This window comes from Branchiostoma belcheri, unplaced genomic scaffold (genome assembly GCF_001625305.1).
Source record: "Branchiostoma belcheri isolate BF01 breed outbred unplaced genomic scaffold, Haploidv18h27 scaffold59, whole genome shotgun sequence".
Taxonomy (NCBI): Eukaryota; Metazoa; Chordata; class Leptocardii; order Amphioxiformes; family Branchiostomatidae; genus Branchiostoma; species Branchiostoma belcheri.
In genome coordinates, this window is record NW_017804231.1 from 583,387 (window position 1) to 654,296 (window position 70,910).

General features: G+C 40.7%; 6 protein-coding genes and 2 long non-coding RNA genes across 8 annotated transcripts; 6 read left to right on the forward strand and 2 right to left on the reverse strand.

Moving 5' to 3' along the window:
• Positions 1 to 203: 203 nt before the first annotated feature.
• Positions 204 to 1,005, reverse strand: LOC109482078. The gene is made up of 3 exons (XR_002140939.1): positions 900 to 1,005; positions 583 to 630; positions 204 to 303 (listed from the first exon to the last, which is right to left on the reverse strand). It is a non-coding gene; the product is annotated as an uncharacterized LOC109482078 (long non-coding RNA).
• An 8,107-nt stretch (positions 1,006 to 9,112) lies between these two features.
• On the forward strand, positions 9,113 to 9,907 carry LOC109482079. Its single transcript, XR_002140940.1, has 3 exons — positions 9,113 to 9,210; positions 9,518 to 9,654; positions 9,799 to 9,907. It is a non-coding gene; the product is annotated as an uncharacterized LOC109482079 (long non-coding RNA).
• Positions 9,908 to 14,237: 4,330 nt separating this feature from the next.
• Positions 14,238 to 17,862, forward strand: LOC109481948 (cell adhesion molecule 3-like). Its single transcript, XM_019784565.1, has 3 exons — positions 14,238 to 15,027; positions 17,133 to 17,361; positions 17,826 to 17,862. Exons 1-3 carry the CDS (start codon positions 14,583 to 14,585, stop codon positions 17,860 to 17,862), a joined length of 711 nt encoding a protein of 236 aa, XP_019640124.1. The 5' UTR covers positions 14,238 to 14,582.
• Positions 17,832 to 20,477, forward strand: LOC109482039 (kin of IRRE-like protein 1). The gene is made up of 5 exons (XM_019784692.1): positions 17,832 to 18,101; positions 18,450 to 18,704; positions 19,050 to 19,218; positions 19,486 to 19,637; positions 20,320 to 20,477. The coding sequence occupies exons 1-5, from the start codon at positions 17,864 to 17,866 to the stop codon at positions 20,340 to 20,342; spliced, it is 837 nt and encodes a 278-aa protein (XP_019640251.1). The 5' UTR covers positions 17,832 to 17,863; the 3' UTR covers positions 20,343 to 20,477.
• A 718-nt stretch (positions 20,478 to 21,195) lies between these two features.
• On the forward strand, positions 21,196 to 24,421 carry LOC109482020 (tyrosine-protein kinase receptor Tie-1-like). The gene is made up of 8 exons (XM_019784658.1): positions 21,196 to 21,426; positions 21,702 to 21,815; positions 22,148 to 22,335; positions 22,689 to 22,802; positions 23,202 to 23,316; positions 23,534 to 23,630; positions 23,826 to 23,925; positions 24,187 to 24,421. The coding sequence occupies exons 1-8, from the start codon at positions 21,228 to 21,230 to the stop codon at positions 24,259 to 24,261; spliced, it is 1,002 nt and encodes a 333-aa protein (XP_019640217.1). The 5' UTR covers positions 21,196 to 21,227; the 3' UTR covers positions 24,262 to 24,421.
• Positions 24,422 to 27,486: 3,065 nt separating this feature from the next.
• Positions 27,487 to 34,786, reverse strand: LOC109481949 (ZP domain-containing protein-like). The gene is made up of 10 exons (XM_019784566.1): positions 34,768 to 34,786; positions 33,312 to 33,581; positions 32,793 to 32,974; positions 32,061 to 32,233; positions 31,334 to 31,436; positions 29,515 to 29,654; positions 28,700 to 28,808; positions 28,157 to 28,352; positions 27,882 to 28,022; positions 27,487 to 27,539 (listed from the first exon to the last, which is right to left on the reverse strand). The coding sequence occupies exons 1-10, from the start codon at positions 34,784 to 34,786 to the stop codon at positions 27,487 to 27,489; spliced, it is 1,386 nt and encodes a 461-aa protein (XP_019640125.1).
• A 10,370-nt stretch (positions 34,787 to 45,156) lies between these two features.
• Positions 45,157 to 48,791, forward strand: LOC109482036 (proteasome subunit beta type-5-like). Its single transcript, XM_019784688.1, has 6 exons — positions 45,157 to 45,341; positions 45,971 to 46,115; positions 46,407 to 46,518; positions 47,055 to 47,184; positions 47,707 to 47,911; positions 48,195 to 48,791. Exons 1-6 carry the CDS (start codon positions 45,195 to 45,197, stop codon positions 48,281 to 48,283), a joined length of 828 nt encoding a protein of 275 aa, XP_019640247.1. The 5' UTR covers positions 45,157 to 45,194; the 3' UTR covers positions 48,284 to 48,791.
• Positions 48,792 to 55,769: 6,978 nt separating this feature from the next.
• Positions 55,770 to 65,969, forward strand: LOC109481950 (G-protein coupled receptor 54-like). The gene is made up of 6 exons (XM_019784567.1): positions 55,770 to 56,075; positions 61,116 to 61,251; positions 64,380 to 64,630; positions 64,900 to 65,034; positions 65,243 to 65,567; positions 65,911 to 65,969. Exons 1-6 carry the CDS (start codon positions 55,770 to 55,772, stop codon positions 65,967 to 65,969), a joined length of 1,212 nt encoding a protein of 403 aa, XP_019640126.1.
• Positions 65,970 to 70,910: the final 4,941 nt, after the last annotated feature.

Below are 70,910 nucleotides of genomic sequence, written 5' to 3' on the forward strand. Positions count from 1 at the left end.
ACACAAAATATAAAGAGGTCTGTAGCTACGCACATAATACAATTGTTCCCTTGGCCCATTATTTCAAGACGAGAATGAAACACAATTAGAAATCCACTGATGACATACTAAATTAAGCATACTACAGCTGTACAATATACTGCTTTGTATCTACTAACTCCGAAAGTACATAAACAGATAAAAGTACAGAGACAAAGAACATACAGGTACAGATATAGCTAGAAAGTAGCAATGTGATTACACGTCAAGTACACCGTTGACTTGTTAAGCCCCAACCTCGTGTTTGCCCATGCCGTTCGGTACCTAAGCATAAACAAAATGATTGAGAAATTTACTGTTTTACTATTATCATTTCATCTAGTTTTTTAACCGGTTACTTCTTGATGTGTGACACAGCAATTCTATTTTATCTTGTTAGGACAACACATACAAAATCAATTGAACAAAAGTACAAAAGAACAATGTGAAAACCATGGTTGGTCATATCTTTAGAAACGCCAAGATCAACTTGAAACACTTATGCCACTACAAATACAAACTTGGGTTAATTTTTAGTCCATTCAATTTAAAAAGTAAACATACCTGTACGTCGGGGTTCGCGTCACCGTTTTCCACAGCGATGTATTGCACCTGAAGTACAAGAGATAGTAGGTGAGCATATTGCCATGTAGACAATTAACTGCTTAACTCTCAAAGCATTGTGATGAGAAGTCGTAAGATGACACAAGAACATAAAGAAATTTAGCTATTTAGAATAAAGGCATGAACTTTGGGAGGATAATCATAAAAGCAAATTTGATACAAAATATTAAAAGCATGGCGGACTAAAGACACGTTTTGTTGATGATACATGGTGCTTTTTGTGCCTCATGAGTCTATGGTAAAGTAATTTTAGTTACCGGAGGGCCTTGTGGAGGGGTTCTTAAGCTCCGCCTTTTCCATACTACGTAGATAACAGCACCTGTAACGATTAAAATGGCCACCACAACTAATAGTACTATGATGGCTGTGGCCCAGTCCGGCAGTCCTCCGCCCGAGGTGGATCCCGTCGGTTCTACAGCAAACAATAAAGCAACCATCAACCAGGTGTTAAGAAAAACAGTTATATGTGCCGATAACTTTGATAAAATTGTGAATGCCGTACAAGACTGTACTCAGTACACATACCTGTGGTCTGATTGGGCGGACCTCCAGTGGTGGGCTGAGAAGTCGCGGGTGTGTTGACCGTGACGTCATCATCGGGAACGACCAGCTCTGCTTTGTACAAAGAAAAATCTATCGTTACATTACGTGGTTCTAAAGCTAAACACTTTATACAGGCAACAGTAAATCTTAACATGGCCTTCTAAGGATTATATTTACCTGACCAAGGGCCTTTCTAAAAAAATCGCTATATCAGAACTCTTTCACTAGAAAGGGAAAACATTTACATCTACATCTAGTAACAAAGATGAGTAAGCACCCATCTCATTTTACTGGTAGCATAGACTATGATTAGGATAACCATGAAATAAAGAATTATCATAAACTTTCCAACTATGGCGTTTCCTGGTCAGGACTTATTTTTAGAAATCAAAGAAGTTAAACTGACAGGAAAAGGTTCTATATTCCATGCCTATCTATACCTTGCTCTCAACACAGAAATAGCATGCACTTTAACTACGACGACTACGAAGAAGAAAACAAGCAAAACAAAAGAACACTAAGATTTAATAGGTGAAATAGCTATTTGCATACTCACCAGTCACATTTATTCCTGACCCTATGAGGAATCCCACACTGAGCTTGTACGTTCCAACGTCTCCAGGTTGGAAATCCAGTATGGTCAGGGTCACGACTGTGGTTCCATTGGCCCAGGCATGGGTGACTGAGAAATTCCCTTTGTATGGTTCATATGGGTCAGCCTCTTTAGCTAGCTCATATATTATACTTAATCTAGACCCCGTAAGGGGATTTGGCCCCTGACCTATTACTGTGTCCTGTTCTCCAGTTCCGACAGCAACGCATGTGAGAGAAATGTTGCTTCCCTGAGCCCCTGTCACCGGGGAGACTGGATACTGGGTGAACGTTGGTGAACCGTCTGTAAATGATGAATGATTCAGAATGAAAAATCAATAGTCTATTTATGCACACTCACGGTTTACACTGACAACTTATACACACGTCCACACACACACATAAACACAAACATTAACAATCACAAACATTCGCAATCACAACACACGCATACAATCACACACACTCACACACACACACACACACACACACACACACACACATACACACACACACACTCAACAACACACACACACACACACACACACACACACACGCGCAAAATCACAACGCAAAAAATCACCAAACACAGACACACAGACACAGACACGCACACATACACTTACTTACCAACTTGTCCCTTTGTGGTATCATGTAGCAATATAAAAAATGACTTGTTTTAGAATAGCTAGGTTATGTAGATGCTAGTGTAGTTTTATTTTGGTAACATACCAACACACAACACCAAAACTGTACTCAGGGTTTATTCCAAGTTTTACTAGTATAACCTGCACACCATAATAAGGGTAATGGTCAGAAATGTCATTTAACATCATAACAATAGCACGCATATCTGTCAAAACGTCCCCAATTGATCTCGAGCACGTACGTCGCAGACCTGAGAACATGATACTTCCGATTTCCGGGGGACTTTCCATGGTTCATTCAAGTTTGTCTGTGCCCTTGATTATTAACACATATGATATCGTATGACAGGCAACCAATTGCAAACCAACTGCAAGATAATGATATATGCCACAATACCTGAGAGTGTGATGGTCGATCCTATAGCCAACAGGACAGCTGTAAATGACATGGTGTTCGCTCTCATCAGCTCTGTTATAACTGCAGGTGAGTAGTACACAAGTACTTCCGGTTCATATACCTGTTGGGCGGGTTTGTAGAGGTCATTCAGTGCAGGTCGACCTTGGTAGCACATAACAAGCGTTGTGTACACAGGGGTGTGTAGTGTTAGGCAAACATATGTGATAATGACTAGTACTGTAAAGGGTTCTTCAGTGCTTCGTCTTAACTGATCTTCACGATGTGTAGTGAAGAGGATATTGCAGTATCTGAAGGGTAACGGGATGCCAGTTCTCATTCAAATATCCTAATAATTTTATGTGATTTATTACGAGGTCTTTTGCCCGTTTGTTTTTGCAAGGGCAGTCTATATTGGCCTCCTGACACCACTGGCCGCACCACAGAATCTGCTTGGAGATTACAATTTATGCTCATGGATAATTTTGGAGCTCTAGCTATAGAAATAAAATAAAGACAAGATATACATATTCCATTATTATGAGTGTTTACATATTTTCAACAAATATTAAGAAATTGCTCTTGGCAGTAAATAAACTGTCTTTGAACTACACGATGTAGTTTGTAATTAAAAAATTGAGCTTAACAAATGTTTATAGAAAACAGAAGGACCGAGTTTACTACCGACCCTTTGTTTGTTATTGCATCAAACGGGCTCTCGTTGAGCCGCTGCCTTTGACAGGTAATTTAACATCTACAAAACACAAGTTGTTTACTGTTACATGGCTTATCGAAAACATCTCATGGGTTTAAATGTTGGTGAAATCATCATGGAGACCATACAAACGCTTTATTGATAATAATGTTAGAATATTCGGAACGTGCAGGTGGATCTACACAACGTGGCGTAGTCGTTGTATCAAGATTTACGTGCACTATGTTTTGGCGAATAGAATAATACCCACTGATTTGACTGATATTCTGTCTTCAGACCTAACTGTCGGTTAGAATTATCTCCGTTTCAAATTAAGACCAGTGCACTTACTTCAGTAGACTTGAAAACCCCTGTCATTATAACATGTCCTGACTTGCCCAAACGATAATCTACATAGCCATGATTTCGTCCACACCTGGCAGAAAGATATCTGAAGTTAGCAGCGCCCATTATACTTACAACTTACATGTATGGATACTGTAGTCGTCATGTGAACACAATGAAGTGCATGCTACCGCGGTAATAGTGATTCAATTTTGATTTATTGCCCTCACACCCCCTGTGCAATCTGTGCGATAGAATGTACATACCGATGGCCGGTGTACAGGCCCCACCTGTTTTTTTAACCTTGCGCTCTAGACCAATGTTGATCTCTCTTAAGGGCCGACCGAGGTATTTTTAACCCTTCATCTTGTCTATTGTTTCCGTGTGTAGTTTTCTTGATTCAATAAAGATGATGTCAAACACGCGTATGACATACTGTGTTGACTACACCTACGTACATTTTTGTACATGTACGTCACGGTTCAACGCACGGTCACAGTACTGCCATGTATTGGTTCCTGTTTCTTGGGGATGCCCTGGTGACGTCTAGAATGTTGTTTCCGTCCAAAATATATAGTAAAACAAGACAAACAATCTGATTTTAAACAGGATTTCTTACTGTCTTTGGAAGAAAATGTTTGGCAAATTGTGACATGTACATAGCTTTGAGGTCGCCATTTTGAATAGACCGAGTACAGAGCACGTGGCTGTATGTTACCGTTTCAACCAGAAATAGCAAGGAAAGGCGTAACGACTTTCACATTAGAATCACGATAGAATTTGATGAAAAGTTCTGAAACGTACCTGTTCCAAGGAGTAATCGTCTCAGACTCAGTTGCCCTGGTCCTGGTAAAAAGACCCGGAAATACCAATCACGCAGATTCCACCGCTTTTCTAACCTATGACCTCCTTGCTACACCTGTATCATGGAGCCGGTCGGGGAGGGCGTGGGGGCAGGGGCTATCACGTAGATTTACTCGATTTGTCCGTCCGTAGAATACGTATCTTGAGGATCTTTTGTCCTCTGAACATGAGGAGAGAAAACTGGAAAAAAAATGTTGGTTGAGGGTGGCACAAGTACTGCAAACTGCGCGTGTTCGTAATTTAAACACGCCCATTCAATTAGCATTACGTCATTCTTGACTTTGGGGGACCCCGCGGCCGTGTCTGAATAACCACGTCTACCGCGGTCTATTGACACAGTGGCATTGCACTCTAAATAAAAACGTACAACGCATTCCGGTTAAGAAAATTCATAGTAAAGGTAACCACTGTAACTTGATTATATCGAGAGTTCTACCTTATTTTAGCTTGATAGTTAAATAACTGCAAGTGTAACTTAATATCGTAAAAATTCTGGTCGCTCGTCAAGTGCTCAATCATTCCCCCAGAATAGGTTTCGTCTTAACGTATTTGTTACCTCCAACTGTGTCAGGGCGGCAAACCCGCAAGTCACACAAGATAGACAGTCCGCACTATCGTAAGTCAGGTTATAAGAACTCTCCTATTCCATATTTGTGTAACCTGCAGCTGTTCAACAAATACGGACAAAATAATTCCCCTCAGTATTGACTACGCAGTCGCTGTGTACATTTGTATACATAACCTCACTGACTATGCTACTTGGAACGTACACAATTTTTATTTGCCATTTGTTAGCATTGTATGGATTTCTAGTAGTGCGTGTTATGAGATATCGTTTTGTATCTTTTAATGCGCAATTCAAACATATAAGGTGCATTTTTTAAACAATCTGTTAATTGTCTGCAAAACCAGGTGGGTCACTACGAAAATGCAATAAATACACCCGGAGTCTTGAGTCTATACTATACTATACGGCGCCACACGTTTTATGCCATCTTTTCTCTTCAGTACCTACATGTATTCTCTTCGTGACATACCAAATCATTCCACTATAGATCTGTTGGGTTACATTTAATTTACATTCTCAACTGATCAGCAAGCCCATGACGTGAAGGACCTTGGATTAAGAACTTGAATTATATGGAAGGGGGTGTTACGATGGCTAGCCGCTAATACCATGCATCCCAATTTAGTCAGCGGAATGGCTTTTGCCACTGGAGGGATGGTCCTCTACTCATCCATTAGACAGAGAAGTGTAGTGGCTTCTTTGCGTGCTTGAAGCGTGTCTCTCCTAACACATGGTCTTTTATTTTATGTCTCATTTAAAAGGATGTCCACAAGTAAAGCCCATGTTTACCTCAGTCAAGTCAGTCATTTTGAAAGTGCAATCGTAATGTATGAGCATATGTGAAAAAAACACGCAAAACTGCCTAGGCATTCGCAAAGTCACCATGGACACAAAACGTCACTGCCTTGGTACGATAAATATTGTTGTTCTGTTCCTATGATCATTTGCCTTGTAGGTAAATGTTTTTCCTTTTTTCTAGAACTAGTAGTGCCTTAATGTTTTTCGTTACGTTAAGATCCGTGCGTGAGACCAACATTTACATGTACATGGATAGCTAGCAAAAGAAAAGAAAGCGTAATTCTACCCACCACAACGATCTCATCGCCCGTTCATGCGCATTGATCTGGCGTACATTTCAATTGTAAGGTATTAAAGAGACCAATGGCGATTGGACCTCAGGGTCAGGTGTTCAAACAGTAAAGAGGGTGAAAGTCATTTCGCGTGGTAAGAAGCCAAAAACATCTTAGAAAGTGAAAGCACGGTGTGCAAGGAGCTAACACGAAGCTACAGCTCTGGCAATAAAAACCAGCCATGGGAGCGGGGTGCAGCAGTGTTGCGGTTGGGACAACACCTGTGTCTGTTGGAGGATGTCCCATTTGTGACAACAGTCCATCTAAAGATGCAACATGGGCGGAACAGTTTCATATGACAGAGGAGAGGCTACAGAACTTGGCCAAATGCAACGAAAAGGTAAAATAAAATGTAAAGTATCTCCTTATAAGCACCTTAGGTAAGACATCGTATACGCCAAAACACTAAAAATGGCAAGGCTTGGGCTTTTCAATGTTCACTATGTAACAAGACGCGAAGGCCATTTCTTGGCCGCGGGGAATACGCATACGCCTGGAACTGTATGGGTAGTGGGTTCTGCTGCGTGCTTGAAGTTTGTCTCTCCTCAAACAAGGGACTCCTATTTGATGTCCCATTTAAGAGCATGTCCATAACTACATTTTGTGAAGCTCATTTTCACCTCAGGAAACTTTAAAAGTGCGTCCGCATATGCGAAAAATACTTAAGACTTTTTAGGCGTTTCCAACAAAAACTTGAGCACAACAACAACAAAAAAGTCACTTAGGGTAAAAAGAATGTACCTTGGCTGGATAAATATTGGTATTGCGTTCCTTCTGATTATTCCCTTATTCGCAGCAATGTTTTTCGTTACGTTAAGATCAGACAGGCATTTACCTGGGTAGAGAACAAAAGAAATGAAAGTGTAATTCGAACCATTAAGGCCATTTAAACGCCCGTTCACGTTGCTGCGCAGCAGGTTAGAAAGGGCTAAATCCACAAAAGACGTCTTTGTGAGCCTTTGTTTGCTGCAGTCTTTAAATAGCCGTCTGTATTTGGTAGATGTGATTAAGTTGCCGAATGTTCATTATGGTGACTCATGATATACACTCAATCTCAAGTCTAGATATTATATAGATCTACATATGGCCGGTCAACATACTTGTGTTGTAGTTATACTGGTTTGGTCTTTAACCAGAATTTCAACAACTGTATTTGCCAGAAATGCCCAGAATACTACATGGCTTATGATTTATTTAGTCTTGATGACAAAGTCAGCATTGACAAAGATAAGGTAATCGTTCTTGTGCTACTGTTGAGATTGAAATCCGTGCATCAATGTTCTCTTTAAAACAGAATAAACCAGACTATATATGTGAAGATAATGTTGTGTATAGGGGTTTATCAAATGATCTAGTTCGTACTAATCCAAGTCGATTTAATTTGTTCTTTTGTTGATTTTTTCCTTTTCGTGTTCCTTCAATGAACTTTATTTACACAATGTATATGCTTTATTTACATATATCACATAATTATAGGACACTTTGATTTTCTTCTAGCATTTGCGTGTGATATGTTACTTTCTATACATAGTATATTTCTTAAATCTCAGTAGAATATTGAAAAGCAATCTATTTTGTATTTTTGGTATTGTTTTTGCTATCAGACCGACGACTTAAGAACATTCCCAGTGTTGGTACACTTCCTAACGGCCCAGACCACCAGCGATGTAGAGCGGTTCTGGGTTCTGTTCTACTGGGTACAGCGGGAAAGCCGCCGTCAGCGTGCTCAGCCACGCAGTCCGCTGTCTGAGGATTCTCCGCTAGGGTTTCTCGGGACCATTAAGACCGGGGGGAGGTTGACCTACGCCGACTTGTACGAGAAGTTATGCAGGTAGAGAAATTAAAATTCCATTGCAGTTTACTAAACATAAACTTCAGTCAGAATCAAGTTGAAGTTAAAATCCTTTCCAGTTCTTTTTGTATACCCCTTAGGGACAGCATATACATATGTTTTTATAAGTCAGTTCTCGCTCAGCATTAGCCAGACTGCCTAGACAGAACTCTGTTAGAGTTTTGCACTGAGGAAAGAATCAACTTCACATTTAAATTTCTGTCTGACCGTGATCATAGCAATTGTTCAAAAGTTCAACATTTGACGGTAGAAATTAGTTCTCTTATGATTGACGGTGTGGGAGACAGGGCACACCAGAGTGTTCTTACTAACTTGTGCTGGGATTTTGACTGGTGTTATATGATATGTCGGAAGATATATAGCCCGCTCTTAGTGTTGTGCGTTATATAGTGTCCAGAAGCGTAAAAAAGACAGACTATCCAAAACAGACTAGTAAACAATAACGTTTTGTACCAGTATGTACTACATGCCTCTATTCCTGTAAACTACAGCATCGCCGGTCTGAAGTGTGAAACCGTGTTTGGGTTTTGCAAGTCAATTGGCGGCCGCATGGACAGACCCTTTGCAGAGCAAGACAACTTCACATCCAAGTCGTGGAACGTGGTAACCGTAGGTAAAAGACGCGCTTTGGTGGACTGCGAATTCGAACTGAACTTTGAGGAGATTCGAATGCCGCCATGTTATTTCATGCCCATTCCCACACACTTTGCCACCACCCACTTTCCTGATGACAAGTCCCATCAGCTGCTGCAGGTCGACGTCACGATGAAGCAGTTCCGAAGCCATGAAAGTTGTTCGACATCATCATTTCGCAGAAAAACAACCGAAGAGGGCTCTGCAATGAAAAATGAAGCAAAACCAGACGAAACTAAAGCAGAAAGGCAGACTTCCTGCAACCCACAGGAGGAAGAGTCCACGGAGGATGACGACAGAGATCTGAGTAAGTCAGCCTTTGCGTGTATCATAACTCATAAGCAATAGAACTTATCATCAGTAGTTCAAAAGGCTAGAAATTATCCACCAATGACATCATATTAAGAGTATACTGAAATAGTGGGGGGGGGGGGGAGGGGGGAGAAAGATTTAACCAGCTAGCGGTAAGTAAAGGGAGGGCGGCAAAGTAGCGCTGGCAGCGGGGATAGTGTAGCTGATTTGGGGTAAAATCAACTTAATAATAGTTCCAAACCTACATTTTGCACGTGCGAATACGGATGCCTTTTCTTCTTCTTTCTTCTATGCCTCAATAGAACTGGAGGACCCGGGGAATTCCCGTATTAAACCTCTGCCAAAAGATTGCACCCATCTCATCATGATCAGTTACTGCTTGAGCCAGCAGAAGAAAGTCAGCAAGATCAAAAAACATCTCGAGGAAACAGGCTACAGGGTGGGTAAAGTCTTATTGGTGTATCTAGTAGTTGATGAAGAAGTAAACCATAACGCAGCTTTAAAAAAGTCCAACTTTAATTTACGTAAAACAGTCAGTCTCATCAAGTCAGTGCCTTGTAATGTTATTGTAATGTTGTTTTAGGTGTGGATGAACGACGGCAACATAAAAGGTACCATAGCCAAGGCGAAGGCAAAAGCGGTGAAAGAAGCTGCTGTTGTTCTCATCGCCTTTTCGGAGGACTACACTGAAAACGAGCATTGCAAGCGAGGTATTTGTATCTTTTTGCTCCTTTCATTCAATCTAGGTTTGCAATGTTACACTTTAGCTTTATTGAATTTTTGCGCTTTCACTCATTGTTTTAACGGACAGAGATGATATTGTCTCGACATTGCACACTTTCTTCAGTACTGTACGACTCCCTTCCTGTGATTCGGTGAAACTTAATTTTCATCCTTCCCTGCTTACAGAGTTTAAACCATTAGGTAAATGTATGATACACATTCAAGGAAGCCGTTTTTAAACAAGATCCTTAGCTCAAACTTAGCTAGCAAGAAGAGTTATTTTAATGACAATCAAAAAGTGCCTTTCTTCACATCCAGAAGCCCACATGGCACAAAACCACAGAAAGGGGATTGTCGCCCTGAAGATGACGGACTACAAGCCTGAGGGCTGGCTGGAGATGGTGATTGGTAGGCTACAGTACATCGACTTCTCATCCGCCGAGCTCGAGCCCTCAAGTGATAAACTGAAGCAGCTGGAGGACCAAATCGAGCATAGGCTGGAGGAAAGAGAAGCTATGTAAGGCATCCCGGTTTTTTACATCATTTTGTAACTGTTTATATTTCATTGTGTGAGGGAAACCTTTGTGTGCCGAATGCATAATTGAAAAGTCGTAGAAAAGCAGCTGACTTATAAAATATATGAAATATATGCACAGGCTCACTGAATGCAGCTCTTCAGCGAAAAATGAAGCAAAACCAGACAAAACTAAAGAAGAAAGGCAGCCGTTCGGAAACCCACAGGAAGAAGAGTCCACGGAGGATATCGACGGACCTCTGGGTTAGTCACCTTTGCTTGTATCTTTCTGACCACTTGACTGCTAGTTCATAATGCTAGAAATTAGCTGAAAATGTCATCATATCGTCCATGGAGGATCGATTAAGCTTAGCTTCATCTATCAAACCTATTGAAAATGTTACTTTTCAAAACAAAACAAAACAAATCAAACACATTATCAAAACAGAACACTACCTTCGTAGTCTTGTCTTAACTTAATGATATGGTAACCTAGTCATAAGCCTCATTTTGAATTATGCAGCCCGGTTTTGTATCTGTATAGCTGGTATAACCTCCCTTCGGCGTAACACACCAGCTTCGTAGGCACGCGTCGCGGTGGCAGCTAGTTATATCACACCGAACGACTTATCGTCTTTCCTCTCTGCCTGCACAGAACTGGAAGAGCTGAGTGATTCCCGTCTTAAACCTCTTCCAGAAGGTTGTTCCCATCACATCATGCTCAGTTACTCCTGGTGCCAACAGGAGAAGGTCCGAGAGATCAAACAACATCTGGACAAAGTGGGCTACAAGGTAGGTAAAATTGTGTATCTAGTACTCAGCTTAATGGTCGATCTCTCTAGGTAAGAAAAAAATGGTGAAACATCAGTCATGTCTTATCATGAGTCATTTGCATGTTTTAGTTACCTTGTAATGTTGCTGTAGGTGTGGATGGACGAGATCCACATGAAAGGTACCCTGACCAGCTCCATGGCAGAAGCGATCAAAAAAGCCGCCATTGTTCTCATCGCCTTTTCCGAGGACTACGCTAAAAGCAAGCCTTGCGAGAATGGTATCTGTATATTTCCCTCCTTTCATTCAATCTAGGTTTGCAATGTTACATACAGCTTCATTGACTTTTTACACTGTCTGTCACTCACGGAGCAGAAAATTTCTCAACTGAAAAAAGCAATTTCTTCATGAAGTGAGGCAGTTATCATTTCCGGCTTACACATTTTGAGCATTACACATATTCAAGGAAGAGGTTTCCAACAACGGCAGAGATTCAGCTGTTATGACAATTTGCAGGTTTTTAATTGGTAACATGTAAATAATTTCTATACGCGCTGGAAACAATCTTTAAGGAAAGATGCTTACTTCTGTTTGTTGAAAATTATTTCGATTTGTCTTTCTTTGTATCCAGAAGCCATCTTTGCGCAAAACCACAAAAAAGGGATTGTCCCCCTGAAGATGACGGACTACAAGCCAGACGACTGGCTAGAGACGGTGATTGGTGGGATAAAGTACATCGACTTCTCATCCGCAGAGCTCTCAAGTGAAAACCTGAAGCAACTGGAGTACCAAGTCGAGCACAGGTTACAGGAAAGAGAAACTATGTAAGGCGATTCGCAGCCCCGTTATTACTGTACATAATTTTGCAACTGTTTATATTCCATTGTGTGTAGAAATTCAATCCTTCTGTGTGCCAAAAGAATACTTGAAGAGTAGAAAATACAATTCACTTAAGAAACCCGTCTACAATATCAAAATGCAGTGAACCTAGTGTGTGTGACAAACTCTCACTGCCCAGGGGAAGTCTCTGGTACTGTGAAAGGCAAGCCCTCCTTACTGAGGGAATTTCCTGATGTAAGATACTAAATACAATGTCAGAAACATGTAAGCACATGTACATACTTAAAAAAACACGCGTGCCTTGATTTAAAAAGTCTGATGATGTTGACGAATTGCAGACCTGTATAAAGTTTGTAGTGCTATAAAGTTTGTATTGCTATAAAGTTTGTATTGCTATAGAGTTTGTATTGCTATAAAGTTTGTATTGCTATAAAGTTTGTATTGCTATAGAGTTTGTATTGCTATAAAGTTTGTATTGCTATAGAGTTTGTATTGCTATAAAGTTTGTATTGCTATAAAGTTTGTATTGCTATAGAGTTGGTATTGCTATAAAGTTTGTATTGCTATAAAGTTTGTATTGCTATAAAGTTTGTATTGCTATAGAGTTGGTATTGCTATAGAGTTGGTATTGCTATAAAGTTTGTATTGCTATAAAGTTTGTATTGCTATAGAGTTTGTATTGCTATAAAGTTTGTATTGCTATAAAGTTTGTATTGCTATAGAGTTGGTATTGCTATAAAGCTTGTATTGCTATAAAGTTTGTATTGCTATAAAGTTTGTATTGCTATAGAGTTGGTATTGGTATAAAGTTGGTATTGCTATAAATAGGCAAAAGTTGATGAAGTGATACAGGACATTACATAGTTTTTCCCTCGTATATTACAAGCTTTGGTATATATTATCACAATCTTTAGGGTGCAAAGAACTGTCGTTACTGTTGTCACGTGAAACGTTAGCTCTCAACTAGTTTTAAATATACATGGCATTGTCATACATTTTGAATTGTTATCATACACTTTAAAATGTTTCTTACATCATCAATGCAAACATTGAATATCTCAAATAAAGTTTGAGTTTCCACTGCTCTTATAAATCCATTGAGTTCGTACTACTATCCTATTGATGGCTGTGGTTGTTTGAAGCCACGTATATTTACTGTGGATAACGCTTGGCTTGTGCCCCCCTCCCCCTCTGCCCCCCTCCCCTACCTAACCTGCCTTCTCAGGTATCCAAATGAGCCACTAAAGTTACTCACTCAGTAAACACCCAGGGGCGAAGTGCACACGACGTGACAGGTACACAATGGCAGGGTCACGTGTGAGCAACGCTCAGACCTTTCAACCATGATACTGTTTACTGTTGCACACAAATCCTGAACAAAAAAACATTTTCATTGGCTTACCACAAAACCACATTACATGTGCATGTAGTATACAACAACACACCAGATCCATTCGGTGGTTGTTGTATACAGGGATAAGTACACAAACACAGAAACGTCAGTGTTGTTGACAGTATAAATCTTTAACCGGGTAGCGAAGCGTGAAGGTCACTGTCTGCACCCTAGGAGGCCACGTGCAGTAATTTAAAGATTGGGTCAGTGGAAAAGTTAAATCCAGAACCATGAAGCATTCACACATATTCAAGAGTCAATGGTAGGTCATATTGTGAACGTCTACAAATTACAGCTAACAATATAGTAGTAAACGTCAATCTATTAACGGTGATACTGTATGTGTACATGTCAGTGCAGTTAGGGATCTAGAATCCAGAAATGGTTTGTTAAAATATGATTATTGAAATCACTATCACTATATTCTCAGGTCATGGTTGACGTATTCATACGTCTGAAGGTGTGTGATTTAATTAACAACCTAGTGGCATTTGGCGGGAACCTTCCCACCAATGACCGCCCTCCTGGTAGGTATAAAATTCAATTCAAAATTTTCCTTTTAGTAAATCAATTGTCTGCTTCGTTGTTTGATTCCTTTTCGGATTAGAATACAGAATCCAGTAGTGCTAACGAGAGATATCTATGTATTTCCTTTATGAACGTATACAGTATAGCAATCATTACAAATAAGGAATAGTAATAGTTGTACAGTGCAAATCATAAAAACCAAGATTTTGAAACGCTCCTACAGGTGTTTTGTCACAATTGGCTTATGGCCAAAGATGATGGCGTTTCCATTGTGTGTAAATGAATTCACGTTGTGGTTCTTCTTTCACTTCTACGTTCAATGTGACGACTAGTGCGAGACGCAGATTTATTTTCCGTCACTATAGCTCGTTCTGAAATGCTGTGCATCTGATAGGAGGTTCTCAAACCTGTGTAAGGTAAGAGTGACACCATGACTGAAGAAGAATGGTAAAAGTTTTAGAAGGAAATGTGCAGTAATTTTAGTCACTACGACTGAGATTCTTCCAAAAGAGGAACTTGGAACTTGCCTTCAAGACTTAGTCAACTTCCTGGGTAGAAAAACTTTGTTTCACTTGACCAAATTTGTTAGAGTAACAAAATGAGCTTACAGCTCATCTGTGTGAATATTTCGCCAATTGTTGCCGTTTTGGTGGCCATTCAAGTTGCAGCTGTCAACTCCCAAACTATCAACGAGAATGGAGTGCTACAACCGAGACTCGGAAGAAAGATCTTGTCTGCTGGCCACAGCGTGGACTATGTGATCAAACCGTCTGATACCGACGCCGTGGTCAATGGAAGTGCGACTCTTTACTGCAAAATTAACTCCGTAATGACCAGCACGTCGGTGAAATGGTTCGGTCCCCCGAATTTCCACTTCCGGACCGAGGGTAGAAGTTCTGGACACCCGAGGTATTCCGTGACCGGTGGCGAGGGGGAGTACAACCTGTTAATAAGCCCTGTACGACCAGAAGATGGAGGGATGTTTCGCTGCTGGGTGAGAGAACTCAGAGGTGAACCGGCGGAGGCCATGTTGACAGTACTCAGTGAGTGACATTAGTATTTCAGTCTATACAATAGGAATGGATGGAATATTGCGTTTACTCATGTTTCTTCTTCCCCTTCTCCTCCGGTCCTTCTCCTGCCATTTTTAAATGGACTCAATTTCTTCAATTTTGGGGCCAAATTATCTGAAATTTGATAAAGGGATAGAATGAAGAAAATAAGATCTTTTTGACTTCGTGTCAAATTTGAAAGGAGAAATTTTAAACTTGGATGCATTAGCAAATCACTCGCTTTAGTCAGAAAATATTTTGGAATATTATACAAAGGGGTCAGGAGTTTGGAACAGTCCATTTAATGGGGAGGGAGATGGGCTGAAATATGTTGTATTTGCTCCCGGGCAAATGCCGGCCTTTCTAGTTTTCCCAAGTATTTCTTGTGCTAGGAGTAGATTTCACACACAAGAACGCAATTTTAGGATCGAGATTATGCATTTTGCTTGTGATGGTCTTAGTTAAAATCTAAAGCTTCCGCTTAGATTACGTATCTTAGTGGAGGTTTTCCTGACTAAAATTGTATATAGTCATTATCATCATTCCTAGTAATGTCATTATATCATTACGACCATTGTTTTGCAAGGACTTTGTCAGTGTTGTATAGTGTGTGCGTATAGGGAAATCGCTTCAGATAGTCACGGAGATATAAAACAGGTCCATACATAGTTAATATTGTGTAGGCGTGTATGGTCAGATTGTGTACATGCACAACATTACACTTTCGCTAAGAACGCTGGGATTGCTTACTGTGTAGACCAAAATGTCAATAGAAACCACAGACATGTTTTGCATCGTGCCGTAAGACGGGTTCAAGAAGGTCGAACCTCGAGCTCAGTCAGGTGACGACAGAAAAATTCAGTCAGCATTCAACTTCGCTGAGAACCATGGGATTGTTTATTACTGTCTAGAGCATGCACGACTTACAGTGGTGTCAATAGAAACCACGGACCTGTTTTGCTCTCTATGCTATAGCTAAGGCAACTTTACAAAGGTTGTGGCACGGTGGGATCAGGTGGGATCATGCATTGTGGCTTCCAAGTTAGTTTTGCGGGCGGGGAGTTGGTACCGTGCCAACGTGCAACCTGACGGTGACATTGACATTGAAACGGAAATAGACACAAAGTACGCAGAAACTATGCGTCATGTTGTGGCAGAGTTTTCGTTTTCACCAGTTTCTAGCCATAGTTTATAAGTTTATGACAGTCTGGGAGATATTTAACTGAGATATTTAACTCCAACTATAGTCGAGAAATGAACAAATAAAGGAGTAAACGATATACTTATTACCCTCCATGTAATGGGGGCATTGTTTTTGGTCCGTTTCATGTTTTGGTCTGATATCTGAAGATCGGTGAAAAGGAACTGTATGATATTTGGCAGATTGATGGATGGGGCCTTGGAGATTGTGTAGGTTGACTTTGAGCCCCTGGTGATTGACCTTGGTACTGCAGTTTAATTTTTTTATTCTATTGTTGGCGCGTTATGGACTGTTTGTGCGATATTAAGGTAGCATGTAGTTGTTATTATTATGGTTTAGTGGTTTAAATTTGGGTTTCCTAGCTGTTTGCGTTTGATATTTACAAAATGTTTAACGTTGGTCTTTTTGTGTTGAATGTTTGGAAAATCTGGTGGATGGTTTGGTATAATTTTTGGTATGTGGGTAGTTGTTGAGTCTCTTTGTGTTTTAGAGTGCATTAGCAGGTTGTCGTATATTTGTATTGCTTAATTTAAAAGGATTTCTACATTATCACCCCTATTTTATAGTAGTGTGGTTTGTGTTTGACCACAGTGTATCTATTTTTACCTCCTGTTTGACAGGCTATATATTTCTTTGGTCTGGTCGTTTTTGGGTCATTGACCTGCCGGCCTTGCTAATGGGGTGGTTTGTTTGTACACAACACCAACCTCGTTCATGGAGGGAAGATGTCTATTGCTTGTTATGGCTGTGTGCGGTACAATTTGTATATGCTGATATCGTATGGTTTATCGTGGCCTGAACATGTGTATGTCTGTATCAAGGAGCTCATACATAAGCTCCTTGGTCGGTATACATTGGCATAGTCTTAAAGTCCACCCAATTATATCATTTCCAGCCCAGACAGGAGCCCCTGTTATCACTGGTTATAGTAACCCTGTCAGAGAAGGAACCACACTGACGCTATCCTGTACCAGCCATGGTGGAGACCCCCCGTCAACATTGTCATGGTCCTTGGGTGCAGCTCCATTGGAAGGAACTACAGATGACAACGAGATACGGGCGACCATTAGGATTACACGAGAGCATCATGGCCAAGCTGTAGCTTGCACAGCATCTCAGCCAGGGTATACTCACCTGCTGCGTCCACTGACTACGCAGATAACTTTGGAAGTGCTATGTGAGTAAGCCTACATTGAATTACGTCGTCATTATTGACAAGAATAATTGACAGACTAGCCTAGGCTTCTATCGGGCTTTGGAAAGTGGATGGAAAGGATAGAAATTGGTCAAATAGGCAGATGATAGGGAAACGGCAAACTGTTCTGTTAGCGTGGACGAACTCCCCTGGCATATCATCTGTCTTTTTGACCAATTTCTGCTATTTCCAGCCGCTTCCCGAAGCCTAGTAGAGGCTATTAACAGACACCACGTCGTTTGCTTGAGTATATTTATAGTTATATGGTCAGGCGGTCTAATAGAAACTATTGCATTAAACTACTCAGAACAACGGGATGGTACATTTCCTTTACAATCATTTTAGATATCATTGATGCATTTAATTGTGATCCTTTCTTTGCCCAATATGTAGATGCTCCGTTGGTGAGCATCACTGTGTCGTCCCCTGAAATGCCGACAGATGGCGCAACTGTACAGGTGATTGAAGGGGAACCCGTGACCATCAGCTGTAACGTAGAAAGCAATCCACCGTCGACTATCACATGGGAAGTTCCGAGAAGCGTACCATTGCCGCTTGAACCTGAATTCCACATCAGCGCCATCAGAAGAAACCAACGTGGGACCTTCTCCTGTACTGCTGCTAACTCCATCGCAACTACAACTAAAATGGTGATAGTGGACGTTTTTTGTAAGTTGTGACTATTGCAATCGGTTGAACTGTTATTAATCGTATTCCTTTCGCTATCATTCCATTCATACTACAAGTTCTCTGGTCTTCAGGACAGCTGAAGACCAGAGCTCCACTGGATACGTCACATATTGGTAGTGTAAGCACTAGGTAAAAGGTCTTTGGAAGTCAATGTCGGCCCCGTCTTTTTTTCCAAGGAATGCCGCGGCCCTCACGCATATGCACCCTTGTCCAATCTGCAAACATGCATTATCGTGCTTATATAATTACATGTGTTTTTGTGAAGAATATACCAAATATAGAATATTTAAATCAATTGATGAATACGTGTTTCCTTTTTCATTACAGATCCACCTAGAATCCTGACCAATGTTAAACACAAACAAGTGACAGTTGGAGCTAAGCTGACACTTACCTGCGCTGCCGAAGGGAATCCAGTTCCGAAGGTTACTTGGTTAAACAGTAGTAACACTAACAGTGCTATTCTGGCCAACCCACTGGTTATACCTGCCGTGAGCTACTCCATGACCGGTAAATACGTCTGTATCGCCAATTCTTCTCGATTTGGTCGGGACGAAAAGGAAGTCTTCATCGAAGTTACAGGTAGGTGGAAAATACATTCAACGGCAAACGCAAATTCCCAAGTGTTTTCAGCGTGCCACTGGGTTCTCCTCTGTAGCAACAATATCTTTCGATGGATTGCAAAATTCATGGAGCTCCTTCCCAAAATCATGCTTCGCTCTCGAATACAATCCTTAAACTTTTAAAACAAATATTTACCGCGATCTTTTTCTGCATCTAGATCTGCTATGTGTGGTACCCAATGCAAGATGTGGGTAACAAAGGTTGACTATATCTTAGTTTATTGTCTATTGGCATACTTCAACTTCATTCTTCAACAGACAATAATCCCATTTTAAAGTCCCCACTCACTTTGATTCCATGTAGGTAAACCAGTGATCATGCCCAGTAGTGACGTAGTGTATGCAGAAGTTGGATCTGCAGTAGAACTGAGGTGTGAAGTAGGAGCAGTTCCTCCCGTCAACGAGTCGTTCTGGTCATGGACGGAATCGGATGGAAACAGAACCGCTCTATGGAGCAACGGCACAAAACACAGGTTCAATTTTCTGTGACCATTCTTCTGTTCAACGATGTTGTTGGTTAAGTATAGGTTATAGATTCTTAGTGGTCAGACAGCTCCTAAACTTCGGCCAACTTTGGTCGGCTGCTGGTGGCCGGGGGAAGGCTCTGAATGTGTGACATGCGGGGGCTTCAGAGATTGTTCCTTCAAGTCTATATAATGACACGATTGCGTTAGAATCCTACTATTGAATGTAGAATTTGGTGTTGAATCTTAAGACCGTATGTCTTTGTACTGAACTAGGTTTTCAGCGTATCAGTTGCTCTCAGCAAGAGGAGTCACCATGGTACTTGCCATAGACAACGTCATGCCTGACGACTTCACACATTACACATGTACAGCCATCAACCGATTCGGACAGGATAGTAGGGTACTGATGCTGAAACCGTCGATGGGTAAGTTTTAGAGATGGACTTGAGTTGATTGAATACTAATTTATAATGAATGCTATACTTTAACTCTACTTTTGTCTATGCGTAGTAATACATAGACGAAAGAAAACTGACTCTGCGTAGTATTACATTAAATGTTTGTGTTGTATATCAACTAATGTTACATATTGTATGCGTTGGTATGTTAGACATCCAGGTAATGAGATACACGAGAAATTGTTGCTCAAGCAACTGGATAGATGTGGAAAACTGTCAGACGTTTCAAATAGCATCTGCACTGCTTATCATGAGTGACTTATCGTCGACGGAATGTAGTGGGTGCTACTTAAAACTTCTGACAGTTTTTGAAATCCATACAGTTGCTTGAGTAAACATTGTTTTTACATGATATGTTTCTTGTTGTTATATGATGTATATTAAGACAATGTTATCATATTGCTCCCCTAACAGGAACTACGTATCCCAGCCTCTCACTACCCCTACTAGTTGGTTTAGGCTGTAGTGCCTGTGTAGTCTGCCTTGTCCTGCTATACTTCACCAAGAGGTGTTGTCATTTGGTAAGGATGTAACGTACTCCTAACATTGCGTGTGCATCTTTCCTATATAACACACTCGTACATTGTTCTAGAATCTATATTGCTAAGAGCATAGTCTATATCCATGTGCTCCGTATTCTCCTCAATAGGTCAGGAAGACAGAGGAAAATGACCAGTTCGAGATAGAAGATACCATACTGCAACCACTGAATGGAACTTCTAATGGGCATGCTGTAAGATTCCAAAGTATGGATGTGACCGATTCGACCATCCACCTGCAAACCCCAGTCGACAACGCGAGATCGGAGGTATGGTAGACACACAAGGCAATTTGTCTTAGATTCCGGTGACCCTCTTTGTATTTTGATGCGTGCTTTAGGTGAAATCCATGTTGTACAAATGTGCAATTGCTATGAAGGCATGTTGTAGTTTCCTGTCGTATTTACACAGTCGCAAGATACAAGAGATGGGCAAAACAGTTCGGACATTCAAAGACACCGGCATAGAGAGGAGGAGGTCCTGGTGGGTCTAGACATTCATGGACAGTCTGAGGTACATTTTACAGCAGTCAAGTTCATCCTCTTCTTTTCATTGCGAGTTCTTGGAAGTTCAGTAGAAAACTGAATTCCAAAATGCACTGTTCAACAATCGATACATTACATACTATCAGTTTCACTTATCAGTTATGTCTACACAATATTCTAAAAAGCAAATGTCCTAACGGCGCTGGCGTCTCCTTTTATGTTATATTGAACTTATAATGTAGTGTAATTGTTAATGAGTGTGTACTTGCTTTAACGATGTTTATGTTAGATTTCAGATTATTTTTAATTTTTGAAGTGGATAATGAATTAGATCAGATTGGAGGAAGTGCTTGCCTACCATTTTGTTCAGAACAACAAAATTCAGACTAATGTCTGCGAATTGTGTTGATAAAAATTGAATTGAATTTAAAAAAAAAACATAGCACGCCAATAATGATAAAGGATTAATCAGAAAGATGTATGCCCTTGTGTTGCAGTACCAGCTGCCACATGAAAACGACCACATCACATACATGTACCACAGTAGAGACAGCAGCGGTGCCCATGTCGTGGAACCAGAGGGAAGGGATATGGAGTTCAACCCAGACCAAATAACATTCCTGGAAGAACTAGGGGAGGGCCAGTTCGGGAAAGTCCACAAGGCAAAAGCGCACTTCGTCCATGATCAAGCAAGGTCGTCGACGATGATCGTTGCTGTCAAAACTGTGAAAGGTATGCATCAAGTACAAAGTCAGAGGTGAAAGTTGCAACAGAACAAGAATCATGAAAATTATTCATCCTGTTTCATAGTGTTCAACAACAATGCGAGTATCAAATTGGCATGGCGATGCATTTAACCCCCGAAGGTTGGCTGGCAAAAAGATGAAAGCCCGATTTAAAGGCCTACAAACTCGTCAAGAAATAAGACGAGTCCTAAAAGTCTGCTTGAAGAGTAAGTGTGTTACCTCTACTGTCAGTATATCTCAATGTTTCATGTCATTTTCCAGCCCACGCCTCATCTGAAGTTCGGGACGACGTGTTGAAGGAACTGAGGATGATGATGCGACTGCTGGACCCACACCCAAATGTCGTCACACTGCTAGGGTACTGTACAAAATCAGGTAATTCTCATTCAATATAACTGCATATTCTACATTGTTGTTGATTGTGTCAGGTTTGTTGACTACGTAGATGAAAGCTCCTCTCTTTTGGAATCGATGTAGATTTTCTAACGGTGTTGCTTAGAAGATTGGCTGTAGAAACATTGGCTGTATAAGGACTTTGAAACAGAGGTTTGAACGGTGTGACGATGTAACTGGAGGAGAACCTAGTCTAGCGGCACGCTGAAAAGTTCTCAATGGTGCCCGGGTAATATTGGGTGGGTCTATGATGTTTGATTGCTTGATAAATGATGCCAAATAACGCATACATACGTTACAATATATTGTTCCAGATCCGGTCATGCTGGTAGTTGAATACGTGCCCAACGGAGATCTCTTGTCGTTCTTGAGGAATGACCGAGCCGCACGGAACGTGACGTACGCAAACCTGCACACGGAGAGCAGGACCCTGCAGAACACTGACCTCATCTCATTCGCCTGGCAGGTGTCCAAGGGAATGTGTTATCTAGCGTCCAAACAGGTAGATGCTTGCTTGAAATTAACTTTCTTTATTGCAGCCCGATGGCTAATTGTAAACTGACACAAGGACAATGAGTACAGAATGCGTTGAAGAATGGTATAACTTCTACTAATCTAACTTCTGTCTGTACTTAAAACTTACAACGTATATACATGTATATATATGTGTGTGTGTGTGTGTGTGTGTGTGTGTGTGTGTGTGTGTGTGTGTGTGTGTGTGTGTGTGTGTGTGTGTGTGTGCGTGCATGTGTGTGTGTGTGTGTGCGTGTGACAGAGAGAGGATGCTGCTTGCACATTGTAATTGTAGCGAGTAAAATAACTACTCTTTTACATACCGCATAAAACCTTCTCCAGTGCATCCACAGAGATCTTGCAGCCAGAAACGTTCTAGTAGGGAAGAACAAGACGTGTAAAGTATCGGACTTCGGTCTGGCAAGGGATGGACCAGAATACAAGAAAGTTAAAGATGTAAGTTGACTTGCTTACCGTGTATAGAGCTAGAGCCGTAGTGCAAAAAATAAACTGCCTTTGGGTAGAATCGCCATCAATAAATACATGGTGCATTTGCAGTACCATAGGAGACTGTTAGTTGGTTGGACTGTCATGCAGGGGAGAGGACTTCAACCCACACATCCAACCCACACAACAATCATATTGTTTTCATTATTTTAAACAAAATGCAAAAACCAGTCAAGCTACGACAAATATTGGTAGGAACACTGGCTTCTGGAGAAAGGTTGACATTTTAATTTGACATTTGAATATTAGAAAAAATGTACCTGATCTTAAATAACTGGGCATATTATGTGAGTCACAGAATGTGTAGTAGCAAGATGACAATAATGCTGACCATATGTCCTTTGACAGTCACCCCTCCCCCTACGCTGGATGGCTCCAGAGACTCTGTCCATAGAAAGGCTCTACACGACCAAAAGCGATGTGTGGTCTTTTGGTGTGCTGCTTTACGAAATTGTTACATTAGGTATGTATCAAGTTTTATTTATTCAAAACCATTCAAGATTCTAACTTGTCTTTGACTGGTCTTCCACAACACATGGTCCAAACACATAAGGCCATTGACTTGTACCAGACGTCTGTCACCATGGTAACTGGTGCCGTGGATGTGTTTGAGAAAGAATAAACAGAGCAGTAGTTTGTTAGTCAAGACCATGTGTAGTTCATCTTTTTGCCCCCCATAGGTTCCACACCGTATCCTACCATGTCAGCACAGCAGGCTGCTTTGGAGGTTCAAATGGGGATGATATTACAGAAGCCAACGCACTGCACAGGCGATCTGTAAGTCTGTAGAAATTCTTAATATACAACAATCATTCCTATTGTCATTTTTGTTCATTTGCTTATGACAGCTCAAACGTTCTCATTTGTTAACATACGGCGTACAGTAGAAAATCAAACACAAAATTAGATGTTCTTTGCGAAACGGTTTAGACAGCATTTCTTCATTATCTGCCGTAATTCGTTGTCTCACAGATATTTCATCATGGAGAACTGTTGGCATTTCTTACCTGACGAGAGACCTCCCTTTTCTGAGCTCTCGGCTGCTTTATCAAGGCTAGTAGTGGATGAGAAGGTTGGTGAATGTCATTACATATTTGTTGAATTAAGTCCGAAATATGCAATGAGTACCTTGATGACTGGAGAATGGAGACACATTTGTTTGATAACTACACACGAGTAGGTAAAATATTGTTTCCTCTAATGATTACCCCCAGGTAATTATCTGGTTGAATTGTGTATATATATTGATAATGATAGATAAGGTTGTAGATTATACTGTAGTAACGTATTAGATAAATGGCTAATGACGTTGTCTTTATCATTATTTCCCCAGGATCACATCATGCTGAATCAGTACGACGAGCATCAATACGCCAACCTGGAGCGGTCAGCTGAAGAGGTCTGCTAGTAACATCAAATGTTATCTACAAACATTGCTACATTACATTATCAGTAAACATTGAACCCTGTATGTATCCATGACTATTGCAATAAAGACGAAAAGCCATTCTATTTTGTTGCATGTTGTTGCTTTTTTGCTAAGTCCCTGCCATTTGTTAAGAGTTGAGTTTACTTAAACTGGAGGATTCGGTGCCCAGGGCGACGCAATAAGGAAGTACTCCCCACTGTGGCTTCTCCAGCAGCTTGAATAGTGAATTGACCCCCATAACCACATAAACTAATAAACATCCTAGACGGTCCAGCCACCGAAAACAATGGCAGGGACAGATTAGCATAATAACTGTCACTCTTTTTGAACAAATTCAAATGTTTTTTCTATACTGGTTTTCAAACTAACAATATCAAACCATGCAGAATGATCGGGATAGCTGTAACTGAGTCACATAAATCAAGAAAATACTATCTGCAACTTTCAGTTTCTGGAAAACCAACTTTGTGGTCAAATTTCAATTTTTCAAACTGTCTTGTCAACATTTCATCAAAGCCTCTAATTATAGATATCTAAAATGGCAACCTCACAACTGAATTAGCTTGGATAGTAAGTGAGTCTAGAAATATGGGTTGCAATTGTGGTGTCAATTTGGTAGTATGAGAAAGCAGCACTAGTATACATGTAGACTGGATCTCTGTTAGAACTGTTCAAGTAACTGCCGGCCAATCTATAACACCACCAAACCTTGGCAAAACAGTACAGTGGTGTAATTCTATATTCTGGGTAAGGTGAGGCTATCTTCTTTCTGTAAAACAGACTGTACATGTACATAAATTCCTTATCTGTTGTCAATATGTTACAAACACAAAGTGTCTTTAAGAGCCCTGTGCCCATGTTACCACCACGGTAGTCAGGGACAGAATGGGGCCTGGTAGTTTACGTTAGCCGAATTTATTGGGTTCTTATATAGTGCAAGCCTGCTCTTTAAGAACTTGTTTCTTGTGTAACTCGATATTCCCTTATACCATGACATTTTTGCACATGAACGCTGTATTGAGCACAGTATAATTTGCACCGTGGCCTTTATTACAGACCGTATTCTGTGGAGAGCAAAGGCTATGATATCTGTACGCATTTATTGTATGATAATTGGTATTTCTAGATATCGTTGCGTATCGCTGAAACGTTATGTAAATCATAAGCAACTCAAGTTTAGTAAGTAATATTACGCATGTCCGAACTCATCTCCAGTCACGTTTTAATCAGGTTCATGAACAGTTTACTGTAATGTTTTAAACCAACACACGCTACCATCCGACTGTACAATAATCAATGCCCACCGATTGTTACAATAATTAGCGGAATTGCATACTACTTAACAGCCTGTGACTATTCTCGAGCTCATACAATATATCAGTCAAGACGATTAAAATCATTTCCGGATGCAATGTTCGATGTTTCTTTGGTTATGACTGCAGTGCCACTAGTGTTTCCTGTGGGTGCTTTACACCACCTATACTGGGGTTTTACCCAGCAACTACCCCCAAATCAGAAGTATAACCCACAGAAGGAAGCTTATATGGAAGAAATAGAAAGCATCGACTTACAAGAAGAGGAGCTCCTGTACATATACGTATGTATGATACGTCCTCCCGTTTGCTTGTGAGCGTGGCGAAAAGAGCATCAGTTTTTCGTTCGACATCATAAGGAATACAGAAATGACAGACACATGTATTTGGTACCAAAACTGCATATTTATTCAAAAGCTTAACAAGCAAATGCACATACACGATACACGATACACTATCCTATAAGTATAACTAAGGCGATTTGTTTTAGTTATGTTACCGATTGTCCTGCTCAATAAGTGATGCTAGTTCTACTCTATCTTCATGTAGATATATCTATTAAACCTAACAGTACATGACACAACATTATTATAAAGCAGGATCAATGCACGTTACATTCTAGATTAAGGCTTCCTTACAAATACAACACCATGCATATTTTTGGTTACAGGTAACTTGAAGTAAGCAAACAAATATTCTCACTCTACAGGTCTGCACTAATTATAAGCCGCAGTCATGATACATAACTCTAACATCATGGCTTCTTGTCAATAAGTCTATTAATAACTATAATACGGGCTAAGCAATAACTAACCGGGCGATGAACGTTATATTAGTCCCCTAAGCTTCTTAAAAGTAACAACAGCACACTATAATTTTGCGTCTAAAATCTTAGATAAAGACAGCATATTCCGCTTACATAATATTCCTTTAAGTTAGAAGATGACAAAGTTGATATCAAGATACAAGTGCTATTATTACCAGCAATTTGCATACATCTTATGAGAACGATTATTCCACAATGTTTGACAACCACCCTCACTGCACTTTGGCTATTTCCAATTTTCTGCACTTTGGTCTCCTTTTGCTAATTGACAATCTGACGGTTGTCAATTACAAATATGTCGGTCAATATGTTGAAAATAGTCTCCATAGAAGTGCGTTGTTTTTACATCTTACAGTTTATCATATTGGCCGTCATGTTTGTTACATTGTGGTGGCAGTAATGGTACCTTTAAAAGCTCCTTCCACAGGCATTTTTTTAGCTGACGTTTTTTATGTGTTAAATTTGTGTTTATGTGTCGTTTGGTGTCCATAATTAGAATGTTCCTTCATACATTTGGCTCTTTGAAAAATCTACAATTTGTCAGAAATGTTCTTTTGTTATAATGTATTGTACAGATATCGTTATGTTCAAATAGTATGGAATTTGTCCAATATATGGCGTTGCTGTTCTGTGCTATATGTTGTGGACTTGTCGTGAATTAAGTCTTAATCCGACCAAAAAAATCTGTTTCGTTGATGCATTGATTATCCCAAATTTTGTAAATTGGTTCATGTCAGCTTTACTTATATGAATTGAAACCTTGTTATATATGTGTGTATGATAACGTTTTAGAGCTAAATAAATGAAGAACGATAAGAAATAAAGAAAAAAGAAAAAGAAAGAAAGAAAGAAAGAAAGAGTAATAATTGTACAAGAGTTTGTAAAAACCAGGAGATTTAGAGAGGAAGAGAGGGAGGGATGGAAACATTGAGAGACGGATGGAAAGGGAGATGGAGAGGAGAAAAAATTGCAAGAAAGAGGAAGGAAGGAAGGAAGGAAGGAAGGGTAGAGTAAGAGAGAGAAGGAAGAAGGCGGTTTGCTCTTCTTATTGACACTGCTCACGTTCTAGGGGCCGGTCTTGCCCTTTCCCCAGATCTCGAAGGAATAGTTGTCAAGACCTGAGATGAAAAAAAAACATATCCAATTAGAGCAAAGAACTGAATCCTCCGAGGAAATGATCATTTTACATTTTGCCGCAGTTACTATGGGTATATCATACCAGTAAATTTTTGGATTTAAAATCTGTATGCTGACGACCACACGTAGACACTAATCCACCATTAAAAACTAAGTGCACGGGATGGCACATCATTGCCAGCATTTTTGCTGACTTGCAGACTTTGCTGACTTTTTTTTGCGTATCTTATTTCCAGGATGTCTAACCTTCACCGACGTATTCTTTGGAATTGTATCTACAAACAAATCCTGCAGGTACAGTGTCTGGATTATATATTACTTACCAACGCGATCCTCGGCGTTTTTATTGATGCCACGACCACGTCTCTTCCTCACCACAAAGACAGCAACGACCAGCAGGAGGAGGACGCCCGCAATCCCTGCAACAGTCCCAACAGCGATGCCGACAGTGGGGGTGGTGGAGGCTGTGGAACGACACATAGACATGATAAAGTAAAGGGGATTCACTCCGCAAGCTAACCGACATCTTGCACACGCAGTCGTCCCTCAGTAAGAGAGAGTTGGTTAGAAGGCTTGGTCTTTATTTCATAAATTCTACCTTGTTTTTGTCCCCCCTCAACTTCGAATGGTCCCTGCGTGACCTGGGCTGAATGGTCCCTGTCGCTGGCACGTCGCACTCGGGACTCGGCCATGTCAGACACAGCACGCCTGCGCCGACTAGCGGAACACCCCTCACTGCAGCGCGAGTTCGGATCGTCCTTGAAGCAGACTACCATGGTGCAGTGGATGTACACCTGACATGGAGGAAGAATATTACATCTGCATTAATATAGCTGGACCGCTGCGATAGATAGAAGGCCATGGAGTAAGATATCAACAGCTGCTGATGACAATAGCACCTGATACCCCCAGCACCTGATGCCCGCAGCACCTGATGCTGCTCGCAGTTGCATTTAGCACCTGATGTCGCAGATCATTGATTGATTGCAGATCTAAACCTTATGACAATGGATAGATCACCTCACCACAAAATACATTGTAAAGAATAGTTTTTAGGACAAAACTTTACATCAACAAAGCTGACAATATGTAACACTGCCCACCACCAGGCCAGAGTTTATACATTATGTCTCTCTGTTACCAGGTTGGGTGGTTGAATGTTGGGGAAGGTGAACGATTGAATGCTGTAGTACAAAGCCATGTCGTTAGACTGTACAGTGTCTAGCTCAAGCGTTGGGTCGACGTCGCACCTAGAAATGAACACGAGAAAAGTGACCATGATGCCACAGATGATGATATACAGTACTGGCCTGGTTTTTGAGTGGTTTAACGTGGGTTAAACCACTGACCATCTCTAACGTCTACCAAGGATAACCTCCTTGCCTCTACGAAATTGGCACCACTGTTACAAGGAAATCAGTAGTTTCGTGTCCAGTTTATTGCAGTAGCTAGTTGGGGCGCGAGTTCTCGTTGGGACTGCAGAATTAAGCTCTTCCCCGGCCGCCCGACTCAGCTAGTTTCCCCGGTAGGGTTTGTACGACGTACTACTTGTACGACGTACAATTCACCACGATCAACTCCTTGCGAGCAAAACTCCTACGAGCGAAACACTCCTACCGGGCGGACTGTTGAGCTGGACGGTGGAAACTATTAGAGCCCCGACGACAGCTCTCCCCAACAACGATAGACGGGCTATGAAATTTGACCCCTGACCAACTTAAACACCACTGACTGATTATTATTGTAATACTATCTTCATCACGGCGTGTATTCCCTTTGTTGCTTAATTGATTGATGTGTATTGTTATGTTAAATTATTATTATTTTGTGTTATATTTACTTTCTTGTATTATCTTTCCATAAGCTGGGAAATCAGCCTCCAACGGCTGAATTAAAGGGACTACCCATGTGTTTGAAAGATTAATAAAAACAAAGGTGAACACAACATCGACATACCCGTCTTCAATGATGCTGACGCTTGGGGTGTCGTCAGGGTCGGTACTCGGTGTGGCGAGGCAGTCGAGTGCGAACAGCTCCAGGTTGTCCAGAGGTGAGTCTACGCTCAATCCGAAGTTAAAGTTGTCAGACGAGGATACCTAAACACAGGGAGAGAAAGAAAAATATGGAAGAGAGCGATGTATGTGGTTATTACAGCATACACGTATAATCATGGCAATCGTAACCGAAGCTAGAATGATAACATTCGCAAAGGAAATGCATAGTATTAACTCACATAATGTAACCCAACACCACACAGAGTCTGCTGCAGCACCAGTTACCATATTGACAGCCGTCTGGTGCAGGTCAAATAACGATTCTGCTTTGTTTATATCGGTCTTTGTTTGTATCTGTTATGTCTGATTTTATTGTATTTTTGTACTGGACCCTATTGAAAATCAATTTGTCAAAATTGAACTAGGCCATCCAGGTGTCTGAAGATCAAATAAATAAATAAACAAGAAGCCATAGGCGACAATTCTCCGTGAAGTATTATATATTGCAACAAAAAGAAGTAGCCATTGGCGACAATTCTCTGTGAAGTGTGATAAATCGAACAAAGAAAAATTGTTTAAACGCGCGTCGGCTCAGTCATCTTAAGACGCAACAACCAATCAGAGATGCGAGATGCCTACACGTGACGCGGGAAGGGCGCGCGATGCCCGAAATATTTTTGCGTCAATATTCAGCGCCGTGATTCAAGAGATTAATACCCGGAAACAATTTTTTTCTTGTTTTGAACGCATTAACATGCATTTACGCTAATCTAGTATGATTCAGGGTTACTTTTTTTTAACCTGCCATGGCCAGATTATCTAAAGATGTGTGTATTGTGTGTACAATCTATAGAAAGAGAAATGTACATCAGGTCCGATCATCCGATTTTCACGTTTCGGTTTTTTGGACTCGGTTCATGAACGTATTTTGGTTTGGCTCCTGGAATGTGCAAAAAAATGACTCCCGGGACTGTCTACAGGGAACACTCGCACATTCGCGGTGTATCAGGACAGCGCGACTGGTCGTCATTAGCGCAGTAACAGTTGCATAAACGGACGAAACCATTTCAAAGAAATGGGGATGTTTCGAAAATAAGCATTTACTCCAATATCAAAACAGCTACGGTAAAAATAAAAAGACGTGCATCATCCCGGACATAATGCAACACCACATGCGAAATTACACAGAAATGCGACGTACGGAAGAATGCGTTTTGGCTGCGAACATCTTCCAAAAAACTTGGCATCTCTTAACCATGGGCAAAAACATCTGGAACCACTTATAAAAACCACCCCGTATCTGCATGAACTTTTTTGAACCCCACTGCTATTCCAAACAACGCGTTTTTCTGGACCATTCCAATTCGCCTCGTAATTGTAGGGGTGCGTCTGCGATATTACATTGACCGCGAAAGCAGCAACGGCAAAAATACACATTCGTGCATCAACACGGGCATGCCCGCAGACGGCGTATAAAATTGCGTGCCGATTACACAAAGAGAACCCAGTGTTTTGACTGCGAACATGAAAAATCAGCCGATTACAACACTCCGTCCGGAGGTCCTGACCTCCTTCACGGAGTAATAAGTGTAATCACTGTTCAGCTGATCTTTAAACAACACAGATGCATTTAGATGAAGCACCCAGCCTAGCCTGAACACAACGACCGTTCGGAGCATGCATGGTCAAGGTGCACATGTTAAAGAAGTAGTTTATACTTAAGCCTTAGCGTAGTTTGATAGGCAAGTTAAGCCTCAGTGAGACCGAAGGAAGTACCTTACCTTCAAAGGGTAGTCGTCTGGTTTGTAGGTCTCCGTAAAATCTGGTGACGTAAAGGTGTCCATCCCGAAGGTGAACCGGTTGTTCCCGTCCACGACTTGCACGCTGTACAGATAGACAATTACCATCGCTGATGAGAAATTTATGCCATGCTATTTACACATTCGGTGTGAATGTAAACACGCGATTACCCGGCCAGAATCTAAATTGATATGAACGATTCTGTACTTGTAGAAGTAGAAAGGCACCCCGATGCGATTTCAGGGCGGCAAAACAAAAGCAAGTATTCTGTGATGCGGAAATCAGTCTGATATTGGCATTTTTAATGCAATTTTTTCATCATTTTGTACTTGAAGAGTTTTAACTAGGCCGGAAACAAATTACAGGAGGAGTACCTTTATCTTTGGCACCGCCAATAAATAGCTCAAATCTGCCTACGTTACGAAACAAGAAACCATTTTCTATTAGAAACACTGTATTTTTGCTCACAGGTGTAATTATGATATGGGATAGCGTTGATTCAACTTAATTTATTCTATTTAATTTAAAACTGACAAGAAACTTGACTTTGCAGATCCAGTTTTACTGCGCTGATAAATAGTTTTTCGTACATTTAATAAGCTATGCATTAAGGAAGGTTATCAGGAGCTGAGTTTCCTTTGCTCATACTGTAATATGAATTATCATAACAGACAAAATCCTAGTTTAGGCACAGTCGCCAACTCTTACCGAGGAGAGGGAATGTTGTAGAGGATTTCCTCTCCCTGTGAGACGACGAACTGACTGGTGAACTCACACTGAAACGTCTCGGTGAAGGGCGTTCCCCTTACGGCGCCATTAGCACCCATTACCGGAGCACCGATTGCCGCATTGCTGAAGGTGAGTATGCCGGCTTCTGACGACTATGAAACCAAGAAGAGATCAAAACTACACGGTACTACACGGTTTATTCGAATTCTTACTCAAAGTCAGATACTGTGCTGCTCTGCTATTTGATGTAACCCAACACCACAGCGTGTTGCTACAGCACCAGTTACTATGGTGACAGACGTCTGGTCCAGGTCATTGGCCTTATTTGTTTGGAGAAGAAGAAGAAGAAACTGAGCAAAAATAGTTTTCCTTCTGCGAAGGTAAATATTTTAAAAAAAGGGAACACCTTTGTTATGAAAGGTTATTCTACTTAGTTTCCAGTTACATGTTCCACTGCCCTGGTAGTCAGACTACTCCCGCCCGCCGATCTAAGTTACCGCCGGCCAATGGGCTCAACTCCCCCGTAGCGGTAATTTAGATCGGCGGGCGTAGTGCTTTCGGCCACCGAGGGGTACCAGCTAACGGCCCGGTATACTAGTCTACCTCCCAGGGTCCATGTAACTAGGACTAGGTACCTCATCTATTTTTTCTGTAATGTTCTCTATTTTCTACATTGTATTCTCTATATTCCAATTGTCTACTACTACTTACATCTTCTATCGTCCCGCAGTCTTGCAGACCGGTCGTGAAAGTAACCGACTCGTTGGTAACTGTCGCACGGCAGCTGTCGTCCAACAGGTGCATGTTGTCCACATCTACACCTGTTAGTGTTTCTCTAGGAAAGGTTACGGTCATGTGGTCCTGATGGCACCCCACGTTCACGATAACAGGAGCTGAAAAATAATGATAATCTTGTCGAAGGTCCTGCCGAAAACTTACAATATGCACAATTGTTCGATCTTAAATCCATGTGAGAAACACGGCAACTGCAATTTCATATTTTAAGAGAAAGGAATCTGTTAATCTCCAAGTAGATCTTTGGTGGTTACAAAGACAGAATCAAATTGGACAGATAGTATCTATATGCCAGACAGTTACCATTTCGGGAGCGGACTGGTCAATTTGATTGTGTATCTGCAGACACCAAAAGATCTGCTTGAAGATTAGGAATCTGTTCATTAGCTTATTCCATGGAAAGCCTTTTTTGATCCATGTTTTACACCGACCAACCTGTTGTCCCTGTTCCACTGATCTCTCCTATTTGCTCGTCGTTCTCTCCAAACGCAGTCAGGGTGAAGTTGTACTCTGTATCTGCCCACAGTCCGGATACGGTGGCCGTGGTGTCTCCCGGTGCAGGCGGGGTTGACCAGTCCTGGTACGAAGACCCAGCCTGATTGTAGCGGAGTCGGTACCGTGCTACCCTGTTGACGTTAGCAGGTCCAGTCCAGGCCAGGCTGATGTGGTGTGGCCCCGTGTCGACGATCGTCAAATCAGACAAAGCTGGCAAGGTAGATGCATAGATGCATTTAAGACACTTAATACGTGCACGCTAGCAACGCATCTTCTCCATACACTAACAATACATGTGTTCTATTTCAGAGTAAAAGGGTGCTAAGAAAATAAAACTTTCAAATATAATTGTTTTAGCATGCAAAAATAATGTATGACCGCACGACAGGTAAGGTTGTTTTTCTTAAATTAAATACAAAAACAAATTTGTCCAATGATGACTTGGACTAATTAAGAAGGGGAAGCCTATACAAAGGTCTTATGCTTATTTTATCATTAAATCACCAAAATTGATCAGTCATTTGTCTATTTTGTGAATCCCCTTTGATCTAGAATGCATGTTTTTTGTTACTTGAGGCAGACTATAATCTCCAAGCAGATGAAGTTTCGTAGGCTGCAAAGAACAGTATCAAATTGGCCAGGCAGTATTAATTTGCCAGACAGTTACCATTTGACCAGGCATTTTATTTGGGTGGCAAAGTGGTAACTGTCTGTAAAATGGATACTGCCTGGCCAATGTTATACAGTAACTGTCTTTACGGCCATCGTAAGATCTGCTTGGTGATTAGCAGACTAGACATACGCAAAGAATACTACAATGGCCCCATACAGGAAACTAGTGTAACGTATATTTGTGACTGGTGTTACCGGCAAGACATGAAGATTCTCATGACCTTCGTGACCTGGTGAGAGATAATGACTTTAATTGCTGCCTTAGGCGCATCTTGGCTAGAATGGTCAGATACAAAAGCAAATGTCAGTCTGATTTGTAACGTAGTTTGTGGCTCTCGAGGCGTGAATATTCCCACGACGTCCATGGCCTGATCTGAGATCATAATTTTGCCCGTCTTTTACACAACATGTTGGCATTCAAAGATTAAAAACAAGAGCTTTTGAAAAAAAACCTGTCGTTTGCCGGTGTAGCATATATGAGACAGTTTTTGTTCGACAGAATTACATGCAACAAACATGTTTCTTCAATGATGAAATAAGCTTCAAAACTTTGCACAGGCTGTCCCTTCTTAATTCTTAAGTCACCATTGGACAAATTTGTTTTTGCATTTCATTGAATTTAACAAAATACCTGTCGTACTGTTGTAAATTATTTCACACTAAAGCCAATTAATTTAATTAGAGCCAATAACAAACATGAAAGGCAAGTCGATTCAGTACTAACCATCAATATCTATGACCATCTGTTCGCTACCCTCATCGGGATCAGTTGACAAATGGCAACCCTCACTGGGACAGGTAAAACGGTAGTACTCCCCAGTATACACATTGTATACTTCAACCTGGAGAGAAAAAACATTAATAACATCAAAATGAAAATTCTAGAATTTAGTTTCAAACATAACAGAGATGATTGTACTGAGAAATTAGTAGTTTATAAATTATTATTAATAGCTTACCCAGTCTAGGATGAGCCAGTCGTTTCCTCTAATTGTAAGTCGAAGCTGCTCGGGTTCACCAAAGTTGAAAGATTGAAAGTTCCGAGTGTACTCATTCCTTTGATGTTTTGCATGTGAGAATGTAAATTCAAATATTCGTTATATATAAAGGGACCAGTGTTGTGAAAGGCTATAGGTTTACATATATGTGTGATATCTGCATGCGAATGTAACAACTTATTCATCATATTCATCACCAAATGATGAACACATTCGTCAAGAAACTACAAGATGGAATTGAATAAGCATACATGTTTCAACGAATTCTAGATAAATGTTTTACTATCTAAGAATAAACCAGCTATGTACGGGCTACACATTAGCCTGGTATCCACTCTATCGTGGTTGGGGCTGGCTGTCTTCGGGGCTCTAACAGTTTTCCCTCGTCCAGCTTAACAGACCGCCCGGTAGGATATAATGGAATTAACAGTAGTGACAGAATTCGGCACGCCCGGAGTTGATTACCGCGGTGGGGCTAATCAATGAAAAACCTACCGCGGAACCTAGCTGAGGCAAGCGGGGAAGAGCTGCAGCAGCCCCGAAGAAAATCCACCCCAACCACAACAGACTGGATTCCAGGTTAGCTATACGTATCTGATATTACCTACCCGGGTTGTGTAAGTCCGGATACAGTTGTTTCTGTGCAGACACCATCACAATCGTCAGAAATGATTTCAACTGTCAGCGAATCAGGACTGCCAGAGTGGTCCAAAGCGCTGGTCATGAACGTTAGGCTGTGATACACTGTTGGACAAAACAACATACAGTCAGATCTGGTACGGTAGCCACCTTCTAAGGCGACCACCTTTCTGGACCCCTTGAAATTTTCTCATAGACACACATGCATTGATGACGACCACCTGCGAACGACTGCCATGTTTGTTCTTCATCGCTGTTGATCTCTGATGCCCAGTGTCACAGTCAGTGTCATTCATTTTTAGTAATAATCTTCAACTGTATTACTATAATAACTCTAACAGCATATAAGGAAATCATCTCTGAGATAGATGTCTATTTAACGTGTTATTTCTTTGTATTTCAATTTTAATAAATAATATAAGTAGTCCTTCCTTAATTCGTCCTAGTGATCGGTGGACAAATTTCCTGTTGAATTTCAGCTAAAGTCAATTCGAGCCAAAAGCAAAACATAAAAATGTAAGTCGATTCAATACTAACCATCTAAGGTTACATGTTCGCTACCTTCGCTACCATCTCTTGATAAACGGCAACCGCCACTGGGGCAGGAGAAAAGATAGTCCAGCCCAGTATACACATTGTGTACTTCAACCTGCAAAAGAAAAATAGCAACAACATCAACATATAAATTATAAGATCATGAATCCATACCAAAGTAAACAGTGATGGGCATACTGACAAATTCGTAGTTTATATAATGTAGCTTCTGACCGAACTTTTTGTAACCATTTTGTCCAAAGCAACTTGAAGATGGATTTCACTTTGTTATATGGAATGCACTAAATATGATATTTTACACAATAAGCTATTTACATTTCTCGAATCAAGGACAACAGATTCAAGAGTCTCGATGCTAGAGACAGATTTGAATATATGTTTACATGCAATGATTCCCATAATGCAAAAATTGGTAAATATATAAAAGACTGCTTTGTTATTAGAATTAAAAAATACAGAAACTCGTGATTGGCCCCACTCGATTGTAACACTATTAGTACTTGTGCTAGTCCTTGTTGTTTGAGTAATTAGAATACTAGTTTATTAGGTTTTATTCTACATTAAGTTTTTTCAATGCATTTCGTTTTTTTGTACTTTGCCATACATTGTACCATGCGCAATTAAGTTCTTCGATATTTGCTTACCGAGTCTAGGATCATCAAGTCGCTTCCAGAAGTTGTAAGTTGAATCCGCCTTGGATCACCAAAATTGGAGGCGGAAAAGGTTCGGCTGTACTCGGTCCTTTGATGTTTTGCATGTGAGAAAAAAAATCAAATTTTGATATGAATATATGAACTCCAGACAAGCTTTCTATTATGAAGGTTGAACAAAGGACTAAACACACAGAGTATGGCATGGCGAATGCTTAACCCATTATTCTAATTTCTTCACATTTTCTTCTTTTCCTTTGGAATTGATTTTGGCATTTCACGACACAAGTATCATTTTCCCCCAATTTCGTCTGCAATGTACGGCTTATATTTGCTCATTTTACAGCTGCTTTGAATGATTTACAGTATGGTCAGAAACTGCAGTTGTTTTTGGCAATATGGCCTTACCTACCCGGAATCTGTAAGTCCGGATACAGTCGTTGTCGCGCAGACATCATCACAAGCGTCAGAAAAGATTTCAACTGTCAGCTGATCAGGACTGCCAGCATTTACAGAAGAAGTGCTGGTCCAGAGCGTTAAACTGTGTTCCACTGTTGGACAACACAACATAAAGTAACTGTCATCTGGCGCGGGACACCTCCTAAGGCGACCACCTTTCTCGATCCCTTGAAATTTCCCCATAGACACATGCCTTAAATCTTGATAGTTAGGCTATGATACACTGTTGGACAAAACAACACACAGATCTGTCGCGGTGACCACCTTTCAGCCTCGATCTCTTGAAATTTCCCTATAGACACATGCATTAATGATGACCACCTGCGAATGACTGGCATCTTGAGTAATTACTTCTCCATAGTAACTATATCTTTGTATTAATGATCTTCAACTGTATGACAGTAATAACTGTTACTGCTGATGCTGTCATGTGATGGAGGAACGAATTCTGACCAAGATTTCTCTTTAATATTCTCTTTCTAATAATGGAGAAATGTCCTTTTACACTTCAGAAAAAAATATTGCCTGTCGTAACTTATAAATACACTAAAGCCAATAAGAGCCAAAAGCGAAACATGAAATTACAAGTCGATTCAGTACTAACCATCAACATCTATGGCTACCTGCTCACTACCCTCGCTGGCATCAGTAGATAAATCGCAACCGCTGGTGGGACAGGAAAAACGGTAGTGTTGCCTAGTATATGCACTGTATACATCAACCTGGATAGAAAAATATAAATACGATCAACATAAAAACATTGGGAATTAGTTCAAACTAAACAGAGATGATCCGGGTCCATCGCCCTTCTCTCAATCTCGACGGGGGTCGACATCGTCTACCAGATACCTTTGACCTAGTGTTGACGTCGCTCTTCAAAGAAACCACGTGGCAAGTCTCAGTGGGTCACTGAGGAAGACCAGATTGACTGTTGGAAAGCTGTAGGTGAGAGAATTTCTTTGTGTTCGATCAATAGTTTTAACTTAAAACATGTAACTACCAACACAGATGAGTTTTTTATGATAGTACAGAGATGATTGTATTGACAAAGTCGCAATATTTTTTTTACATTTGCTTACCCAGTCTAGGATGAGCCAGTCGTTTCCTGAGGTTGTAAGTTGAACCCGCGTTGGATCACCAAAATTGGAAGCGTTGAAAATATGACTGTACTCGGTGCTTTGATGTTGGAAATGTAAAAAAAAATCAAACATTCATCATTCATCATTTGTAACTGTAATAGCGTACAGCAGAAGATGAAATGCACCTTGTAATTCATTGTAAACTGTATGAACCTGAATGTTACATACAAATTCCAAATGATAAACACAAGAAACTTCAAGATGGATTTAGATCAGCATACACGTGTCAATGAACTCAATGTAAATTTTTCTAATACTACGGTGAGAAAAAAAGCAGCAGTGTACGGACTACACGTATCAGATATTTCCTACTTGGTTTCTGTAAGTCCGGATACAGTAGTTGTCGCGCAGACACCATCACAATCGTCAGAAAAGATGTCAACTGCCAAAGAATCAGGACTGCCAGAATCGCCAGATGTAGAGGTCTTGAGCGTTAGGCTGTGATCCTCTGTTAGGTAAATAGAAGAACGTTATCGACACAACAACAGTGGATAGACTATTGGTAGATAACTAATCAAACGAATTAACCTGCGTATAACACTATAAATATCTTGTTCACATATACTTGTTTTTATGTCTAAACATGCCTTGACATATGTACCTATTTGAACAAAAATAATGTACCCAAAAAAATTGTAAAAATGAAGCATAAAAATGAAGCATAAAAATGCAAGACGATTCATGTACTAACCGTCGACGTCTAAGGTCACCTGTGGGCTACCCTCACCGGTATCAGTTGACAACTGGCAACCGTTACTGGGACAGGTAAACCTGTAGTGCTTCTCAGTATACACATTGTATACTTCAACCTGCAAAGAAAAATTGCAATAACATTATTTTAAAGGTGCACAATTCAGTTTTTTAAAGGCTTGAAAACTAGATTTTTCAAAGTCAATATTCCAGTCACTTACACTAAGTTGGAACAACACTATCCCAATGTATATCGACATTCATGGAGCAAAGATGCCAAAAATTGTGACTGAAAATGGTTACAGGTAGGATCCTGGGCAGATTTTGAGGGTACCTCTCAGGACCCATATTCGGCCTTAAGCTTGTTTCTGCACTGTTTTATAAAATGATCAAAAGTATGAAAATGTGCTAATGTGTCAATATCATACAGATTATTCTGGTCTTAATTTACCACCCTAAAGTTGCATTGGGATCTTTACCAAAAATCAGTAAGAATTGCGTATATTTAGTTCAAAACTAAACGGAGATAAGTGTGCTAAAATTAGTAGTGTATAAATCATATATTTAGTTTACCCAGTCTAGTTGGAGCCAGTTGCTTCCTGAAGTTGTAATTCGAAGCTGCGTGGGATCCCCAAAATTGGAAGCGGTAAAGACTCGATTGTAGTTGGCCCTTTGGTGTTTTTTATATGAGAAGATAGAATATGAAGGGCACAATTTTGTGAATTTATATATAAAAGCGATATCTAAATGCAAAAGTAACTCATCACAGTGGCACCAAATAATGAACACAAGAAAGGTTTTTTTTTCAAAGAAGCACATGCATCATCGAACTCTAGGTAATTTATTTGTTATTTCAGAAGACAAAACATCAGATCGAGACTACATAATGTACGAGTTACACGTATCTGATATTACCTACCCGGGTTGTGTAAGTCCGGATACAGTAGTTGTTGTGCAGGCACCAACACAATCGTCAGAAAAGATGTCAACTGTCAAAGTATCAGGACTGCCAGAATTGACAGAAGACGTGCCGGTCCTGAACGTCAGACTGTGATCCACTGTTGGACAAAACAACCTACAGTCAGATCTAGTACTAGTCTGGAATCTGCATGGTACTAGTCTTGTTAGCTCCCAACGTTGGTACTAGCATATTGGCGGGATAGCGACGTTGGGAGCTGACCAAAGCTAACAAGACGGGACTCCGTAGGATGGTACCCAAAGCTAGCTTTGGAGGAGGTGCTTTTTTTAGAACAGGCGAAAATCAACGCAGATGTCATCCATTAAATTAAATCAGTGTAGCCTAATACTAAAACTTTGGACGTGGAATATTCATCTACGTGGTGATAAAATCAACATCCACAAAATCAAAATATTTGTGACTATCAAAACGTACCATCTGATTGGCCGTCGGAGTCGTCAATCAGCGTTGCCATGACAACGGCCGTCACAAGCATCATGCGAACTGACAGCCTCATGGTGTTTTTATAGCTTCAGGTGATGTTGGGAGGAAAAAGGAAATAGTCAAGGGTCTTTAATACATTAATATCTTTTCTTTTTAAACACCTTCGGAAGAAAGGTCATATTTATCTGAACATGTTGAAATGCGCGACTGGATAAAAAGGCAAGGACTCGTGTCTAATAAATAACAATAACGTAAGATTTAACTTATAGAATACATTTTTCTTAAAAAATGTTCTCCTTCAAGAATAATTCATGCAGTGTAATCAATTAAAAAAAACTAAATTGAAAAATTGAATCATACACAAACTAAGAGACGGTAGGGGCCAAGATCTAGCGATCTCACCCCACCGGGAGGGCGACATCGCTGTGACACCGGCTTACCGATACAGAAATGGTGTTACCAGCGAGTCATGAAGATTTTCATGACCTTCATGACCCGGTGTGAGAAAATGACTTTGCTGCCTTAGGCCCATCGTGGCTATAGAATGGTCGCACATTGTGACTTGTGCTTGCAATTGGTGTTACCGGCAAGACATGAAGATTCTCATGACCTTACTGACCTGGTGGGAGATAATGACTTTAATTACTGCCTTAAAGGGCCCCGGTACCGTTGCTTGAATGGTCGCATACAAAAGCAAAATGTGTAACGTATTTGTTGCTGACTGGCGAGACATGGAGCTCCGGATATTCTCATGCCCTGGTGAGGTCATGAGAGATAACGACTTTGCTGCCACAGGCACACCGTGCCTTGAACGGTCGCATACAAAAGGCAAATGTTGATTAATTTGTAACGTATTTATGGGCCACTTTACCGGCGAGACATGCATGAAGAGTTCCACGGCTTGGTCGTGACTTTGCTGCCATAGGCGCACTGGGGCTAGAATGGTCGCATACAAAAGGCAAACGAAGATTTAATTTGTAACGTGCTTGTGGCTAATGTTACGATATTTTCGGCATGTTGATCACAGTCGGAGGGCATCAAGATTTATATCGGATGAAATTCAATTCCGCGCCGTGGATATAAGAATGACTTGCTTTGGCCTCATGCCTTTCCCAAGGTCAAGGACACAACAGTTGGGCCTGCCAGGGATTCGAACTTAGAACCTTCAGATTCTGATTCAACAAGCCTAACCACGCTGTCAAATTTACTTCGAAGGTTCATGTACCATAATGATTGCAGATTAATGAAATACAGTAGGCCTGATGGTAATTCAGTCTGATCGATTACGACTTTTAGGCAGGCAAGAGTCGTCATGCAGGGAAACTAGACTGGTAAGACGTGCACTGAAGCAAATCTAGAGAGATAGAAGGGTGTTCAGCAAATCTGTACAGAACTATGTCCATCATATCGCAACCGTATCATACAAGCAAACCACAACAAAGCAGGTGGGAGTATTAAAGGAAGTTTGTGCAGTTCAGAAAATGTGGACGTAACAACTGGGATATGGCTGGCAAATCTGGTGACGAGTGGGCCTGTCACTGCGGCAAATCTGTGCACGACACACGGTTTTCCAATACTTTTTAAATGCAATATACGACATATATTTGCACATTTTGTACGATTTACAGTACGGTCGAAATCTTGGAAACGGACGAAAAGTCATGCGCGCGCGGATGTCATCCATATAATCAAATCAACATGGTCTTTAATAGCAGTGAATTCAGCCGACTAGCTCAGCCGACACGCTACAATCCCTGAGCGAAAAGCTATACGATGATGGAGAAGACACCAGGCGTATCACTGTAGAAATTTAGAGAATGTTATTTAGAGCTAGATCGCAAGCTCGTCGGCCAATTGATTTGCAAGTGACAGGGGTATGAAGCTAATAAATTTTAATTTTCAAAGCTAGACATTTTAGTCTTCAACTAGCTCTGAAAATTGCCTTATTATAGCATATACCAATCTAGTAACAGCTATATTGATTTTTCCTTACATTTTATACTGTTATTTTTCCTAGAGAGGTGACGTCGTTTTTCTGCAACTTTTGAACGACTAAACGACGGTCAATGAACAGTTCACCTAGCTGCCCAAAGCATGAACTAACATCTACCCGGCAGTTTCGCGTCTAAATTTGACCAAAGGACAGGACATTTCTGAGCAAGATATCAAGCTGAAGTCTATGTGTTAGACCTAGCAACACAATATTGGCTGTCGAGGAAAATTCTCTCAATCCTTAAACATACATTTATGTAAAATATAACTTTAGCATCTCTATAATACCGGTAGAAATATACATGACATGGCCTTGTAGCTTGCGGTATTCAAACGCTTTGACAGAAAGACTTCTAGGATATGGAAGGAACGAAATCAAGAAAACATTTTAAAAAATACGATATTTTTTTCTATTCACGGGTAGAATAGGTGAATAGAAAGGGACGTGTTATGTATTATGTATGACAGGAAAGCATGACGAAACGTGTTCAGTAAACGTAAGAATCTTTTTAGACTCAACAAAAGTATGAGGAGTTTTGTATGGTAGTATACTTAGTCTACAACTAAGATCGAACAAAACAAAGTACATGTATGAATAAAGTCATTCTCCGTACAGAATATAGGACATAAGAGGTTTAACTATTCTTTTGCGTGTAGTCTCTAAGATTTAAACATTATGTAATGCGTTTCCCAATTTGCACACTGTATGGATTTATTTATATGGTCTAATGTAGTGAACTCTGTTGAAGAAACGAAACGAGAAGTCAACAGGCGAACATCATTGTACTAGTATATTGAACACCACAAATTAAAACGGTTAAAATGGAGAATAGGTGAAAGCAAACACTTACGAGTATGACTGTGGTACACGATGGTCAAGTCGGGTAGTCAACGGTGAAGTCAGCTAGCTGGCTTGGACTGTTCAGAACACCCAGGTGTCCTCTTATTTATCTAAACATGATTAAGGTTCATCATGGGGGTTTCTGTTGTCTCTTAGAAATAGCGCCATGCGGAGGTCAAATGAACTGCAGTCGACTCGGTCATTCCCAAACTACTATAGACCCATGATAGAAAGAGTGGGGGGAAATAGAGAAAGGAAGGCATGAGGGAGTACGTAGATAGATTAAATCAGTGGGTTACCTGTAAATACAAAATAGCGTTCACGTATTATTAGGAAGGGGTGACAGACCGAGAAGGAAGAAGAATATATATAGTCAATAAGAGACAGAAAAGGCGGAGGCTTTTCAGTTGCACTTGAGACAGACGAAATATCCAGTCATGCAATTCAAATGAAACGTTAAGAATAAAAGCCACTCACATATTTCATCGGGAAAAGTAATCGTACATATCTGTACACTGTAGCCCATGATGAGAAGTAAAGCGTTACGGTCTACCGTAAATATCACAAGTCAAATAACTCTGTAACCCCCTTTTTACCCTCCCATCCATCGCTCATTTTTTTATTTGTTGTTCTCTCATACGTATACGCAGATTCTGTTTGTTGGACTTTTAGCCTTCCCACGCTCTGGTGAGATGTGAATAATGAAGACAGTCATTTCTTTGGCATGTGAGCTGGTAACGTACTAGTGCCTGAGGAGAACTTTGCTGGCTTTGTTATCTCAAGGACCTGTTCAAGGACCTTATACATACTTGATCATCAGTGACACAACAAAAAGTACATACGTACAGTGACTATCGTAACAGATCTAAAAATATACGACAGACAAAAGACAAAAGATTTAACCTACGTACAAGACTATATGAATATACAGGAACATCAACATCATGTTGAGTTGGCATGTCACGTATACTACTTGTTCTAGGTCTAAACATGCTTTGATATGATATGTTAACTTGTTAGGGTTTCATTGGCTAATTCTAAAATGTGATAAAACTTATCTCTATAATGAAATGTAACAAATTCTGTTATATATATATAAGCAATTTCTTGATATTTGCGGTCCGCATGTGATTAATTACGGTGATATTTAGGTATTCTCCCATGCTGACCTATCCCACGGCAGTACGTTCGCCTTGGGATTCCACGAATATATACCGCATAGCCGCAGGATAGCTGTGTGTGGGAGAATGACAGGTAGGTAACGTTTGTTCCCATGAGGCCAAGGTTGATCGGAAGCCACACACACACTGTGACACTTAAGCTTGTTTAGTCACAATGATCTGTCAGGATTCCCTCGCTCCCAGAAGGGATCCGGAGAAATATGGCATAACTCATCAAGAATTTGTGAATGGGTCATTCTATATATAGCTAATATATCATGTTTGCTATGTGGACTGCTTCATATCATCATGCTAGAAGTTCGATTTGTTAGTCTAGAATAAGTCCAAGGAAGATTAGAAACTTTTAACATAGACTGTTTCCGAGTGAAAGAAAATCCTAGTAACCCGTTCATCATTGATGAGACCTATTAAATCCACTGATGATGAAAGATTGGCTAGATGTATCAATCCATGAGAAGATTTATCCATACATCCAGCCGTTTCTTTCCCACGGCAGAAAAGATGCAGTTCATTCAACAGTCGTTATGGGGCGTGCCAGTCCAACGGCTGCTGCTCCGATGAAATCACGCTTTGACAACGATCTCGCGAGAATTCACAGGACAAAGATGGCGCTAGAAAGTGTGTGTAATTTCCAGGCTCCGAACCCAAGAATCGGCCTCCTCAGGCCTGGTGGAAAAGGCGACGTCGATGAGAGTGACGTTCTAAACAATCTGTGGAGTCTGGACAAGTTTTCCATCCCAGCAGTTACCGACGTAAGTGGAACGTTTGGGAGAAATCTCGATTGTTTGGTGTGCTGTGTCATTGCCCCCCCCCCCCAACACCATGCCAAGTGTTAGCAAAGCTTGTAAAATTTTTACACTGACGGGTTCATTAATGTATATATTTTCACGCGAATAAATTCTTTACATACCCCAGCTATGCATATTGAGGAGACTGAACATGCGTTTTTAATGGGCTTAAAACTATACTCTTACGAAGTAAAAAGCGATCTATATAATTTATTCATCTACTTGCATGTAACAAATTTGCAAATTATACTTTACTTGCAGGGTAAGAATCTCAGCCTTAGTCACAATTTAGACCCCCATCATGTATATACCTGAAACATATATATAGTTGTAACATGGCAGGAACAACAGCTGTAGCTAGGGTATCATATAATAGCACAAGATTTTCTGATATGGCAAGTAAAATCATATAACATTATAATCTGGCAGATTATTACATGTATATGACTTGCAAGTAATAACAGAAAGTAGTACTTCAAGCTTTTTTGATTTCCAAGTCTTTCCCTTGCAGAAATATTTTCATCTATACTTGTTGTGTTGCCCGTTTGCCATATCTTGAAAAAAAAAAGATTTCTTCCTTCCGCCATTTCTAGCCGGCTGAGTTCCTGAAGCCGTTCACTACTGGTGAGGGGAACATGAAGATTGAGTTTGACCACGGCACCACGACCTTGGCCTTCAAATGGCAACATGGCGTCATCGTGGCTGTAGACTCCAGAGCTACTGCTGGGTCTTACATAGGTGAGATAGAAGTTACTAGTACTAGGTAGCCTGGTTACCAAGCCTATTTCAGCTGCCAAGTCTCTTTCTTCCTCTCTGTAAATACGTTTATCTTGAAGTTAAAACCGGTGACTTGTAATTTGCAGCACCAGGGAAGCTGTTAGGGGCCCTGTTATCAAACTTGTCCTTGATCTTGAATTCATTTTTGCTATCTGCCAAAGTGCCAAATGTAACTTGAGTTGTACTGTATGTGTACAAGAGTAAATAATCATGCCACAATGACACTCATTTGTTTGTCCCTTTACTCTTCAGCATCCCAGACAGTGAAGAAGGTTATAGAGATCAACCCTTACCTGCTGGGCACCATGGCAGGCGGGGCAGCAGACTGTTCCTTCTGGGAGAGAGTCCTGGCAGAGCAGTGCAGGTAAACAAGTCTTCTTATTTTGTTAGTCAGTAGTGCAGTGTTCTAGCCAGCGTGAGGGAATTTTGCCACTAATGAACAGTGAAATGGGGTACAAAATAACCATAAAAGCACCTAATCTACATTATAAATGGTTATTGACTGGGGCTATGTCTAAAGGGTTTGACTTCTATTTTGTAAACCATGGAAGACATAATGTCCCACTTGTTCAAAAATTTTGGCGTTTTCGGTAGTTTAAAGAACTTTTTTTTTCTTGGTCCATAAGCTTAGACTTAAGTTAGAGGTATTGGGGTGAATTGTAAATGGTTTCCATAGACAACTTATTTCGTACATTGTCATAAAACAAACAGTTTTAGATGTATTAAATGTCTTCCACAACTTATGCACTATAATACTTTGAAATTCTTTCGCATAGGTTATATTCTATATCGGCCTCTTTTAATTTCCAGAGAATTTGCACTAACTAAATAGAATAATACAAACAAGGCATTACTTATTATTTATTATCCCTTGATAATCCATCCTTCTGTTTATTACAGAATATATGAACTGAGGAACAAGGAGAGAATCTCTGTGGCTGCTGCCTCCAAGCTGCTGGCCAACATTGTGTACAACTACAAGGGCATGGGTCTGTCCATGGGCACCATGATTGTAGGCTGGGACAAGAGGGTAGGAAATAATCACAGTTGTTAAGATATAGTTATACTAAACAGGGCTTGAATTACCCCTTAAATTCACCACAATGTGCAAGTGACATAATCGTCATTGGAGGGGTGCACATAATTTTTGACTGCACTTCTGCCAGTGCAAGAAGCTTAACAGACTAAATTGCAACCACTAGAAACATCCAGTAAAGGTATGATAATGTGAAAAAACAGTAGCTGCTCCTAATGCATGTAAGAAAAGTGATCTTTCTGTTCATACAGTGTAGTTTAAATCTGTGTTAAAATTCTACTTTGTTCTTGCAAGTAAAGAAAAAAAATTGTGCAAGTATGTTTTTTCTCATGTGCACATCATGTGCATCTTTACAATTAATGTAATTTGAGCCTTGCTAGATTGTGTTGTGTAAGTTGTGCTGTCTTCTCTGTCACGATTAGTGGAAGGTTAACTCTTCAGTAAGCTAAAACTGGATCAAGATCACTTTCCTTTTCTATCACTACTAACAGCCACTCTCCCCCCAACCTTCCCTAGGGACCCGGCCTGTACTATGTGGACAGTGACGGCACCAGGCTGTCTAACAACATGTTCTCTGTGGGGTCAGGCTCCACGTATGCCTACGGAGTGCTGGACAGTGGCTACAGGTGGGACATGAATGTGGAGGAGGCCTATGAGCTGGGTAAGAGGGCCATCTACCACGCCACACACAGGGATGCCTACAGTGGAGGGGTGGTCAACTGTGAGTAGACTGGCTTGTTACATGTGTTATGTAGGGCCTAGGGAAAAAAGTGTTCCCATTTCAGACCTGAAAAAATTAGGGTTGGTAGGTAGATTATCTTTTTTCTTGTAAATATAATTCTTTTTTTTAATTCTTTTTATTCTTTTTAAGTAGTCTGGAGTCAGAAAATGGTTGTGTTGGCATGGTTATGGCTTTAACACTTCATTCCCTTGTGTAACTTATACATGAAGTTACCAAGTGCATACTTGTAACTCCTAATAATATTTCTTACCTTGTTCCCTAGTGTACCATATGAAGGAGACAGGCTGGATCAAGGTATCCCAGACAGATGTCATGGAGCTTCACTACAAGTACAAAGAAGAGAAGAAATAGATAACAATGTTTTCGTACCCTATTTACTAGCTCAGACATTCAAGCTGATTACAGGATAAATGTTCAACATTTCTTGGTAGAATAATAATAAAAAAACAACAGCCTGTTACTAAACTATTGTATTGTGATGCCCAGGATTTAGAATTACAGTTCTTCAAAGTCTCATTCTTTGACATTATGAAATCTGGCGTAACAGAACAACATTGTGATGTAGTTGATGACAACAAGTTTTCAGGGTTTAGTGGTCTAGTATCTGAGTCATTGTCATTCTGCTTAGCATAAGCTGAGTAGTGAACCAGCATGCTAACTCTCTATAGACTCCATGTACAATGTACTTTCTGTCCTGGGGAATAAAGACTAGCACCCAGCAAACACATTTGTCGAGGGGAGTTATATTTACAAAATGTATTTCAGCTTTATTACAGTAAGATAAACATAAATGGACAAACGGAAGGAGATTGGCTTTGCGTATCCCAGTCCAATTTAAAACAACAGAAGGTAAAGAATAATAAACAAGACTTGGTGGAGACCACCAAAAGAATTAAATGAAGTAAACAGTGAAACAGTAACGATAATATTAAGTTGTTTTATTTCAAACGCACTTTTCTGGAACAGTACTACTACGACAATGTAGTACACAGTAAAGCAACACCGTGCGAATGACATGTAAAGCCTGTAGGTATAGTCTGATGCGTCTGTCAACAGGGTAATTCGGATAGGAAATTTTTCAAACTTTCTATTCAACAGATCTATTTAGGGAACCCTGACGCTGCCGAAACGGCACTTGCCGCCACTGCCAAAGAATAGTTCCGCGAACATGTCCACCATTTTTCTTAGATTGCGAACTTTTGCTACCTAGCTCGAACATTATTGACCAATTTACAGTATGCTTTTACCCCACAGACGTAAAGAAGAATCAAGAAGAGACTTGGTGAGACCCGGTAGTTCAGAAAGTTCAACCTGAACTAACTTTTAATGCGCAGCATATCGTGACGATATTCCACCCTAACTGTAGCTGAAGTAAAGTGCATATAGGTTCATGTCCTACACTGTGTAATGTCAAGTTCGAATACAAGAAGAGCTTCACCGAGTATACTTACGGACGATATGATAAAGGGAAGGTCCCTAATTATCTTTGCGAGACGTTTCTGTTAACGGGCGTCTGGTAAATTTAAGTACCGTAGTTGGTGCACAATTTTACAGGGTGACGCACAGTGCTGACTAGAACTAATCATTAAGCCTAGCAATAAATGGCATATCCTCCCCTTCCTTAGTTTTTAAGACAGCTACTTAAATACCTGAAGGAAAGGTCCTAGGGTGCCGCACAGTCGTTTTTCTTCCTACTTTCCAAGAAAAAGGCATATTTGTGGGCAATAGAAGGACTTTAAGACCGTGCCTTGTGCTAGTGATATGTTATTAGAGGGACGAAATGTAGAGAAATAAGGGAGTTGAAACGATCCGTACACATTTATGATCACAGGTATGGAGCAGTTTCTACCGCAGCAAAATAGTAACTGCCGGCTAAGATCTGTTTGGCGTCCACGATTTTACCACCGGGGTATCTGTTTGGGCATAAGGAGTCGAGAATAAATAGATCAATTTTTACTGGTTATCCTTTCATACCGTGTACAAGGTGGCTGTGAAGGATTTGAAACATGGAAAAAAGTGACACGTGGGCGTAGGGTAGGGTAGCGGTAGGAGTAGAGACTGAGCTTGCGTAGAAGTGTAGAATTCCCCACGTTTCTTCGCGGATGCCTGATCATGACATATCCTTGTGCGGGGTTTGTTTTTGTCACAGTCTACTTGAAAATTCTACGGCATCAAGAACCATACGAAACACGTCGTTGAATGTGACCGAGCCAATAATTTAGTTCAGTGTATCATTGCAACCTAAAAATGTCTACGCTTCAGATCCTTTGACAAAGGGCCGAGGTTGTCATATAGTGTCTGCTTGAAAATTCAACGGCATCTAAAATCATACCATACCCTTCATGTATGTGACCGAGGCAATAATTCAGTTCAGTATATCATTGTAAGCTGATGGGTCGAGCCGGGTAAGTACTCTGGCCGTCTACGCTTCAGATGCTTCGAAAGAAGGGCCTAGAAACAGATCTATGACCTTGAAATTGCTCCGTAGCAGCCAACCGATGATTATTATAAGTGTGGCTCTTGCACTTTCCGTTCAGGTTCCGTGGATTGGTTCATCCAAGGACATTATCGAACTGCCACTGCCAAAGAAGATGTCGAAGCCCGCAGAAGCTTAATAACTAGAAATGGAAATGGTAATGTAGGTGCATGTCTCTCTTACCAGTATACATATTACATCCTATACATACGTTTATTAGTTTTACGTAGAGATAGTAAGTAAGATATATCAGTAGAAGTAGAACTTTCATCTGCCTTGCGACCCCCTCTTAATAATACTGTAAGTTCAAGAGATAAAGGGCTGTCCTGGGCTGTACTGTATATCAGTCGCATTGCATAAAATAAAGATGCCTTTAAGCCCCCATATTAGCACATGGTTTTATACCATTCTTCAATACATTCTGTACCAATTCTCCTGGTCAGTTTGCAATTCAAAGCCTTCGAGCCTGAATTTGAACATGAACAAATTTAATAATCTACCAATTTTCTGCACAGTAGATAAAAGTACTATTTTGTGAAGATGTAGATATGCTTATTTTGAGGAGGTACAATTGCCTTTTGGTGTGGGCTAACATTCTGGCAATACAGACAGCTTTGTAAAAGGCAGACGTGCACCTAGGTACTCCCGGGTGAAAATTCACATTATAACACTGACACTGTCTGTAAAAACGCAATGACCTGCACACAGCCGGGAAGAGTAGGTATTTGCTTATCCACTTTCAAAGCATCAGTTGGACCAGGTGTCCGTGAGATAGTGCGTCATTCATGCCATTAGAATACTCCCCTGGTCTTAATGTCAAAACTGACATTACAGTATCTAGTCTAGCCGTTAGGCCATGTTGATTTGATTATATGGATGACATCCGTGCGCGCATGAACTTTCGTCCATTTCCAAAAAATAAGATCAGCCATACGTGTACTGTTAATCGTACAAAACAGCTGCAAAATGAACAAATATATGCCGCAAATTGCTGTTGGAAAACGATACTAATGTCGCAGAATGCCAAAATCAATTCCAAAGGAAAAGAACAAAATGTGAAGAAATGAAAATGAAGAGTCTATTATTTGCCATACAATACTCTGTGTGTGTTTAGTCATTTGTTCAACCTCCATGACCATGTAGATCTCATCATGAAAGCAACTTTTTTGCCAAACCTTTTTGTTCGCACGCTCGCATCAGTTTTGTGGTTCCCAGGATGTCATCCATATAATCAAATCAACATGGCCTTGCCTTAATGTTAAAATTGAAATTACCTAGTGTAGCCCTTACTCAACCGTCTCTAAGTGTGATGTTCTAGATAGTTATCATCGGTTGTGTAAAACTGTTTACATAGCTCCATATATACTGATAAGCCAAACACACCAAAGAACCCACAAGTACTAATGCGATGTTTGTCTGGCCTTCGACCGTTACGTCCGGAAGCAATGGCCCTTCCGTACAAATCTAAGGCCGTTTGGCATGAACCTGCGCAGGGAGAGGCCGTTTGTTCTGGCCGTTGCAAGGCCACCTTAACTACCATCAACATTCAAGGCAAAAGGTTGCCCGAATCAGGGTAAGCTTTAACTTAGATATTGTAGCTCGTAACTTCGCGTGATTCGTCTACATGGCCGGTAATCTAAGTATGGGTAAGTCGTGAGTAACTGATGTCAACATAGTTTGCTTGGACTTCGAGAAAAGTTTTTCCTTGGATTTCCTATATGTTCATGCAAAACAGCATTCTTAGTGCAAAGAGCTAAGCGCTCAACGTGTGAACAAAGCCATGATGATGTCAAAACGTGGGTTGCTGCTCCAGGTATTCAGCTCTTAGTGTCACGATGTTGTGAAACTATGTTAGGACGTTTAGTGTCACACTCCGTATAGCAATACCCGAGAATACATCTAACCCTGGGCCAAAACACATCTAACACTGATAAAGAGGTTTTTAAATGAGCTCTCTCATCAGTAGATCTAGCTATAGCCCTGGTTAGGTAGTCGACATCTACCAAGGAGCTTAAAAACACATTTATAAGCTCCTTCCACCTGACTGAGAGTACAAAGATATCATTTAGATAGATCCAATCCTTAGAGTTAAGATATATGTTTAGTTAAAATATTCAGGCTGTGCCTGCAAACGCTTTGCTTTACCCGTTTAGTCACAGGAGCTTATGGAACACCTTAATGTTAGTTTATTTTAACGTTGTGCGTGTGATACAGAAGATCCATGTATTGCACCCACATATCTTGCATCGTCTTGCTGTCAGAATTCATCATGCTTTGACAATCTGAGATGAGTAATGATGGACCAGTATATGGTTTCATTATGTTTGAATATCTAAACAAAAAAAAAGACAATTACTGGTCAGAAGTAACGGTTGTCATACCGCTCCCTACTGCTTTCATAAATAGACGTCGCAATTGCCATGTTCATCACTGGCTCAACTCATGCACAACTAATGAGAGAGACCTTGAAACCTATATACAGGCGACATGATACTGGAAAATTATGACGCTGTCAACTACAGAAAGCCTCAAACAAAATACACCTTGATCACGCATGACAGGTACAATCAATGAGGATTTGTAACGACCATAATGTTAGCTTTACTTCGGGAAAGTAACAAACAGCAATGACACGGCAGAAATAATTTATTGTGACAGCCAAATCGCCTTCTCAGTTTAAGTATATACTCATTCTGTCGTGTTTTCACGGGTGTAAAGGGCTTTCTTAAGTACATACACATATATCATGTAATTGAAAAGACTTCTGAATGAATGATACATTTTCAACGCATGTTATGGCTGCATATATTCACAATGTAGATGAACAGAATTAGGTAGGAATCATCATGAATGATGAGATCTTGTTACTTTCAAGGACAACCGCAGAAGAGCATGTGGTATGGAAGAATTGATAGGCCAAGTTGGACTTTGTTATAAATGCCAATCAACATAAGTCATGGTCAGGTCTCATCTCGCAATGGGAACTCCGGCCCTGCTAGGAGTCTGTTCTCTGTTGATATCTCCATTATTTTTCTCGCGTATGTTGTTTATATTCTGATCGCGTACATCACGTAACAAGTACCTGGATACGGACGTCACGCAGAGCACTGTATTTTACGTTTAGGTTTGACCTGAGCAGATTTTAATGAAGTAAACTGTAAGGTGCTGCTTATTTCGAAAGTCATTTGTACTGCCTTTTGACTCCGATAAGGGTGCTTATTGCTTTGTGAAGTTAAAGTTTAGTTCAATTGAGACTTCAAAGCTACTCTAAAGTATGATTATCAGACATGCTTTGAGAGGATACCTTCTATTTATTAGTAAAATGTCGTAGTTAATGGGTTATGATCCATAAATTCAAAGGCTTGGTGCATTTTGATGCGCGGACTAGCCACACTTAAGTATGGTTATCAGACATGCTTTGATAGGATAGCCTTAGTAAATAGTCGTAAATGGTAGCTTGATTTGGAAAGTTAAAGTATAGTCTAGTTGAGACTTCAAAGCCGTTCTTAAGTATGATTCAGACATGCTTTGAGAGGGTAACCTATCAATTAATAGAATGACGTCGTTGTGATCCATAAATTCAAAGACTAGGCGCATGCTGATAGTCAGCAATTCTTTGAGAGGATAGCCTTAGTAAATCGTTGTAGTTATAGTAGGTTTTGAACCATAAATCCAAAGGCTTGGTGGTGGATAGTGCGGACTAGACAGCAACTAATTCTTGGAAAAATGCCGTGACTTGTACAAAGTCAAGTTAGCCAAACTGTACAAAGTCAAGTTAGCCAAGGTAGTATAAACACCAAAACAGCAAAACAGATTTTAGTTCCAGTTTCTGTTGCTACTCATGCCGAACGTAATGTTATCCTGTATATCACATGTATATCCTTGTCTTTGTCCGGGCATATTAAGGGATCGAACCTGGGACCACGGAACCAAAAGGTCCTTCATACTTTGTCCAAACACTGATGATCAAGGATACAGACAGATTTGGTGTCGACATTGTGTCAACCGTGCATTTTTTCTCTTTCTCCAAACACGTTTCCATCCCATTATAATAGCTTTGCTGAATCCGAGTATCCTTCATTGTTCAGACATGGTCCATAATAACTTCGCAGTTACAGTCAGATGCAGTTCCATCAAGTTAGAAAAGACAACTAAACAGCAGTGTATTCCGGTGAAAACGAGCGGTATAAAACTGTTCGTCACAGTTTAGCGATCTAGGAAAGAGAACCCCTGGTAATGGTTTTATTGCTAGATGTTATGTCCCTAGCATCAAAATTGACAAACAAGTAAAGGTATATTATGATACACATTTACATCCATCAATCAAATTGATATGGCCAAGTAAAATGGTATTATGGTGTTTTAGACGTTTCAAACCCTTCGTGTCAGTAGCTATACCTACGTACACGTAGATGTTTAAGGAAGCAAAACGCTGTCCTACATCAGGACAGAAAAGCTACTGTTCTGTCGTGTCCAATGAGGAAGTTTTGTGTAATCAAAAGTGAAACATGTATCGTTTATAAAGAAAGAATTAATTATCTAGAATCGAAATAATAGGCCTAGAATATACTTCTTGATATTTCACTCGCATACATTCATCATCTTTTTGTTTGTTTGTTTGTTTGCTGGTTGTTTGTTTGTTTGTTTGTTTGTTTGCAAACAAAGCAAGTCTTTACTATCTTGCGAATCATGTTAGTTTTATTTGCATCAGAAGGCCATTGACCTGCATGCTTGGGAAATTCTGTTTGTCCTGACTTGAATAAACTCTGTGATCGCTTCATGGACTATAGACGAAGGCGCCATTTGCTGATCATTGAAATTCAGAATACTTAGATCGATTTTATACACGTACATGCTTTCTAATCTTATAAGTGACCTCAAGGATCTGTACGGCATTTATTCGCATATTTCTTGTTATCCGAGTGGAAATATTTGATGCCGCCGTCAATCTTTTGCCATCAGAGTTGCAGTCAGATGTCAATTCGGTCACGGGTCCATGCGTAACCCGAAACGGCATCGTTTGCACCCGTCAATGCATTTTCCGCCACTGCCAATCGTAGCAACGTTCGCTCATTTCTACACGACACCCTTAAGCTGTAGGAGAACTTGATGAGCACGTGGCCTTTAAAGTAGACTTGCGGGATCAGTACAGTAACGGTACAATCCGAAAGGCGTTTTCGCCAAGCAATCTCTTCAACACATGTAAAGATGTGACGTCACACATATATTAACCAATTCTGTAATAAAAGCAACCACTCTTGTATGTTCATGGTCTAGTGCGGGGCTACACGCTCTGGTAGTCAGTCGACTTCGTAGCCATTGCAGAGAAAGGGGGAATAGCTACTAGGGAATATTTCAAGTATGGCAGATCAACAGAGCAGCCAAGGAGGGCCTGAAGACACTCTGAAGATGACCATGGACGCGTACGTGGCGCCTGTGCTGTTTTCCATCCCGCTCATCGTGGGGGCCGCCGGCAACGCACTGGTCATTTATGTGGTGGCTCGCTTCAGCGAGATGCGGACAGTCACTAACTACTACATCGTCAACCTGGCCATCACTGACCTGTCGTTCCTGCTGTGCTGCGTGCCCTTCTCCGCGGCAAACTACGCCCTGCCTTCCTGGATCTTCGGCAGGGTGCTCTGCAAGTTGATCAATTACCTCATGCAGGTAAGCAGTAGAGTAGTTTCTGGCTAATGTTGCAAGCGATAAGTGGCATCGTAATGGTCAGAGCGTTTGGCTCGGAACCAAGAAGTCCCTGAGATGCCATATGTTGTGCCCTTTGGAAAGGCACTTTACACGACTTTCATCACTCTATAGTGGAGTGACGCCCACGTGCACCGGGCATTTTGGCTAACTGTCCATACGTGTCCAAACACTGATGAGGACACAGACGGATTTAGTGTCACCAATGTGCCAAGATCTACACAAAATTATGGATTGAAAACCATGTAACTACTGGTTAAGACATCAAAATTCACATGCAGTAGACATTAAGCATAGGTAACGATGACCAAATATGCATTATGGCGACGATATCATTGTTACTGTTAATACATCAGTTAAAAGATCATTTATTATGAGAGATTATCATGATCATTGAAAGATCATTGGAAGACGTTAGAGGTGGCTGAGCGCGTCCTTAAAAGACCGATCGATTTGAACGCTCGAACTCAACGGTCTTTCAACGACTTTGCCTCTGTGAAATTCACATTCACATGACGGCATTGTTTCATCTGCTGTTGAAGACAAAACAGTCTCGGATACAGCGCCAGAGCGATGTACTCCTGGTGTCTTTTATCGCGACACTTAAAGGATTCCAATGCAATTTCAAGGCGGCGAAACTGGAATTTTAAGTCGATTTCTGGTCATTCTTTTAATGATACAGTATACAATCAACCCTATGCTCTCTGTAAGGCAAAAATGTGATGTCATTGACGGAAAACAAAAATTGCTTCTTTTGTCGTAGGTTAGTTCTAGGTACATGTATTTAAAGGCGGGGCTATTTCAAACACTTCAAATATAAAATAAAGACAAAAATACAAAAATTTGCTTAACAATGGCAGTAAAGGTCAATATACAGGTTTCCTCATCCAGATTATTTTTTGTTTGTTTTGCCGGCCGGAAATTCCATTGGATGCCTTAAATGACAGCCGTCCCGGAGGTGATAGTTTGATGATTATTAGTTTGGATGCGTTGGGAGGTTCGCCGATCCTATATCCTACAGGGGACGTGATTCGACTCTTGGGCAGATTAGAACTCAATTACAGAACTCTAAGGGACTATTGTGAACACTTATGCGGAGATGGAACTTCTCGGAGAGCTGTGGGGATATGAAGACCTAAAGTGAATATTTAAAAAACCTAACAGCATTTTATGAATTATAATCATTTGTTGACACGTGTTGACGCATTTTAATCTGTATACTACATTTGTATTTTGCTTTACACGTAATAATAAAGCAAGTACATTTTATGGATGACATCCTTCTCAGACTCCAAATTTAATGCGATAGGGCAAAAAAACGTGCGGTGAAAAATAAAATTTTGAGGCCATACTCGTAAGCCTTGTTAAAGAAATCAGTCGACAAAATATGATATCACAACAAACAGGTCTTTTATTATTGTATTCAACAGTATTATCTGTCCTTGTTGATGTGTATATACCTCAATTAATAACAACAATTAATGTGAATTAAGTTGTAGCAAACGGCTTATCGACCATCATTGGCAGCTACTAAACTCATTTGCGATGGAACGAAGTTATCAGCACTTACCATGAAACGCGAGCAACTGTGCCTGATCAAGTTTATTAGATCCCTGAATCTCTGAGCTGATAGAAATTTACGAAATATTTGCCCATTTTCGGAGCTTGTTGGCCACCGTCGGAGGGTAACAAAATTTCTTCTTTTTTTTTGGTCAAAATCAGGCGAAAATCAATGCGCACGCTGATGACATCTATAAACTTGCTGTACTTGACCTGTAACGAAAGTTTCGCGACCTGCAGCTGAGTGCTCTTTACGTGTTACCACTCCACCATTTGCAAAGCTGCACATTACCGTATTCTACTCTTCATTTCAATTCAAGCGAGGTTGCGTGACGGGTGTAGAGTGAATATCGCAACAGCGCTTTAATCTGTGTAACAGTGTATGATTGCCTTGGAGGAGCAGCCGTTGAAAAGTTGGATGAAAATGTGCCTTATTGATCTCCACCTTAATTCACTTCAAGTCATTTTTTTTGTCTTTGCTTTTATCCTTATCTTGGTAATCTACTTTGATGTACCGGACTTCCTGTTTCTTCCTTTGAAAAGGTTTTCACCTAGCGTGACTGGGTTAAGTATGAAGTAGTCCTGTTCACCAATTCAGCGTCTAGTATTCTATAGCTAACTTTGCCCAGGGAGACTATATGGCTCACTGATTTGATGTGGATGTGTTTTAATTACATTGTGCTGGGCACGCTATGTTGAAATACGCCGTTACGTCACTGATGTCGATCTATATTCCGCTCTGTTCAAGAAGAACATTACCGTAGGATTTTTTTTTTACTTTCTATATTTCAGATGACTTTGGTACCTTGTCAGAATGCAATACATAGATACTTGAAGATACCGAATGCAATTTCAGTGCGGCAAAACAAATGTTACTGATGAGAAATCTGTCTTATATATTGCCATTTACTGCTATTTCTTAACACATTTTCGTTATCATTTCATACTGATACTATAGCTGGAACCAGCCTGCGATACAAAACAAGCGGCATCACTTTTGCCTCATAGACATCAATAAGCTCTGGGTTAACCAGAAAGTATCAGTAACCAGAAAATTGATTTTAAAAATCCAGTTTTATCGACCTGAAATTGCATTGGATGCCTTAAAGGTAAAAAACAACAATCATGACGATGGCCAAATAAGGTAAAGGAAAAGCTAAGAGTCACTATGACAAATACTATTATTACACCTCTTCAGAAATGTTGATTTTATCGTCGCAAAGGTCACCTTACTCAGCACACTATTTCCAACTGAGAAGTATGTACTTGTCTCCAAGGCAGACGTTGCTTGACTGTTGATCATTGAGCAGTTGTAGCTGGAATGTAAATTTCAGATATGATTTGCACAGCCACAGCGCAAACGGATACCCATTCGATTAGACAGAAATTATCGGAACATGAGATATTACACAACTACTCGAAGAGCTGTCATGAGGATTCCTTTGATTAATATTTCAAGACGACGATCATCACCAATTATGCCATGTTGATTTGATTATATTGGATGACATCCGTGCGCGAGTTTTCGACCATACTAGCTGTAAATCGTACAAAGCAGCTGCAAAATTAGCAAATGTATGCCATGAATTGAAGTTGGGAAACGACGCAAATGTCGTAGAATGCCAAAATCAATTCCAAAGGAAAGGAAGAGAATGTGACGAAATGAAAATTAAGAGTTTATTATTCGCCATACCATACTCTGTATTTAGCCGTTTGCTCAACCTTCGCGACCACGTAGATTTGTCTGATTCCATCTGGTCCATGCACCTTGCTTACCATCCTGCAGTGACGAGTCTCCTCTTCCTCAGCTTATCTCTCATCCTGGACCAGTTGACGCCTCTCCCTTCTACTGGCCTTGTCCTACTGAAGCTTTGGGCAGCTGCCTAGTCCTGCATGCCCTACTGCCAGGGTGCCCACAAGGACACCATGAAAGAAAGTTGAGTTAGAAAGTTGAGTTAGAAAGTTGAGTTAGAAAGTTGAGTTAGAAAGTTGAGTTAGAAAGTTGAGTTAGAAAGTTGAGTTAGAAAGTTGAGTTAGAAAGTTGAGTTAGAAAGTTGAGTTAGAAAGTTGAGTTAGAAAGTTGAGTTAGAAAGTTGAGTTAGGAAGTTGTTGGTAGCGACCTGCTGAGCTCATATCGCCTGTTTGGCTGGTCCCATCTCAGAGAAGAATGTGCCAGAAACCCACTTGGCATCCAACTAACATGTACCAACGTCTCAGCCCCTTAGTGAAGATCAGACCCTTAGTCGTGCTGGCCTCTGGCCAACTGCGTGGTAGTTTATGTTGGCTGACACATATACCCGCAGGAACATTGTTGGATGCCATCCATATGTATATATATATATATATATATATATATATATATATAATCAAGTCAACATGGCCTTATTTATCGGATGCATCGTCCCACAAAACTAATCAAAGACTGTTTAGAGACCAATTTGATAAAGTCGTGCTGACTTCTGCCCAACTGTGTGTTAGGTTATGTTGGACTGGCTGACTGATATGTAATTGGTAACAAACGTTACCGAGTCATGGAAACAATACGCGGAAGACCACACTTCATATACATACAATAACTAGAAGCTGAAAGTGGAATAAACCTAAACCAATTGCTTGCAGCGATGGATGACAGAGAGCAATTGTCATGAGATTGTCATGAGAAGATTTGGAGCGAGCTCCACACAGTGAGTGAGTGAACTGCCAAACTCAGCATGTGTGTAGTTTAGAAAAGTTCCACTGCAGCAACATTAACATTGCCGAGTCTTGTTGATGAGCAGAATCCGGTACCTTGGCGATAGTACAAAGAACCTCCAAAGAAAACTGCATGTATGTTTCCCGAGATCTATTTCACAGGCAGACATTAGACACAACTTACGATAAGGCAGAAAGCTTGCGGCCACCACCATGCCTACAGCTTAGGAAAGTTCCACTGCAGCGACGCATTGTCGGGTCTTGTTAGTGAGCATCATGGTAGTAGTACAAAGGAAGGAAAAGCTGTCAATTCCCCTGCAATCGGTTTATGCAAACATATCAACGCCCCACTCTGGTCGTTAAAGCCACTTACGAGTCCACATAAAAGATTTTATCAGGTCCAGACGCATGCATCTATGTGTCTACACCAAGGATAGCCGGGGAAGTTGAATTGTTGAATTGAATCAAATCAAATTTGAGTTCAATTTGAGTCAAATTTGACTCCCAACCACGCTCCCATCAATGCTGACCCACTTTCAACCACCGGGCAACCAGTCCCCAAACATGGCATAACCTCCCGTCCAAACCCGAATGTTATTGACATTTTAAAATATTCGGCGGCTAGCGCAGCCGAACACCAGCCAACCACAGCCGACCTTGCTCCCGACCTACTCCTATCATCGTGTGATCGGGAGGCCATATTTGGTTATGTGTGACAGGATTTTCATTGTTTGTTTGTTTGTTTGTGTTTAGGTAACAACACAAGCGACATGTATCACGCTGTGCATCATGAGTGTTGACCGGTTCTGCGCTATCGTCTACCCGCTCCGCTCACTACGCTTCCGGCGCAAGAGAGTGGCTGTCATCGTGAACGCCATCACATGGCTGGGTACGTTATTACAAACCGTCATGCGGTTTTCCCTCATGTAAGGAAACAAGTTTAGGCCATGTTGATTTGATTATAGAGATAGCATGCTCTGGTAACCCCAAAACTGATGCGAGCGTGCGAATGAAAAATGTTGATGGTAGTTAAGATGGCCTTGCAACGGCCGGAACAAACGGCCTCTCCCTGCCAAACGGCCTTAGATTTGTACGGAAGGGCCATTGCTTCCGGACGTAACGGTCGAAGGCCTGACTAACAGCGCTTTAGTACTTGTGGGATCTTTTGTGTGTTGGGCTTATCTGTATATATGGAGCTATGTAAACAGTTTTACACAACCGATGATAACTATCTAGAACATCACACTTAGAGACGGTTGAGTAAGGGCTAGACTAGGTAATTTCAGTTTTCACACGTAATAAGGCCATGTTGATTTGATTATATGGATGACATCCTCTGGGAAATAAGTTCGGCAAATAAGTTCATTATGAAATCGTGTTCCAATATTGTCTACGGCATGTATTTTCTCATTTATGCTGCTTTGTACGATTTACAGTATATTACAGATTTTCAAAAAATTCTTGCGCGCACGGAAGCCATCCATTTGAACAAATACTAACATGATCTGATGTCAAAAATCAAGGTTATCAGAAAAAACCTGCGCCCAGATGAGGTACGCTAGGGTCAGGTAAGGTTACCCATGACGCTTCAAGCCTGTTAACCTACTGACCTTGAAGTACATATAGCGTCTAATGATACGATATGTTCATGGTCACAGAATATTTCGGTTCCGGACCTTGACTAATGGTATCAGCAATACACCATCCACATGGTTATAACATACGCTATATAGCACAGCAAGGTGAAGAGGTCAATCTGGCTCAAAGCCCTCCGGATTTCGATGGAGGCTTTTGAAAGTAACTTTTGCTGTTTCCATACGACCTTCTACTAACTAGCTACATGCAAAACGAAGGTTGTTGAAGTGGTTGTATGTTGAAGTGGTTGTGTGGGTGGCTGAAGATATCCATTAGAGAAGTTTCCAACAACTCTCAGTGTTACATTCAGGGTTAGGCACACGGTCGCTCCCTAATTCACAGTAGTCCTGGAGATGTAGAAAGGTAACTTTTTTTCTATATCAACATTTATTACAAGACATGGCGACGGCACACTCAAGTTGTTTCAACTTATTCTTATGCCGCCACCAACGCAGACAAACGCACCGACATCAGAGATACTCATTTTTACTTGAGTAAAGTGGGCCCATGGGGAAATTCGTGTAAAGTGCATTTTCCAAGGGCACAAGATCGGTGGCATGGCTGGATTCGAACTCGGGACCTCTGTCGTTACGTCACACGACCTCACAGTTAGTCATCGCTTTTTACTGCACAACAAGAATTAAAACTACTAACAAGAAAGAGCTTAGGGGACACAGAATAAAGGGCAATATGGTAAAATATTTTTCTATTTCCTTTTTTGCTGCACTGTTACAGTAACTTCTATCTCCAGTGACAGTATACCTGGTCATTTTCGTCCTTATCAAGATGACAGTCGGTCAAAAAGTGTTATGAATAAAAAGAACTATTCAAGCATCTTAAACAGTTTGTAGGGTTAAAACTTATAAGTAATTTGGATTCTTGTGGAATCGCCAGCCTAGTGGGAGGCCAAATATCTCCATAATTTCCAATATACCGGAGACAGTAAGCAGGAGGGGGGGGGGACTTGATGTGGAGACTAAACCCAAGCTTAGCCTGATAAACTGAGTATTAGTGTGGAGTAGTGTCCCAACCAGTTGAAACATAAAACATGTGCTTGTTACCGTTATGATGTCTAGTCTTGGTAAACTGCCATCCTTCTTTCCTCCATTCCTCTTTTATTGCAGCAAGGACTTAAACCTCCTTGATTGCAGTTAGGCCACACTGACATAGTTTTTGGAAGACCTCCATCTAGTGCGCGCTGGCGCCATAAAAAAGATTCCCACCCAAAAAATGCTGCGAGACCACATGAATATAAAGCTGGTATTGCGGTGGTGCATGGCGACTTTTACGACAAGCAGGCACATGCTGGTCTTTTGCGGCATTTATGAGTCGGCACTGTACTGAGCTCTGGAGTTTCATGGAGCGTCGGAAACCTAGGTGTCGTCCTCCGTAGTTACCGCCGGCTCCCTACTGACGCTAGCTACCATGGACTACAGAGGATGGCCCCCAGGCCAGAGCCTCCTTGGAGGTGATTTTTTAGAACAGGCAAAAATCAATGCACGCGCAGATGTCCATAAAATTAAATCAATGTGGCCTTATGTTTGAGGGTATGTGGACACTTAGATGGAATTTGCCGTCTTTACAGTAAGATATTTCCACATGAAACTCTAGGCCTCCTAAAGCGTATAACATTTTGCAGACATTTTATCGAACAAGTCATCGTTTCCTCCCTGTAAACTACCGTGTATTATGAAACATTTACTGCCTTCCACCGCTGGTCTGATCTGTATCTGGTGCTACTTCTGAAGAATACTTTGTATGTACATTAAATGGGGTTTACTCAACTCTGGCGGTAATCCAAAGTGCCTGAACGATTGTTTGTCGTAAGTGTTCCTTTGATGTTCATTTCCGCTAGCATTTAGTATGAGTCCCGCATCGAAGACATCTCCTCTGTATTCAAGTATCTGTTGTGCTTGCCATTGTAAAATTAAACTAAAGAGTATTTCTCGCTTTAAAACTCAGTCTATTGCATTGAGTATTGTCAAGTTGATTCGTTCGAATGGGAGCTGGATATTCTTGAATACATTCCTTGGAAACTATACTGCAGTAGATAATACTTTCCATAGAAAAGTGAGCTCGATTTGAGTCCCATAGACAATACTATAACAACAAACTTAAAGCTAAACAATAGTAGTAGTAGTAGCAGCAGCAGCAGCAGCAGCAACAGTAGTAGTAGTAGTAGTAGTAGTAGTAGTAGTTGAAGAAGTAGTAAAAGTGATTCGAGCAGTAATAGTTGATTATTAGCTATAGAATTCGTATCATAAGCTCAGTATTTGTGCTTGACAGAAGCAAAACTGCAACACATCATAATTTAGCGAGCTATGGAAATGTATATTATATACGTATCACTTTGACTCATTAAATCTTATGTTGATTGCCCAGTGTCCTTCCTGGCCGCCCTGCCTGTCTGCATCTTTCACGAGCTGACCCGGTTCAACTGGTACGGCTGGCGGACGTACTGCCGCCCGGTGTGGCCCAGCAAGGCGTGGGAGGACGGCTACATGATCTTCACCATCACCTTCACCTACGTGCTGCCCCTCATCATCTGCTCGGTCACCTGCTCGCTGGTGGTGAAACGCCTCCACAGCCGCTTCCGTAGGTCCGAGAGCCGGCCTCAGCACCACGAAGTTCAGGTAACTATTCTGCCCGGTTGAACTATAAGTATCATGAAGTCTGCCAATCCTAAGCTCCAGTGGCTATTGCGTGTCAGGTGAACCATTTTCGAACTTGACCTTCCTTTTCACAACGGCCACCCACCTACCAAATATCCTTAAGATAAATTCACAACTTCACGAGTTATGCTGTACACATTCGAACCACAAATGCATAAAAAAAGTCCGCTGCAATACTCTTGGCAAACGCCAGGTGAACCATTTTTAACATGAGCTGCCAACGTTTCCAGACCAGACGCATCACCCGGATGGTGGTGGGCGTAGTGATCGTGTTCCTGGTTTGCTGGCTGCCGAATCACGTCATCAACATGTGGCGCTACATCCACATCAAGAACAAGTTCCCCCCGGCCCTGTACTACGGCAAGGTACGTCAGCTCGGAACATGTACTACTTACTTGACTGTTACTTTTACACTGGTTTATTGCCCTTCCAAGTAAAAGTCTCTATGTACTACCGCATTTTTTTGGCTGGATTTTTTTTATTTGCCCGCACTCACTAGTTTTGGGGTCTTCAGAGGATGTAATCCATACAATTAAGTCAGTGTGGTCTAAGTTGAGTTCTGGGCCGTTTCAGATCGTGGCACTGTTCCTAATCTACTGCAACTGCGCCCTGAACCCGTTCATCTACACGCTCATCGGCGAGAACTTCCGCAACTGCCTGAAGCAGATCGTATCCCGTACCAACAGCAGCAGCAGCAGCCAGAGCACCAAGATCAGCCACCCTGGCTTCGGCTTCAGAAAGAGCAACGAGAGCGCCAAGGACCTCAAGAACATCGACGCCTCGCCCAACGATCGCCTCGCACCCGCTCCCATTGCCGCGAAGGAAATGGTCGTGGACGTTGAGCTGAATCCGTGCGCTGTGAACAAAGAGCGAGTCGACAGCGAGCTTTCCAAAAAAGGTTTGCCTTATCTTTATTCAATAGTCTTTGGTGTCATTTTACTGAGTCAGTACTTCAGATACGAGTAAACGCTTAAGGTATCAGTGGGAGGCGTAGTGCCCACTTTACACATGAACATGAGTTTCCTTCTTGTGTTTGAACAAGCTCTACAACAGTTACTATGGATTATACGTAACACAGTTGAGCTTTCATTTGAGTTTTTGAATATGTACATTATTGAAATATTGTCCATTTACCTCTCAATAACGGTTTAGTATCCTTAGCATTTTTTTCAGCTCTGTACATTAAATGACTTTTTCAAGCAAACGAAACATATTTAATCCTATGTTTTTTGTGTTCCCAGTAACAGAAGACTGGATGAATGGTGAACATGAAGAAAAATTGCGTCGGATAGATGAATGATCAACTAACGGAACTCATCAATTCTTCCTTTTTACATTTAACGGTTTGCAAGGATTGCTTTGAGCTTCATTTTCGTACATCAGAAGTACTTCTTGTCCTTTTCACTTTATGAAAAGTTAGATTTACCATTGACGATTAAAGCCAAGTAACTCCGGCAGTGATTGCTTTTGGCGTCTGATGCCTTAGGCTTAGTCATGCAACCGTTAACAGACTTACCTGACGAGTAGCACTATTGTTTAGGCAAACATTTTCAGGCGTATCCGTCAGACGTATAACTAAGCCAACACATAAAGTTAGATATGAAAAGCTTGCTCTACAAAAGGTATGATTTACCGGTATAGCGCTTGATACACATAGGAAATCTATACTGGCGCAGTTTATAGCCTAAAGCAACCATTACCAGACTAACGTTGTATTTGTCATGTTAAGATGGTAAATCCCACTCTTTATGCAGTGTTAAAATCGCGTGAACGTTTGTCCAAGACTTGGTTGTACTTCGTGTAAGGACAATGAAGGCTTCTTAAAGAATAACTCTTTTGAAAAAAATTAGGATAGGTGTTATTAAAGAAGCAAAAATAGCATCTTTTGCGTGAACATTTAGATTGATCACAGTGTAACACCATCAACTCAACGTAGTTTTTAGGTAAAGTACTATATAAACTGTGTATCTGTAACGTATTTGTAAAGTGATTGCATGTAAAAAGATTAGTTGTTGAATATTAGATTATTACATATATAAACGGATTGAATTTCTACTGGTGATTCGTTAACTGATGATAATCAAGCATTGATTACTAAGTATGATGTTAATGAAGATATTAGTTATATAGATATACTATGTATAGTATATGGTTGCTAACATGTATGCTGCAATGGTTTAGTGACCAAACCTGGCTACGACTGTTGCCTATACAGATCCAAAAGCACGACTATCACCAAATGTGCACTTCAAGATTATTACAAAATTTCGATAAATGTAGTATTTGATAGCGACATTTTGAAAGCATTTCCATAGGTGATACATTTCCCTCCAGTATGTGAAGAACTTAGATTTCCATTTAGATTTGGAATGAATCGAAAATTGCGCAGTTATGAAAAAAATAGTCTACCCTTTAAATTTCATTGATTAAAATGAGCTGTAATTTCTTATTTCTATCCCGGTAGGTGCAAAGAACATTAATTTCCTTGATATCCTATCCAGACTGGCTATTTCCAGAAACGAAAGAAGGAAAGAAAGAAACCTGACGAAAGAAAAGTTTGTAGTGTGTATGAAGTAGAGTTAGTTCCATGTTAAGTACATTTTGAGAGTCATGTATTTGACGAAGACTTTGTCTTTCTATGATATCATGATGTTTTATGTAACCTTGATAGCTAAGATTTAACATGTTGTCTTGAGCGCATTTCATGATGATAGTTCAGTGATTCAGTAAGGTGCTGTAGCTTACGGAATGTTCTATGATTTCTTTTTAACTAAACCTGCCTGCTATTTTGTAGCTTGGATGCCAGACCCATAACAGGCTAGGCCCAGAGTTAGCCTGGACCAGGGCCTAACTGAGGGGGGCTGTGTTATAATTTCTTTGCAGGTATGTTGGCCCTGGAGCCGTGCAACTGGCCTGTGTAGTCCCTGGAAACTGCCTGGCGTCCAGGATATAACTTTTATTGCGGCTGCATACTCAAAGCGCACCAGACTATGGATAATTCCTCTCTTTCATTACTTTTTAAAACGCCAATTTGTGAAGCTGCTTGTAGACAATCGATGAAGTTCAAATGACTGCGTTGTTATTGGCACATATTCAAACTCAAGAGACTGTACAAAATGCCTTTTATTGCATCCTGAATCTCAAGTAGGATTAGATCCAACTACTCAGTATACTACCTTTCCTGGACCTAGTCCCGAAAGTTATCCACTTAAGCATTAATAAATATGACCTGTGCGATTAAAGTGCCGCGTGCTTCCTATAGATAGAATAGTTTCGTCTTGTCCTGCATAAATGTATACCAGGATCCATTAAAAAGCAGCTCAACTGAATGGGCTACCCAGCCGACAGTGCATGCCAGTGGAGTGTGCTTACATAACTGAATGCCTCGCTATAGGTATTTCTATGCTTAGTTCAATCATTCGCGCTAAAAATAACGCTGTATGTCCAGGAGCCTGAAAACGCACCGCTTCTTCGTCACTTGGATCAAACTCGTTACATAGACCAAGAGTCTTGGCCATGATTGAGAGGAATGGTACAAGTCCACTCGATGGAATTATGCAATCTCTGTAAAACGTGCCCAAGACTCAGGCTGAATTGCTAATGTCGTAAAGCCGGCGGTACCGTGTATTGGAGTCTCAGGCGTTAGGCCATGTTGAGATTTGATTATATGGATGACATCTAGATCTGCGAGCATGAATTTTGGTCTTTAAAAAAAGAGTTACTTCAAATCGTACAAAGCAGCTGCAATCGCAAAATAAATATATGCCATGGATTGCAAAAACAAATGTTGCAAAAAGATACTGATGTCGTAGAATGTCAAAACCAATTCCAAGGGAAAAAATTGTGAATAAATGAAAATGAAGAGTCTATTATTATTCTCCATACCATACTCTGTGTGTTTAGTCATTTGTTCAACCTTCATGACCACATAGATTTCATAATGAAGGCAACTGTTTTTGCCAAACTTTTTTTATTCGCACGCTCGCGTACGTTTGGAGGTTCCCAAAGGATGTCATCCATGCTAATCAAATCATTATGGCCTTAACTTCAAATTTCTGCACGCAAAATCCACCACTTATATATCAAGAAGAGTAGCTGACCTATAGCTAATGCAGTCAACCTCTGTACCCAGGAAAACGCGAGCCGTAGCGAACACGCATTGCACTACTGGCTACTTGAAAAGCGTCAAGCTTCAGCAACTCAATTGAGGATGACTGCTTTTATACCTTTTTATTTTTATCAAGGACATGACACACGCCCTTGGCCTTCACCCATCAAAAGGCGGCAGAGTTTTAACCTGATCTACCAAAGTTTAAGGAGCGTGACTCCAATGACTGCAGTAATGTTTTCCAGCATAACATGAAGGAACTTTCAAATATGAACGCTCGCTACTTCATTACGGTTGACTATTTTAACTCACGCAGCACATATGCACGTATCTTTTGACCCCTGAAAGCTTATGAGGTCCAACATATTCCTGGAATCTTCCTGGAAAATGGAAATTATACACTGATCTTGCGTGACCCCTTGTAGGAGCCATAAGTCATAACTTTTTGTTTAATTCGGGGTCATTCCGCGTCACGTAAGAGACCACATGGCTTCTACATATGGATTGGCAGATTGCCAATTACATCGAGAACTTTGGTCTACTAAGGAAGGTTGACGCACGCCACTCACACCGACGAGGACCCCGCAACAAGTGCCTAATAGATGCTTTCAAGTTGTATATACTATGGAGGGCGAAGGTTGATAAAGCCTTGCGTATTTTGAGGCGTCCTTCAAAAGCACTTAATCAAATAGCTGTTGCTGAGTGAAGACTGACAGGCAAAATGTAATTGCCTATGCATGGTTTCCTGGTACATTGTACAAGGCCAAAGGTGTTTACTTTAAGTGTTTGGTATTCAAAACACTTTAAGAAGATTCTGTTTTCCGAACACTTTGATACGCTCTTGAATTCGAAAACTTACGTCAGCGCAGTAGTTCAGTCAACCAACAAAGTTCGGCGAGTTCAACTAAAAATTCATGGTGAGTTCTTCTTCTTTGTGTTTGGAACAAAGTTTTAACTTTTCACTTAACCAACGCAGATGAGCTTTCGTTCGCAAACTTTTAAACTGAAAGCATATGATTAAGTTGAAGCAAAGAGGTTTGCCCTCCTTGGTTGAATTGTAGACTATGCTTCGTTAAAAGTATCTTTAGGCGGTTTATTGGGAAAACTATTAAACTCTTAACCCACGTAGTCAGCAGGATATTTCAAATCTCCGGATCTTCTTTTGCATAATGCTGGATGTCAGCCAAACATTGTAACGGAAATGGGCCTGCAAACCTGTACAACTTGTAGAGTAAGATTAAAAGTAAAGCTAAAGAACGTTTTAAAACAGACGATACAAAACGACTACATCAACCAAAAAAGTTTCGTGTTCCTGGGACAATGTAACATTTTGAAACTTCATAACCTTTTCAAACTTTCCTCTGCCCAAGGATTACTCTACCCTATTCGAGACTGTTGTATCTCATTTATCTTTTTCCTTGAAGTTCCTAACTGTTGGACTACTTAGTATAGACTACTTAGCTAATGTACACTTGGCCCTTTGGAAGCTTAAAACAAGATCAAAAAGTGTTCAGTGTTAAGTATCTTCCCATCCGGTGATTCCAAACCGTTTCCAAATGGGAGCTTGAACGCCCTTGAACGAAGAAAAAGTGAGGGGCGGATGAGATAACCAGTGCCTGGGAGGATTATAACAGCATTTAACTCCATAAACTTGCAACACAGTCAAGTCTGATCGGCAAACAAACAAAAAAAAGCAATCAACAACAAGGCAGTTTGGCCAGAGGTCAGTAAGTAGGTTGCAAATTGTACCCTCCAGCCAGCTAACTCCTCCGATCCGTAGCCTAGATGCCAGACCCCGGTTCGATACAATACTCTCTTCGGCTGGCGTAAGCCACAAGCGCCGATCCAAGAGGTAACACCTGGCCTGGGGGTTCTAATTTATCTCTCGAGCTTCACATAGTCTATCTGAGTGGGTATACTGCCCATGGCAACAGTCTGGCACCCAGGCTAACTCCTCAGACATACTATTCAGTCTGATTTGGCCAATTTCTATCTTTTCAATGGCCTGATACCCAGTCTATCGGGGCTCTATTATGAATGTTTTCCAGCCACCTAGGGAGCCTGGCAGAGGCTATAGCTGACAAATTAAACCATTGAAGTTTCGGAGGATAATGACACAAACACCCACTCACA

Bases quoted from the DNA above. Each gene is read 5' to 3' on its own strand.
- LOC109481949 (XM_019784566.1), bottom strand. The intron at 31,437-32,060 runs GTAAGAGTTGGC...CTATCTGTACAG, and splicing joins TACAACATTCCCTCTCCTCG to CGTGCAAGTCGTGGACGGGA. The intron at 28,353-28,699 runs GTAACAGAGAGA...CCTCCATGTCAG, and splicing joins ACATTCAACCACCCAACCTG to GTGTACATCCACTGCACCAT.
- LOC109482039 (XM_019784692.1), top strand. From the start codon at position 17,864: ATGCCGACAGATGGCGCAACTGTACAGGTGATTGAAGGGGAACCCGTG. The intron at 19,219-19,485 runs GTTCAATTTTCT...GTACTGAACTAG, and splicing joins AGCAACGGCACAAAACACAG to GTTTTCAGCGTATCAGTTGC. The intron at 19,638-20,319 runs GTAAGTTTTAGA...TCTCCTCAATAG, and splicing joins GATGCTGAAACCGTCGATGG to GTCAGGAAGACAGAGGAAAA.
- LOC109481950 (XM_019784567.1), top strand. From the start codon at position 55,770: ATGGCAGATCAACAGAGCAGCCAAGGAGGGCCTGAAGACACTCTGAAG. The intron at 65,035-65,242 runs GTACGTCAGCTC...GGGCCGTTTCAG, and splicing joins CGGCCCTGTACTACGGCAAG to ATCGTGGCACTGTTCCTAAT. The intron at 65,568-65,910 runs GTTTGCCTTATC...TTGTGTTCCCAG, and splicing joins CAGCGAGCTTTCCAAAAAAG to TAACAGAAGACTGGATGAAT.
- LOC109482020 (XM_019784658.1), top strand. From the start codon at position 21,228: ATGTACCACAGTAGAGACAGCAGCGGTGCCCATGTCGTGGAACCAGAG. The intron at 22,803-23,201 runs GTAAGTTGACTT...GTCCTTTGACAG, and splicing joins AATACAAGAAAGTTAAAGAT to TCACCCCTCCCCCTACGCTG. The intron at 23,926-24,186 runs GTTGGTGAATGT...TTATTTCCCCAG, and splicing joins GGCTAGTAGTGGATGAGAAG to GATCACATCATGCTGAATCA.
- LOC109481948 (XM_019784565.1), top strand. From the start codon at position 14,583: ATGAGCTTACAGCTCATCTGTGTGAATATTTCGCCAATTGTTGCCGTT. The intron at 15,028-17,132 runs GTGAGTGACATT...TATCATTTCCAG, and splicing joins GGCCATGTTGACAGTACTCA to CCCAGACAGGAGCCCCTGTT. The intron at 17,362-17,825 runs GTATACTCACCT...CCCAATATGTAG, and splicing joins TGCACAGCATCTCAGCCAGG to ATGCTCCGTTGGTGAGCATC.
- LOC109482036 (XM_019784688.1), top strand. From the start codon at position 45,195: ATGGCGCTAGAAAGTGTGTGTAATTTCCAGGCTCCGAACCCAAGAATC. The intron at 46,519-47,054 runs GTAAACAAGTCT...TGTTTATTACAG, and splicing joins GTCCTGGCAGAGCAGTGCAG to AATATATGAACTGAGGAACA. The intron at 47,185-47,706 runs GTAGGAAATAAT...AACCTTCCCTAG, and splicing joins TTGTAGGCTGGGACAAGAGG to GGACCCGGCCTGTACTATGT.